Genomic DNA, 70,027 nt, shown 5'->3' on the forward strand with positions numbered 1-70,027 from the left:
GTACCGCACGTGTGCTTAGTCACTCAGTCATGTCCGATTCTTTGCAACCCCAGGGACTGTAGGCCGCCAGGCTCCTCTGTCCATGGGGATTCTCCAGGCAAGAATACTAGAGTGGGTTGCCATGGCGATCTTCCCAACCCAGGGATTGAACCCAGATCTCCCACATTGCAGGTGGATTCTTTATCATTTGAGTCATGAGGATGAGATAACTCAGACTCAATGAGCCCCTACACAGGTGAGCAGGGAGGTGGCCTGGATGACCAACATCATTGTCCAGCTGGGAACCAAGTGCTAAGAGGGCCTGAAGGAGACAGGCAGAGACCTGGAGTTTGGGTCCTGTTTTCCTGCTTTATGTGTGTCCTTGGTCATGTCACTTAATCCCTGCCCTCACCCACCCCCAGCCTCATTTTCTCTGTAAAATGGCAGAGATCTATCTCACAGGGTAACTGTAGGGTTGAACCATGAAAACAGTACCATCCTTAGCACTTAGCAGGTGCTCAAGAAAGAAAAAATGGCCAAAGGGAACATGAAGAAGCAGGCTGCCAGCTGAGGGTCCCAGAAGGAGGTGACAATTAGGGAGCAGGCTGGTGCGGGGGACTGCAGACAGGGTCTGGGGACGGTGAGTCCTTGACATTGCCCTGCAGCCTCCTGCTCTGAGAAGCCCTGCCTCCCAGCTCTCTGGAACCATTCAGATTCCTGGGGTATTCAAGTACCATTTCTGGGCTGGAGGCTCTGAAAGGGGCAAAATCACACTGCTGCATAGATTTCCAGAAGTCGTTTTTTTTTTTTAATGTCTCGTTTTAAATAGATTGTTTTCTAAGGGTCATATGACCGCTCCTCCTCCACCCCCGCAGGCCAGGGGCGGGCCGGCCCCCGTGGGTGTTGCAACTTCGGGCCTCAAAGTGGGGAAAGGCCGGCGGGCGGCGGCCACGTGACTCGCCCCGGGGATAAATAGACGGCGAAGCTGGGACTCAGCACAGTATCCCTCCCGCCTCCTCGGTCCAGTTCTGCGCCGTCGGAGCCAGAGTTCTCGGAGCCAGCATCGACCCCACACCGACGCAGCCGCAGGATGGAGCGCCCGCAGCCCGACAGGCAAGTGCGGGGCGGGGGACCGGCTTCTCCCGGGCAGGGCAGATCCCTCCTCCTGCAGAGCTCCCGAGACCGAGCCGGGAAGCAGGAAGCGACCTCGCTGAATGGGCGGGCGGTCACTTGGGGCTTTGGTGTTAGGAGGAGCTGGGTGCCAATCCCCCCCGGTGGGGCAGTTGGAGAGATGAAAGATGATTGACATGCCTGGCTCCCTGTGGATGACCCGATGGGAGTGTTGTCGTGGGACCGACTTTGGTTTTGGTTTTGTACTTGTGCGAGTGCTTGGAGGTAGTGATCTGCTCAATCCGGGATCCCCGCCGATTGTTAGAGCCTGGGCGACAAAGCCTGGCTTTCTTACTGGGGACTCCTCTTGGCCGCATCCACCTCTGGCTAGCTAGCTGTCGAATTAAGGAGCACATCACCTAGGCTACTGAGCCAGCGCTTGTTTTGGTTTTGTACTCGTGCGAGTGCTTGGAGGTAGCGGTCTGCTTAATCCGGGATCCCCGCGACTGTTGGAGCCTGGGCGACAAAGCCTGGCTTTCTTACTGGGGACGCCTCTTGGCCGCATCCACCTCTGGCTAGCTAGCTGTCGAATTAAGGAGCACATCACCTCGGCTACTGAGCCCGCGCTTGCAGTATTAGGGTGGCATAGTAGAGCAGGCACAGCAAGAGAGCCAAGGTCTCCTGACTAGCTGGAATTTGGCCCTGGGTTTGTCCACCTCTGAGTCTGGCTCCTCCCATCTTCCAAGAATTTGACCAGCATGTACAGAACAGGGGGTGATGTTTCTGAAGGAGTGCAGGCCAGAAAGGAGAAATGACACCCGTGTGGGAGGTGGATGCAGACATAAGGCAGAAATACTCCCCCAAAGGGACTGTTTCTTTGAGTAAAACTGAGTTTTACTTGAGCTTTTTCAATACTTTTGTGCGAGCAGAATATTACAAGGGATCATGAGATCTGTATCTGAAACCTCAACAAAGTTAATGAGTTAAATCTTGGGTCTAAAAGCCAGTGGAAGCAATTGCAGGTGAATTGAGTGTGCACCCTGCCCACCAATGCTGCTCCCTTCTCTTCTCTATTGAGAATAATTGGCCAGACCTTTCCTGTTGGTTTGGGGGACCCGTATTACACAGCGTTTTAATAACAAAAGTGTGGCTGGGGTTGCATCTTAAAGGTAGTTGGGAAAGTGGCTGTGTATTAGATGGGAACCTGGGTTTCTGCAGAGAAGCCTGATAAAAGCGGAAATCTCTTTTTTTAAGTCCTGCACACAGGCAGGGGTACCCCTCAGAAGCTCGGCCTTGGAAGGGACTGTGCCCAGAGCCCTGTCCTCGACTCCCTTGCTCACCTCTGTACCTTCTCTCTGCAGCATGCCCCAGGATTTGTCAGAGGCCCTGAAGGAGGCCACCAAGGAGGTGCACACCCAGGCGGAGAATGCCGAGTTCATGAAGAACTTTCAGAAGGGTGAGCTGACCCGAGAAGGTTTTAAGGTATGTGGACTGGAGGTACCAGCCTTGGCAGGGGTACATTGGGTGGGAGTGCACCCAAAGCGCAGAGCAGTGATATTAGTGGGGATGGCTACTAGGGATGCTGAGGGAGCCGATGAGCATGTTCAAGGGAGTCATTTTACAGGTCATGACCTTGAGGCTCAGAGAGTGGAAATGACTTACCCAAGGTCACACAGCAGGTTTCACAGCCTGCAGTGTAGTATTGTGGAGGGGCTGGGGCAGTGGTACTCTTTTAAGTGACCACCTAGTGCCTGCTTGGCATTTTACTCACTTAATTTTAATTAGTGCTTCAGCTTTGATAAGGAAGATGAGGAAGGGAAGGCTCAGAGAGGTTAAGTAACTAACAGAAGGTCACACAGCCTGTAAGCAAATGGGAGAGGCCAAAATTGAGCCAAGGCTGGTTATCTTAACTGCCTCTGAAGGTAAGCGGGGAGTATGGGTTCAAGCTTGAGTACTTCTGTTCCTTAATAGTAAGAATACGGGCACCATCTAACCTCCCCAAGGTACCTTTTCCTACATTTTTCCTGTGAAATGAGCCTTTTCAACAGCAGGGTTTCCTTTTTTTTGACCACACTGCATAGCATGTGGGCTCTTAGTTTTCCAACCAAGAACTGAACCCGTGCTCCCAGCAGTGGAAGCACGGAGTCCTAACCACTGGACCGAGGGGAATACCCAGCATGATTTCCTTAAGTGCCCGTTGTATTTGAGGCATGAATTTTTGCTATTACCCAGCACAATTGTGAAATTCATACAGGTAGAAGGAAAGCATGTGAGAAAAGAACCTGGCAGGTGCTGGGTGTGAGGAGAGGCTTGTTTGGGTTGAACAGTGTGCGTGGGGAGCTGTGGCTCACCACTCCTGACACCCTGCCTTTGGGTACTGGGAGACGCCCCCTACTTCCAACAGGAGAGGTGCTTCAGTGAAGGGCGATTTAACATGCAGCTCTAAGGGGCTCACAGCCCTGGGCTGTGTCCTGTGGGTGTGAGTCTAGCCCTTACTCCTTCGTTCTGCCCTCCACCCACCTGAAAAAGCTGACGTACAGTTGCTGTAACGTGACTGGGGCAGTGGGAGTGGGGAGGTGGCCGCTGGAGTACCCATGCCCAGCCACTGTACGCTTTGGAGCTTCCTTCTTGGCCCCTGAGTTCAGAGTCTGCACAAAGATCCAGGAGAGGACCCAGTGCTCGCTCAGATTGTGCTGATGGAGGTAGCGTTTTTTATCATCACGGTCCAACTTCAGTGCTGACTACCAGGTCGCGCCTAGTGCTTCACCTCTGCCATCCTCCCTGATCCCCATACCTGCCCCATCACTCTGTGGTCAGATTACCCTTCTACGTAAAGAAGGGAACCTTGTGCAGAGTCACCCAGGCCCCAGATTGCCTAGAGAGGGTGAGTGGTTTTATCCACCGTCACCCAACCAAGGACTGGCCGAGCGGAGTTAGGACCAGGTCGGTCACAGTTGAAAACCCAGGCTGTTCTGTACCAGGCTGCCTGGGTTTCTGCCCTGGTGAGAGACAGTGCTCCCATGAATGATTAAAGGTTCAGAAATCACCTGAAAACCTCAGCCGGAACATCTAAACTTTGTCCTCTTTCAAACTCAAAACTAGAAAATTAATGTGTAATGGGAGCTACCCGAGCCAAGGGGCACTGGGCTGTCCCCCAGCCCAGCTTTCAGAGGTGATGGGGTTCAGAGGGGTCTTCTGGGGAAGACCTGTGCCCTGCAGATGGATCCCCAGAAGTCAAAAGCCAGGGAGAGGTGCCTGGCATCTCCTGTAAGCACTTTTCATTCACTTACTTTCTCCAGAAAGCCATGCCTGTGCTTGGCTCCATTTCTGTTTCTTACTAGCTTTGTGAGTTCTGTGTCTCATACCCTCTCTGAGCCTTAGTGTCTTTTCTGTAAAATGGGCTTAGCCATTCCTTTGTTAGATTTTTCCAAGGATGAGATGAAGATTCGTATTTTTTCCAATGTAATAAAAGGTTTTTAGGCTCAGACAGTGCACGATGAAAATTTTCTCCTGTGACACTTTCTCTGGCTGCCACGTGGGGAGGATTGGAGGGGCTGGCAGGAGGTGGGAGCCCAGCCTGGGGAGGTGACAAGGATGACTCTGAAGGCGATAGTGCAAAGGGGCTGGATGCTCTGATAACCACCTACTTGCTCTGGTTTCAGCTGGTGATGGCATCTTTGTACCACATCTACGTGGCCCTGGAGGAGGAGATCGAACGCAACAAGGAGAACCCCGTCTACACTCCCCTCTACTTCCCAGAGGAGCTGCACCGCCGGGCTGCCCTGGAGCAGGACATGGCCTTCTGGTACGGGCCCCGCTGGCAGGAGGCCATCCCCTACACACAGGCCACCAAGCGCTATGTTCAGCGACTCCAGGAGGTGGGGCGCGCCGAGCCCGAACTGCTGGTGGCCCATGCCTACACCCGCTACCTGGGCGACCTGTCTGGGGGCCAAGTTCTCAAGAAGATTGCTCAGAAGGCCCTGAACCTGCCCAGCTCCGGGGAGGGGCTGGCCTTCTTCACTTTCCCCAATATCGCCAGTGCCACCAAGTTCAAGCAGCTGTACCGCTCCCGCATGAACACGCTGGAGATGACCCCCGAGGTCCGGCAGAGGGTCCTGGACGAGGCCAAGACCGCCTTCCTGCTCAACATCCAGGTGAGGGTCTGGGCTGTGCTGCGTGGCCACCCTGCCTCCAGCTGCTCTTCCAGGGACATTTCTCGCAGGGTTGGGGGCGGGGGGTCATGGTTAAGGGCAGGGGCTTGGGGTCCAGGGTTCCAGTTCTGTCACTTATCTGGTGGGGTGATCTTAGGCAAATCTCTTTCTTAATCACTTTGTACTTCAGTTTCCCTATCTGTAAAATGGCGATATAATAGCACTTAGCTCACAGAGTTGTTGTGACTGCTTAAATCAATCAAGTCCCCAAAGCAGGGCATGTTACAGGGTCAGCCCTCGAACATTCAGTTCAGTTCAATTGCTCAGTCGTGTCTGACTCTTTGCAACCCCGTGAATCACAGCACGCCAGGCCTCCCTGTCCATCACCAACTCCAGGAGTTCACTCATACTCATGTCCATCGAGTCGGTGATGCCATGCAGCCATCTCATCTTGTGTCGTCCCCTTCTCCTCCTGCCCCCAATCCCTCCCAGCATCAGGGTCTTTTCCAATGAGTCAATTCTTCGCATGAGGTGGCCAAAGTATTGGATTTTCAGTTTCAGCATCATTCCTTCCAATGAACACCCAGGACTGATCTCCTTTAGGATGGACTGGTTGGATCTCCTTGCAGTCCAAAGGACTCCCAAGAGTCTTCTCCAACACTACAGTTCAAAAGCATCAATTCTTCTGCGCTCAGCCTTCTTCACAGTCCAACTCTCACATCCATACATGACCACTGGAAAAACCATAGCCTTGACTAGACAGATCTTTGTTGGCAAAGTAATGTCTCTGCTTTTCAATATGCTGTCTAGGTTGGTCATAACTTTCCTTCCAAGGAGTAAGCGTCTTTTAATTTCATGGCTGCAATCGGCATCTGCAGTGATTTTGGAGCCCAAAAACATAAAAGTCTGACACTGTTTCCACTGTTTTCCCATGTATTTTCCATGAAGTGATGGGACCAGATGCCATGATCTTAGTTTTCTGAATGTTGAGCTTCAAGCCAACTTTTTCACTCTCCACTTTCACTTTCATCAAGAGGCTCTTTAGTTCCTCTTCACTTCCTGCCATAAGGGTGGTGTCATCTGCATATCTGAGGTTATTGATATTTCTCCTGGCAATCTTGATTCCAGCTTGTGTTTTTCCAGTCCAGCGTTTCTCATGATGTACTCTGCATATAAGTTAAATAAGCAGGGTGACAATATACAGCCTTGACGTACTCCTTTTCCTGTTTGGAACCAGTCTGTTGTTCCATGTCCAGTTCTAACTGTTGCTTCTTGACCTGCATACAGGTTTCTCAAGAGGCAGGTCAGGTGGTCTGGTATTCCCATCTCTTTCAGAATTTTCCACAGTTTCTTGTGATCCACACAGTCAAAGGCTTTGGCATAGTCAATAAAGCCGAAATAGATGTTTCTCTGGCACTCTCTTGCTTTTTCGATGATCAGCGGATGTGGGCAGTTAGCTACGGTTATTGTACGATGTGAGCGTCACCATTGTGGCACTCTGTGACAACTCCCTGTGACGACATACAAGTAGGCTGTGTGCTCATATGTAGCCAGGTTGGCACTGCAGGGTTCACGGATGCTGCAGACCTGGCCTCCGCCATCTGGGCCTCTCAGCCCAGCCAGGAGGCGTGATCTGTTCTTTCTACAAGTGTCTCAAATCCAGGGAAAGATGGGTTTTGCCTTGAAAGGTGATTTCTTAGGCAGAGCCAGGGTGGGTGTTCCCAGTGGGGGTGAGATTCCTTCTAACCCTGATGTTGAAGAATTCTGTCGCTCTCCTCCTATCTGGAGGCCCTGTGGGAACTGGGCTCTTAGTTTATGCTTTCCTGGCTCCTTATTCCCAGCCTGGGACCCCAGAAGAGATTGGTCATAGGACTTGCTATTGAGCAATGTGCGTCCTTTGCATACCGCTAAAAAATACCCAGCACACTTGGTCACTCTTCCGAGAAAAGCTGTATCTTTCAGAAAGGTGGTGTAGAAAGAACAGGCGCTTTGGAGCCAGAGCCCCGTGGGAGGGCTGGCCCTTTCCGTGTGACCTCTGGGTTAGTCACCACCCACGCACTGAACTTCTGGAGCAACAATGTCCTGGTCTGTAACCCTGGCTAATGAGTACCACAGAGCCTTGAGTGCCTGCTTGGGTACCACTCAAGACATGGTAATTTGCAAAGGGACCCAGCATGCGGGCGTGAGTGGCCATTCAGAATGGCTGCTATTGGGGAGCATTTGGAGAAGACCAGACAGGCAAGTTAATGAACTTGTGACATCTTATGTCTTAAGCTGGATGTTCGGTATTTTTATTGTGATTCTGTTCTGTCGTGCTATTTCACAATGAAACCTCAGACCTCCCATCAGCAGGCGTGGCCCCACCTTTCATGGAGGCGTGCATTTTGTTCTCTTGCAGCTGTTTGAGGAGTTGCAGGGGCTGCTGACCCAGAAGCCCAAGGACCGTGATCCCTCGCAGGGACCAGACCTTCACAGGCGAGCCGGCAGCAAGGCACAAGGTGAGGGCCTCCCGGGGGGTGTATGTGGAGGGCACGTGGCCCAGCCGTCTGGCTCTGGTGTCTCCGACTCTTCTGTCTTCTCCACGCTTTAAATGGGAAGTCGGGGGTGGAGCCAACCTTCACCCGGATGACCCCTCTGCACCTCAGTCTCCCCATTCTAGAATCAGGGGGGTTGGGCTGGTTCTAGGTCACTTTTGAGTACTCAAAGGATACTCTGAAGTCATGGCAAGTCCTCCCCCCACCCCAACACACACACTATAGGTCCCTTGGGGGTCTGTTAATGGTTCCCGAGCAGAGACCCCCTGACTTGGGGATAGGGGCCCAGGGCAGCTTCTAGCTATCCCCCCGCTGTGGATGCAGGGTCCTGTCTCGGGTTAGTCCCTCCCTCAGGCCGCTCAGACAGCTCGCTAGGGATTGGCAGTGCTGAGAGAACATACGGGAAACTTTCAGAGCACCAGAGTGCTCCCCAGATGTCTCCTCCCTCCCTGTGGGCGAGAGTGTGGCTTTGGGAGTCAAAGGAGGGGAGGGGTGAAGCTCGGCCACCTGGTTGGCAGGTCATCTCAGGCCTCTGCTCCTGGTGCCCCCATAGCTCACGTGTGCCAGGACTACATGGACCCCTCTGTTGGTGGGGTTTTGCAGGGAACACTGGAATGTGGCCATTCCTGATGAGATTACCCAGTGGGGGTGAGGGGACTTAGCCCTAACACATCAGTTCTCAAACTGTGGTACCTTGGGTACCCCTGGAGAGTACTTCTCACAATCTGCCTGAAAATGGAAGAGTGGACAGCTTGGAGAGAAGTAAGTCAGCTCCCTGTCTTAGGAGGTATCCAAGTAGTGGCTAGAGGGCTACTGGTTTGCAACTAGTGGGGACTTTACTAGACCCTGCTGAGGTGCCTCTGATGTGTTTTTCTGTGACGTCAAATGGCCCTGCTTCCATCCTCCAGGAGTTGACATCATCTGCCTTTTCTTTCAGACTCGGCTCCCGCCAAGGCTCCCAGGGGGAAGCCCCAGCCCAGCGTCCTCTCCCAGGCACCTCTCCTGCGATGGGTCCTCACACTCAGCTTTCTGGTGGCCACGGTTGCTGTGGGGCTTTACGCCATGTGAATGCGAGTGTGCTGCCTCCTGGGGGCCGTGAAAACTGTTCGTGGAGCGGGGCAGCCTCCTGGCTGGCTTCTTCCCTTGAGCTTGGGGCAGGGGGCAGCTGTCAGGGCTCCTGCTGTCTCCCTGCGTCCCTTCCTTCTGGATAAAAGGAGCCTGAGACATCTCCACCAACCCAGAGTACATCCAGTCAGTGACCTGCACTTCAGAGTGGGACACGGGGTCTTCCCTGGCCCCTCAGCACTCTCCTCTTCCTGTTCCTGCAGCAGAGCCCAGAAGATGTAGCCAGAGCAACAGCTGTTGTGAACCTCCGAAAGCCTTGGGTCTGAAGTCTCCCTTTTGACCTGCTGTGACCACTTGCCCTGTGGGCCATGGCAATTTTTGTATATGTTCAAAGATGTTGTGTCTTATGTTTCCGTCTTGTTTTTGTTGGAGCCACTTTGTGTTCCTGGCTCAGCCTGAACTGTGGTATTCTGTTGTGTTCTATTCTGTTCTTATAGCAGGGTAGGGGTGGGTTGTGGCGGGTGGGGAGGGAAGTGTTTAACAGGACTGTGGCCTTGATTGCTAACTTTCATGTGAAACAATAAACTAAATGGCCTGATAGTAACTTGATGTGTTTTTCTTGGGCTCTGTTACCCTTGGGGAGCTGACCTTTCTTCCTCACGTGTTTCTTGAAAGTCTGGTGGGCTGAAGGGGTGAAAGTGTGGGTGTCATAGGAGCTGGTTTGGGATGTTGTGCTCTGTTCTAAGGGTGGTGGGGGTGACCTTGAAGCAGTCAGTGGGCACATCTTTGGGGTGAACCCTGCTTGATGGAAGACAGCTTTACCAAGGACGGGATTCACTGTAAAGCTGAAATGAGCAAATTCTGGAATAAGACCTGCGTCTTGTACAGTGAATTGTAGGGACTGGAGTAAGAACCCTGGTTCAAACCCCTGGTTTTCTTTCTGTAACTGCCTTTGGGGTTAGGTATTAACCCTTCTGGGGCTTGTCACCTTCAACACCAATACAGAGACCCAGCTCACCTGTCTTGAGAAGCAAATGAGATGCATGTAAAATGCCAACAGCACAGAATATGAACTCTTAATAATGAAATGAGGGAGATCAGTGTTCTGTGATTCTTGCTAAGTGATTCTCTACTGTGCGAGTCACCTCACATCGTGTCATCTCATTTGATCCTCAGAAAAACAGGAGTTACCACTTCTAGAGGGTCAGGAAGGATTTAAACCAGGTCTGGCCAGCTCTAGAGCCAAGCCTTTCCCATTGTCTGAAGTCCTCAAAGTGAGTTAGTTGCTCAGTAGTGTCTTTGTGACACCCATGGACTATAGCCCACCGGGCTTCTCTTCTCCAATACTGGAGTGGGTAGCCGTTCTCTTCTCCATGGGATCTTCCCAACCCAGGGATTGAACCCCAGTCTCCTACATTGCAGGCAAATTCTTTACTGACCCAGCCACCAGGGAAGCCCAAGTCTTAAAAGCCACTGAAAGTAAAAATGTAGTCCCCCAATCTGGGAGAGTGAAAGCCCCAGGTTGAAAGTGTATTTAGCAAAGCAAAGGACAAAGCTTTTCCTTAATGAGACTCAAACGTGAACACTGGGATCCAGGAGACCTCTGTCTCTAGTTCTGGCTCTGTAAAGTAAGTCTGGAACCTGGTCAAGTCACTTCAGGTCTCCAGTTGCTCGCGGGCAAACTAACAACCACATGCATCCCACAGCTGGTAGGAGGGTCTAGCGGTCAAACACCAGTCTGGATGGTGACATCAGAATACCTGGGTATCATGGACCCCCAACCTGAGAAGCTCTGATTCTGGAGACTTGGAGCAGAACTCTGTAATGGCTAGTTACTGAAAGCTTGGGAGATTCCAAATAGCATAGCAACTAGGTCTAGAAGCCACTGTTTGTGTGATAATGTATGCCTACCAAGAGTAGGCATTCAAAATATTTCCTTGGCTCTTTTCACCCAGGCCCAGTTTCCAATTTTCTGTGACAAGGATACCAGTACTCATTGTTTGCAGTGACAAAGAAAGGAAGGAAGAGAGGGAGGGGAGATAGAACCACTTTAAATTCTACCAACAGGAAAATGGCTTAATATTCTGTATTTTATTCACACAGTGGAAGATTAAAGAGCTGTTAACTAGAATGAATTAAAGCTATGTCTCCATGCAGAGGGACCTCCCTGAAGGTTCAGAATTCATTTGGTATAATTTTGACACCTTTAAAGAGACTCATATTTTAAACACTGCCAGTAAATGTGTCAATATAGACTACGGAATAAAAAGATGGTTCCCGTAGTTAGTGCTTCCAGTGAGAATGGAAAAGAAAGGAGGGGAGATTATGCAGTCCTTGTTGCCACTTGAGAATCCGTCAAGTTTTGCTGGATCTTCCCGTTTTTCTAACCTAGGCTGGGAATCTGGTTGTGAATTTTCGCAAATTTTAAGCATTGCCAAATAATGAAAATTCTTCTACAACTTAAAAAACAAAAACACCATTTGTGCTAAGAAAACATCCCTGGAGTCCCAAGTCTGACTTTAGTCCTAGAGGCGTTAAGGAGACCAGAGGTGGATTATTTCTGATTAATCCCCAACTTGTTTAGGTGTGAGAGCGGGGAGGGAAGGAGGGCAGGAGGGCAGCGCCCCCTCCAGACGCTAGGGGACAGCAGGCTCACACCCGGTAAGTGACCACACCCTGAGAAGGACCTATAGCTTCTTCCGCCCGTAGTCGGAAAGGGGTCATTTACTCCTGAAAAAGGCTTAAGACGAGTACACAGCAAGGTCCTCCCCTCCGCCATCTTTGCGCCCCGCCCCGCCGTTTCCTCCCGGTCAGTTTCGCGCCAAATTGTCCCGCAAGCAAAATGGAGCCCGGAAGAAGGGTATCCCGACGTCCTGCGCCCTGCAGCCAATCCCCTTCAGCAGTTTCTTTGGAGGCGGGACCTGCAGGCACAGAGCGGTCCAATCGCTGGCCTCGGGGTCTCGGCGAACCAATGAGGGCGCAGCGGCCGCGGCGTCCAAACGCTACATCTGATTTTTCCCGCGAAACGCGGCAGCCGGACAGTGGGGGTTCTTGTGTCTGCTGTTCCAGGGAGCGCGGGAAGGCAGAGGTGAGGCTGGCGGAGCTGGAGAGTGGGCCCCTCGGAGCCAGCCCCCCCGGGGGACGGCCGGCGTCTGCATTTGGGGCGCAGTAGGGCTGGGCAGGGGTGTCTCATAGGAGAGCTGGGCTCGAGGTCTGGGAGGCGGAACCGGGCTCACGTCTGCCTCGCACTCCGAGCCGAGCACCTGCGTGTCGGAGGGGACGCCGCACGCCCCCATCTGCCCTCCAGTCTGCTCCATCTCCTTGTTCCACGTCAGGTGCAGTCATGTCGGGCTTCGACGACCCTGGCATTTTCTACAGTGACAGCTTCGGGGGCGACAACGCGGCCGATGAGGGACAGGCCCGCAAATCGCAGCTGCAGAGGCGCTTCAAGGAGTTCCTGCGGCAGTACCGGGTGGGCACCGACCGCACCGGCTTCACTTTCAAGTACAGGTGCGTGCCGGAGCGGGACAAGAGAGGAGATGCGGTCCCAGCGGTGCTAAGTTCCACTCGAAGGGGCCCCGCACCCTCATGGCGTTTGGTTTTGTACATTTCGTATCTGAAGTTAACTTTTGAGTGAGTCACCTGGGCCCTTTGGTTTTTTTCCCAGGATTTGCTTCTATTCATCTGTTTCTTATAGTCCTTCTATGTTATGCCTGCAATACTTTGTAAAGCGAGTTATCTTCAGTTCTCTGGAGATGGTAGTTATGCTTTACCTTACTTGCTCACTCATTCGTTCGTTCCAGTCAGTCACCTTCTATTGATTGAGCAGCTGCTGCATGCCAGCCGCTGTTCTAGGTGGTGGGCTGCAGCACTGAATGAGCTGGGCAAAGCCCTTGCTCCTAGTCATTATACAACGGTGACATCCCACCAAATCCTTGTAGGCCCTTAAATGCAGACACCATGAATTTACAGGCCCACACTTGGGCCTGATGCATTATTAGCTCAGTGACTTCCAAGTGACAGTCTCTTTGGGCCTCAGTTTCTTCATCAGTAAAACGGGCATAGCCACTCCTGCTTCGATTTATTCATGCACCAGCTGACACTGACCATCTGTGTGCCAAACCCTAGGGTCCAAAGATGAAAAGATTCATACTACTTGCCCTCAAAGAGCTTTTGAATCAGTGGGACTGAAGCGTAGGCATGCCCAAGTAAATTACAAGGTGATGATTGCCTCAAAGAGGGAGTGTACAAGAGGAGTTAGGGGAGGCTTCAGGTGATCTAGAGCTGAGAGAAGAGTATCTGGTGTGGAAGGCATTTCTGATAGCAGGAGGTGCCCGCATGGGCAGTATGGGGTGGCCTGTTACAACAAGGGGCTCTCAGAGCCAGACTGGCTGTTGTATATGGCTCTGGACATAAGGTAGAAAGGGATGAGCCTGAGGAGGTCAGTGGCCCCCAAAAGTGTTTTTGGGGTAATAGTCTCACGGGATGCTCTGTAAAAAGAGTCTGGTGGTTGATAAGACAGGCATGGTCTCTGCTGCCTTCGATTGCCAGGTTTCAGCTGTGTGCCTTGTTAGTATCTGAGAGAGGGTTAAAGGCTCCAGGGAGTCCAGTGAAAGGAGTGGTTTGCAGTGAGAGTCTCCCAGACTCGTCTGTGAACTTTGAACTGTTCTTTGATGACTTGGATTGCTTCTATGGAGCTTGCTTTGGAAGATGCTTCTGTAGGGGCATGGGGGATGGTTTACTGGGTTATAGCAGATCCACCTGGAGCTTGATGTGTTTGGGAAGCTGGTGGCGGGGCAGTGGTATGGGCAGACTCAGGGTGTGGGTGCGTCTCTGCCAGTATTGCCTCCTCTTCCCTGTGCCTGTCCCTGCATCTACTCCAGGGATGAACTCAAGCGGCATTATAACCTGGGGGAGTACTGGATCGAGGTGGAGATGGAGGACCTGGCCAGCTTCGACGAGGAGCTGGCTGACTACTTGTACAAGCAGCCAGCCGAACACTTGCAGCTGGTAAGTGGGACCCCTGCCCTGGGACCCTTGCCCCGGAACCCCCAGGACTGGCCCTGCTCTGGTCACTCACAGCCTGTCCCCTCCCCATCTCCAGCTGGAGGAAGCTGCCAAGGAGGTGGCTGACGAGGTGACCCGGCCGCGGCCTGCTGGTGACGAGGTACTCCAGGACGTCCAGGTCATGCTCAAGTCGGACGCCAGCCCGTCTAGCATCCGTAGCCTGAAGGTGGGGCCCCCGGAGGGTGGTGGTGGTGGCTGTGTGCGTGGAGGGGTTTTGGAGAGAGACCTGAGTGCCAGCTGTGCTACCCTGAGCAACTCACTCAACCTTTCTGAGTCTGTTTCTGCCTCTGAAAAATTAGCTCCTTGGACACATGCTTGCTGAGCTCCTTCTGTGGGCAGGACATAAGTTCGGTCCTGGAGGAGCAGTACTGAACTCAAGGACAAGCTTCTTTCCTTGGGAGACTGGATAAATGGTTAATGTCACCCACAATAACTGTAGGTGACTGTGAGAGCAATGGGAGAAATTGGGAAGTGATGAGAACGCATAGGGCCCCTCTGGAAAAGATAGAGAAGGCTGCTTTCCAGAGGGGACATCTGAGTGGAGACCTGTGGGTGAGAACGAGCAGCATGCAAACAGCTGAGAGGGAACACGGGGTGGGGAGAGGAGGGCAGGGCACAGCTAGCGTAAAGCTTGCAAGGTGAGGGGCCAGGGCGTGTACCAGGCTGAGGGAAGGACGGTCAGTGTGACTGGCGAGTGATGGGGCCACAGGAAAGCTGGGCAGGGCCCGTCTGCCATCCAGCAAACACTTTTTGAGTGGCTACCTCACACCGGATGCTGGGTTCAACTCTCACTGTAGACAGACGGTACCTGGTTCAGTGGAGCTTATAGTGAGAGAAACAGACAGGGAGCACTGAGCTGGTTTCAGGTCCCAGGACATGAGCCATGAGGATCAACGTGAGGGGCCGGGTGGCGGTTGGAGGAGGCCTCTCTGAAGAGGTGGTGCTGAGATGAGTCTGAGGGATGATGACCCTGTGACAGCTCAAGGGAGGAGTGTTCCGGGCTCAAAGAGAAGCAGGTGCAAAGGCACTGGGGTGGGGACAGCAGCCGTCTCAAGGGACAGACATGGGGCAGATGGCAGCCACTGTGGCTGGACCCCAGGGAGTGAGGGCAGGGGAGGGGAGGAGAGGGAGCCAGCGGAGAGCCAGGTGGCCAGGGCCTTCGCTGCTGTGGAGAGGAGTTCAGATTGAGAGCTAAGCAGGAGGATGGGCTGATTCTGTCTTTAAAAGCTTCCTCTGGCTGCCAAGTGAAAGGAGAATTTATAAAGTAGGCGGGAGTGGGACCCAGGGGAGTTTCCTGAGGAGGACGTGAGGGTCGAATGTTGGTTCTTCTGTTAGAAGGTGGTGAGAAGCAAATGAACGGGTGCCCGTGCCTGGTGGACTCTGGGCCCAGGTTGTGCCACCGAAAGGCCACGCACTGGCCTTTGCTGGAGCCCTCGTGCCGTGCTGCGCAGTTGAGGTCCCCTCAGACCTTCCTTGGTTGGCCAGTGGCACGCCTTGTTACAGGAGCAGGGCCGGGCTGCGGGCTCTCGAAGCTGCGCTGTGTGCCAGCTTTGTCTCTGCGCTGCACCAGGCCGGGGGGCGAGGGGGGAGGCGCAGGCGGGCCCGCACTTGAAACGAAGCCGAGCATCATGTGTCTGCCTGTCCATGGAGGCGGATTTGGGCCTGTTTGTGGGGCAGCCATTCCCTCAGAAAAGCAAACCTCAGCCCCACTGGAACAGATTTCCTCTTCTCAGCCCCATTGGAAAGCCCAGTGACTGGCCTGCTCGGTGGGCGCTCTGCTAGAGGAGGAGCCCTCTCTAGAAGGATCGCTTGTCAGGGTGGCCTCGGGCCTGAGGCAGCCCCAGTCCTTTCTAATCCTGGGCGCTCAGATCCCTGCACTCTGTAGGGTGTTTCCCAGAAAGCAAGCTCTGACGTGGGTGTCAGCAGTTCTGGGGTCCGCTGGGCACACGTGCCCCTGGTCTCAGTCACCAGAGAGGGCCAGCCTCCTTCCTGCTCCCCTCTCCACCCCACTGGCTTCAGAGGGGGCATCAGCTCGAACCCGTAGCCTACCTGCCTGTCCCAGAACACCTGCTGGAAATAGGAAGAAAAGATGATGATAAAAGGAACTTTTCTTGTTTTATTTTGCTTTTTATTATAAAAATATCACACACACAAAAGTAGTGAGGGAACATCCCTGATGGCCCAGTGACTAAGACTCTGCTTCCAATGCAGGGGACCAGGCTTCAATCCCTGATCAGGAAACTAGATCTCACATGCTGCAACTAATATATATATATATATATATATATATATACACACATACACACTAAGTGCCACAATTAAGACCAGGCACTACCAAATAAATAAATATATTTTTTAAAAACTAGCGAGAATAGTGTAATGACCCTATCTGCCTCCATTTGGGTTTAACGGCTGTTAATATTTTGCCTTACTTCCTTTCTCCTTTTTTCTGCTGAAGGATTTTAGAGTAAATCACAGACATGCACTTTATGCCTAAATACTTCAGCAGACATTAGAATAGAAGAGAGTCTTGATACGTGATCTTGGGCGTCCCTGGCTCCCCTCACCCAGCCCCCTCCCTGCGGCTCTGTTCCAGTCGGACACAATGTCCCACCTGGTGAAGATCCCGGGCATCGTGATCGCGGCCTCGGGAGTCCGCGCCAAGGCCACCCGCATCTCCATCCAGTGTCGCAGCTGCCACAGCACGCTTACCAACATTGCCATGCGCCCCGGCCTGGAGGGCTACGCCCTGCCCCGGAAGTGCAACACGTAAGTGGGCTTCACGGGCCCTGTGGCACCCTGGGGGGTGACGGGGAGATGTGTGAGCGGAGGTGTGAAGGATGAGGAGGAAGCGCTGCAGCCAGGAGGGGCGGGGGCCGCGGCGTGCCCGTCCTGGGTCCTGGGTTTGAACAGGGTGGTGTCCCCCTGCCCCTCTGCGGTGGTGAGTTCTGTCCCTCCAGGGAACCCAGGCAGCCTGTACAGGGGGCCGGGGTGGGGGTCCACCTGGAGTCTTCAAACCCTGGCTCACTGGGGCAGGTCTGGAGCGGAGGCCCAGGAACATGCCAGGCTCCTTGGTTTACATGTGGCCTATGGCTGTGCTGCCTGTGGCCTCGTGGCCCACAGACGGAAAATATGTGTCTCTGGCTTCTTTCAGAACATGACTGCTGACCCTGATCTTCAGGGCCCTCACCCTTTTCTGGCCTCTGGTTCCCCTCTGCTTCCTAATCTCAGGCTTAGCCACACTTCTCTTTTCTACACTTAATTCCTTTTTGATCTGGGTTTTTGAGTACCCTGAGTGCAGAGGACATGCAGATGTGTGTTTCCACTGAACCCCAGCCTCCAGTCTGGCTACCTGCCAGACACCCCCATGTGGCTGTCTAACACTGGTTAATGGGAGAGCCAGATTCCAAGCAGGCCTCCCCAACCCTAACCCCGTGTATTCCCCTCGCCGAGCCGTCCTCCTCTAGTGCCTTCCCCGAGCTTGTCCTGGAGACCCCGAACTTGGCACTGGCCAGGCTTGTCGCTGACTTGTTTGATGGGTTCCCTGGGCTTGGGGCCCTGGGGGTAGCTCTGGTGACTCTTTTCTCCTCTCTCCTTACAGGGATCAGGCTGGGCGCCCCAAGTGTCCACTGGACCCGTACTTCATCATGCCAGACAAATGCAAGTGCGTGGACTTCCAGACCCTGAAGCTGCAGGAGCTGCCGGACGCCGTGCCGCACGGGGAGATGCCCCGGCATATGCAGCTCTACTGTGACCGGTGAGCGGGCCCCTGGCTGTGCCCCCCACACCAGGTCAGGGCTGTGAGCAGGCTGGCTGGCCATGCCTCCCGCCCCTCGGTCAGCGGCCATATGTGGACCCAGAGTGCAGTGGGGAGCAGGGAATAGGGCTGGTTATGGAAACTTGCTCTGTGCCTGGTGCTTCCTCCAGGCTTTTCCTCCCCTCATCTCCCAGTACTCTGCAGGAGCAGGTCAGTCTAACGTGGGACCAGCTCCCTGGGTGGAGGGGTCTGGCTGCTGCCGCCTGCAATCTTCCTGCAGAGTCTCCCTGGCGCTCTTAGAACCGGGAGGCCTGAGGTGGCACAGCTGGATGGGGAGGACCCTCTTCCCAGGCTGATGCCCGCCCCGGGCTTTCTGTTGAGACTCTTCTTGGATGTTGCTGGGTAATCAGAAAGTGGGGAGAGGGTGCTGGGCTGGCCCGGTCCCCTTCCAGGGACCTGGGAGGATGGCGTGGAGACATGGACAGGGCTTCTTCACCTGGGCTCACGCACCCTGATGCCTCAAGCAGGTAGTCTGTGCAGTCGCTTTTCGGACGAGGGGATCCACAGGTTGTTAGCTCCCTCAGCGACAGTGGAAGGTGTAGAGGCCAGACTGCTGAGCAGGTGACATGAGCTCACTGAGCCTCAGTCTCCTCACCAGGAAAATGGGGACAGTGACAGGCCTTAATCTCTTACCACTGATGGGAGATTTAAAGTAGAAAATGCAAATGAAGTGTTTACCACAGTTCCTTCATACAAATTAAGTATTTGGTGTTAGATTATTTGTGCAGTCTGGGGTTAGATTCAAAGCTGAAGAAGTGGGATCTGGGAAGAGAGGTGTCCCAGAATGTTAGCAATGACAGTGAGGGTCCCTTAGGGATGGGAGTCTGTTTTGCCTAACGCCCTTCTGGGTGTGGTACCTCACTTGATCCCACAGTAACCCAGCAGGGCAGATCACTTTATCAAAGCCCTCCAGGGTCAGAGAGGTGCAGTGACTTCTTTGAGGTCACACGGCTTGTAAGTGGCAGGGTACGAATACATGCCCCAGCATCCCGTCCATGCTGCACTGGAGCATGGTTCTGGCCGGAGGAGCTTGGAGACGTCCTTGTTGCAGCATTTTTTTTTTAAAGAGGAGATTAAAATCCAGGTGCAGAGTGGCTTGCCTGAGCTTCGTGGAGCTGTGAAGAGGCAAAAACGGGGAGTGGCCCTTGCAGGGATGCTGGGAGGGCCTCAGGAGGAAGGCTTCCCCTGAGCTGGCTGAGAGGAGCCTTGCAGTGCTTCTGACAGCAGGCCAGGTGGGGATGGGGACCCTGAGGGGCTGGGCGTGGGCCTTCTGACCTACCCAGTCAGGCCGCTGCTATGACCAAGGGTTGTCGACCTCCCAGCACCTGTGCCGTCCAGACGTGGGCTGGGTTGTGGTGAGAGGGCGAGAGCCCTGGGGCAGGGCGGCGCTAGAGCCAGATGAGCCTCCTGTAGAGATGCTGAGGTGAACGGTGAGCGTGAGGGATGGGGGGAGCCAGGGGCTCTTGCCCCCACCAGACTCTCACCTTCTTCCTCCTTTCTCCCCATCCTCCTCTTAGGTACCTGTGTGACAAGGTCGTCCCTGGGAACAGGGTCACCATCATGGGCATCTACTCCATCAAGAAGTTTGGCCTGACCTCCAACAGGGGCCGCGACAGAGTGGGTGTGGGCATCCGGAGTGCCTACATCCGGGTCCTGGGCATCCAGGTGGACACAGATGGCTCCGGTGAGTGGGCTTTGGGCCGACTCCTCGTGTCCCTCCCTGGGCCTCCTCCTGGTCCCCCTGTCTATACCCCCGCCCCTACACTCTGCTCTGCATGGCAGCCAGGGAGAGCAGTGCTTTCATAACCAAAGATACCTGTCACTGCCCTCAGCAAGGTAGAAGACATCCCAGTGGTCCCTGAGGGCCCCTCTGATCTGGCCCCTAACTCCTCACCCCCACTTCCAGGTCCTCCCCTTGCTCACTGGAGCCTGCAGCACACAGGCCCAGTCCTCAGGCGAGAGGTGGGGTCTGTCTGTGCTCAGACTGATGCTCATGCTGCCCGGCCCTGGGGGCCTTGCCCGTTGGGAGGCCCTGGGCTGGGAGGGTGGGCCCTCATGCACCCACGCCCCCTCTGCCCACCCAGGCCGCACCTTTGCTGGCGCCATGACCCCGCAGGAGGAGGAGGAGTTCCGGCGACTGGCCGCCCTACCCAACGTCTACGAGCTCATCTCCAAGAGCATTGCTCCCTCCATCTTCGGGGGCACTGACATGAAGAAGGCCATCGCCTGCCTGCTCTTCGGGGGCTCCCGAAAGAGGTGGGGGTCCAAGCCTTCCCAGGTCCAGGGAGTGGATGGGTGACTTGCCCACAGCAGGGCAGCTGCCGGATGGGCAGGACGGGAATACTCTTTCTATCTGCCTGGGACCCTCAGTCCCGCCTCCTACTCTCAGGCACCCTTCTCACCTCCCAGGGTTGCTGTCAGCTGGCAGGGGGCCAATCCATGCCCTCCCTGCAGAGCAGTCCCTCCGATCCTGGGTAGGTGGGGCAACTTGGGGAACCTGGCAGATGCAGTGGAGAGAGCTCTGGGCGTGGAGTCTGGAGACTGGGGGTTAAATCTCTGACAACTACTTACTTACTGTGCAGTTTTAGGCAAGAGACGCCACCGCTTTGTACCCAGATGTCCATATGAATATGACAGATGGAAGCCTAACACTCAGGGGACCTCATGTGTCCTTTTTGAGAGTCTGAAACAGTAGAGATATATAGAGTGATAATGTTACTGGCATCTACCAGTTACTGAGTTTTACCATGTGCCAGACAGTCTTCTGAATGTTTTTATCTGTTTGCAGCCCAGTCCCCAAGTTAGCCCTATGAGAAAGCTATGGTTGAGCCCATTTCATAGATGAGGAAAACTGAGGCATAGAGCATTAAAGAGACTGCTAACAGGCACATGTCCTGGCCTGGAGCCTGCCCTCGTGGTGTCTGCTCCACGGTAACGCCAGTGGCGCGCTGGCGGCTCCCATCTCTCCAGCTGGGGCACGTGTTTATCAGATGCTGTCTGTGTGTGCCTGAGCCCAGCTCTTGGTGTCATTTCCTTTGACCCTCCCCTTTCTGGGTGGCAGGTCACCATAGAGGAGGCTAGGAGATATAGCTGGCTAGGAATGTGGCTCTCAGGCCAGAGCCCCCGCCTCCCACCTACTCCAGGGCTCATGACGTGGTGGGGTGGGAGTGATAGCCAGACTGCTGTGACCAACCAGCCCTCGCTGGATTCTCCTGTTGCTCACCTGGCCTTCCTACCCGTCTCCCCAGGCTCCCAGATGGCCTCACTCGCCGAGGAGACATCAACCTGTTGATGCTGGGGGACCCGGGGACGGCCAAGTCCCAGCTGTTGAAGTTCGTGGAGAAGTGCTCACCCATTGGGGTGAGTGTCCCGAATGACCTCTGCCTGCCCTGGCTTCCCCACAGGGATGAAGCTACAGGAGGGGCCACGAGGGAGAGAGTCAGCCGGGTCCCCTGTGTGGTGATCAGCACATCTGGGGGATCGGAGTGGGGTGAGGATGGCTGCGTGGTCTTATGCAGGGAAGTGTGGCCTCTGGGTAGACGCGGGGTGGGCCAGGTGGCCTCTGCCAGTGCCGCCCGGCGGAGACACGTGGACTCCAGCTGTGAGCCTCGGGGAGTGTACATTTCCTAGTAGCCTCTTCGAAAAGCAAAAGAAAGTGGTGACGGGGTTCCCAGATGGCTCAGTGGTAAGAATCGCCCTGCTGACGCAGGAGACACAGGTTCTATTCCTGGGTCAGAGAGATCCCCTGGAGAAGACAATGGCAAACCACTCCAGTATTGACTGGGGAATCCCATGCACAGAGGACCCTGGTGGGCTACAGTCTGTGGGCTTGCAAAAGAGTCAGGCATGACTGAGCACACAAGTACACAATCTTAATTCTGTTTAATCTAAGCGGTGTAAAATGTTATTATTTCAGTGTGTGATTTAACGTAGGAGAACCTGAAGAAGATACCTTGTATTCTTTTTAGCACTAACTTTGAAATTCTTGTGTATTTCATACACTTAAGCACACCTTGCTTAGGACTTGCCACAGTTCAGAGGCTCCTTGGCAGCATGTGGTTCTCAGGTCTCTACAAAGATGATGGTACTCAGGGTGGGGTAGTCTTTTCGGAGAGTCCGGAGCCACCTTACTGGGAGGGTGTCACTTCTCTCGGCCTCAGTTTACTGCTCCGTGAGCCCAGCTCCTGGGGGCTGGTTCATGAGACAGTCGGGCTCAGGTGAGTGATGGATGTGACCAGCCCTGGGGAGAACCTCCAGGCCGGCTGGGGCTGGTGGCCCCCCATCAGAGGAGGAACGCTGAGACTTTCTGTGCTCTGCACCCCGCCGTGATGTGTGACCCTGTGCGAGCTCCAGCTCTGGGGGCCCCTTGACTCACCGGGGTCAGAGCCTGGGGGCTGTGTTGGGCCCTGACCCTCCCATTGCCCTCCCCCAGGTGTACACGTCTGGGAAGGGCAGCAGCGCGGCCGGCCTGACAGCCTCGGTGATAAGGGACCCCTCGTCCCGGAACTTCATCATGGAGGGCGGGGCCATGGTCTTGGCCGACGGAGGAGTTGTCTGTATTGATGAGTTTGACAAGGTGAGCCTGACAGGGCGAAGGGGTGGCTCAGTTCTGGTGGCACCTGGTGGCCGTGGGCTGGGGGTGTGAATGGCAGAAACCCCCTTTGTTGACGTAGAGACCTCCCATCACTATAGGGACGTAACTAAACCTCTCCGAGCCTAGAGAGTGGGGAGATGAGAGCCAAGCCCGCACGTTATGCCCATGACTAGAGGTGACCTGGTTCCTGCCATTGGCTGGCACTTAGGAATAGTAGCTCCTGTAGGGTGTCCTGCTCCCGCTGCACCCCAGCCCCCTCGCCTGGGGCTGGTGGACATTCCTCTCTTCCACGCAGATGCGAGAGGACGACCGTGTGGCAATCCACGAGGCCATGGAGCAGCAGACCATCTCTATCGCAAAGGTGAGCGCCCAGCCACAGGGCGGCCTGGCCCCGCCACACCCGGGGCGCTGCGAGGGCTGGGCCCTGGCCCCACCCTCAGGCTGTCCCGAGCGCCCGGCCTCTGTTGACTGCAGCAGTGGTCCTGGAATCGTGTGTGTGAGTGTGAGACCTGAGAAGGCTGTGAGCCCGAGTTCTCATTTCTCTCCTCTGCTGCCCCCACACTCCCTTCTCAGGCTGGCATCACCACCACCCTCAACTCCCGCTGCTCCGTCCTGGCTGCTGCGAACTCGGTGTTTGGCCGCTGGGATGAGACCAAGGGGGAGGACAACATCGACTTCATGCCCACCATCCTGTCCCGCTTCGACATGATCTTCATCGTCAAGGATGAGCACAATGAGGAGAGGGATGTGGTACGTAGGGCACCGGGCTCCTCCCAGGCCTGCAGGTCTCGGGCAGGGGAAGGGTGGGCAGACTAGGGGCTTCAAGGGTCCAGAGTCCTGGCTACCAGATCAGCCTGTCAGTGGGCCCCCAAGGAGGTGGGTTGCAGGCTGCAGAAACACTACACTGGGGGTCGCTGGTCCTGCCTCTCCTGTGAACCACGTGCGGTTTGATTTGGGGTCTCTCATTCCCTTGGCGTTGGTCCTTTGTATGTGGAATGAGGGGGTTGACCTTTGATTGCAAGTATTAGAACCCCAGTTCCTTTTAGTCTTTCTGGAGGAACTCAAGGGCTTGTGTTACAGGCAGGCCTGGAGATGCAAGGCCCAGCTGGGTCTGGTCTCAGGGTTGTCTGCCTCTTTCTGACTTGGCTCGGCCTCCCTGGGTGGAGGTTTGTTCTCAGGCAGCCTTGCCCCGCCTCGGGGCGGTGGGGAGGACCCTGGCAGCTCTGGATGTTGTCTTACCAGCTAACAGCCCCCAAGGAGAGAAGAGCCACCTCCTCTCCACTGGTTCCAGCCCTGGGAGCTCTCCCTCTCCGCCTGCTCAGCTCTGTGTTGGGACCTGGCTCAGGAAGGCCTGGCGCTGACCCTGGGTCCCCTCTGCCTCCCAGATGCTGGCTAAACACGTCATCACGCTGCACGTGAGCGCGCTGACACAGGCCCAGGCCGTGGAGGGCGAGATTGACCTGGCCAAGCTGAAGAAGTTCATCGCCTACTGCCGCACGTGAGTCGTGGACGCTGGCCCCCGGGGTGGGCTTGCCAGTCTTCCCTGGTCGGGGAGAGCCCTTTCAGGATACCTGAGATGAGCCCTTAGGGTTTAGCTCTTCTTCCTCCTCCTACAGTCACCCAGTCCCTGGCTCTTGGCCTCAGCTTCCCCGTTTCTAAAATGAGGGTGGAGGGTTTAGGTGGTCTTGAAGGCGCCCTTGACTCTGATGTGTGGGGAGGCACTGTGGACATGGTCTCTGGTAACGCCTGCCCCCACTGTGTGGCCTTAGGCAAATCAGTTGACCTTTGAGCCTCGCTTTCCCGGGGTGCTTGTGCCCTCAGGTTTTTCTAAGAATCACACAAGATGATGGGTGAGCGCTTGGCAAGGCCCTGCGCCAAATAAACACTCAGTGAACAGCAGCTGCAGCCTTAAATATTGTTCTCACAGACTACCAGTGGTGATAGTCATACATATAGTGATTATTCTGTGCCAGGTGTTATTCTGAGCATTTTTTTAATTTTTAAAACTTGGGTAGCTCTGCACAGCTTGCAGGATCTCAGTTCCTTGACCAGGGATTGAATCCGGGCCCTAGCAGTGAAAGCGCCGAATCCTAACCACTAGACCACCAGGAAACTGATTATTGTATATACATAAGTGAACTTTATCCCTCTCCCCAAACCTGTGAGGTTGGCATATTGTTATCCCATTTTACAGATGGGGAAGCTGAGGCAAAGAAAGGTTAAGTAACTTGTCCAAGTTTGCAGGCAGGAGCTAGTAGAGCCAGGATTTGAACCCAGGTGCCTGGCTCCACAGGCTGTGCTTTTCGCTGCTGTACCAAGGTTCTGGACATGCACCTCCTCTGTCTCTTATTGGAGCTAAAACCTGGGTGGAGGGGTCTTCGAGTGCCTTTCTGATGGGAGGTGAAGTACTGCATTTGGGTGGATGCCTCCTCACCACTTTTGTTCCAGTGACCCAGTGCCCAGTGTACCGGGGTCTTTGTCATGGTTCTGAGCTCTTCACGGCCCCACCCTTGGAGGCTTGGGCAGTTGTGTGTGAGTCTGAGAGCCCTGAATTTTTGTTCTCCCTTGATGCCAGGTCCCAGGGGGCCTTGGGGAGTTTCCTCCCTCCCTCTGGGCTCGGTCACTCAGTCATGTCTAACTCTGAGACCCCACGGACAGTAGCTCTCCAGGCTCCTCTGTCCATGGGAATCTCCTGGCAAGAATACTGGATTGGGCCGCCGTGCCCTCCTCCAGGGGCTCTTCCCCACCCAGGGATCGAGCCCAGGTCTCCTGCACTGCAGGCGGATGCTTTACCGCTGAGCCATCAGGGAAGCCCTGAAGTAGGTGACCTGAGGTCCCCTAAACCAGCGACTGTCAGTTGGCTTGGGGCGGGGCTTTGGGGTGGAGGGGATAGAGTGCGGGTGGATCTGACCAAACGTCTCCTGCTGCCACCCTTCCCGCCCCTCACCCCCTAGTCTGGCATGTTCCCAGCCCCTGGGCAGCAGTCACCAGGAGCCTCTCGTGGGTGTCATTGCGCATCTCACCCCTAAATGTGGTGGGGGGAAGCACTGCTGTGAGCCTGCCATCTGGTGGGCCCAGAAACTGTGTCTTCAAGCCAGCAGAGGCCAGCCAGGGTGGGTACCCCAAGATTCCTTCCCGCTCTCATGGCAGCTGCTCTCCCCAACCCCTGTCCTGCAGGAAGTGTGGCCCCCGGCTGTCAGCAGAGGCTGCAGAGAAGCTGAAGAATCGGTATATCATCATGCGGAGCGGGGCCCGTCAGCACGAGAGGGACAGCGACCGGCGCTCCAGTATCCCCATCACCGTCCGGTGAGCGGGCTGGGTGGGCTGATGCACAGCCTCAGCTTACAGGGCTTGGTGTGCCCTGTGGGGCTGGGACCCACTGCTGATCACTGGTGCCGGCCATGGTCAGACTGTTGGGCAGGGACCACTCCTTTAGGAGTGAAAACAGTGGCCTCCCTACTTATCTGTATCTTTTGCTTTGTTTATTGTTGGGAAAACCTGGAACCCTCTCTTCTGAATTCTGTCTAGCTTCCTCCATTTTAGGGAAGCCTGAGGATGAGGGAAGGTCCAGGGATGGGAGTCAGGAGACCGGGTCCTTGCCTCCTGCCCCCCGTGTGATGCCTGAGAGATTGCTTTCCTTTTCTGGGCCTCACCTGTCTTAGTTGTTAACTCTCTTCACTGTGGTGAGTTTATACAATTGAGTGACTAAGAGCTTAAACCTACCTCATCTGAATCCTGTTTCCAGCACTGATTAGATAGAAGTGGGTTTTGCTCTATATAATGGAAGGTCCAAATAAAGTCACTTAAGTAAATTGGGAGTTTATTTCCACCTTAGGTGCAAATGTTTGAGGGCAGGTAGTCTAGGATCGTGTGATGGTTCTTCAGTCATCAGCAGCAATTTGGGCTTCTTCAGGCTCACCCTTATTCTCATTGTCCAATGTGGCTGCTAGAACTCCAGCCATTATCCCTGCATTCCAGGTGACAGGAGAGGGAGGAAAAGAAGTGCCTATTTTTTTAAGGACACTTACTAAAGTTCCCATAAAATGTTTGGACTTACAACATACTGGCCACATCTTAGTCACACAGACATATCTAGATGCAGTGGAGACTGGGAAATGTCTTGTACCTGGGTACCACGTACTGGAATAGAAGTTGGGGTTCTGTTGCTAAGAGAGATGGATCACGGGGACAACCAGCAGTCTTCCCTGTGAAGGGGCTGGACAGAAGAGGGGTGATGGACTGAGTGCACCCTGGCGTCCCGTTGCTCTCACGCAGGCAGCTGGAGGCCATCGTGCGCATCGCCGAGGCCCTCAGCAAGATGAAGCTGCAGCCCTTCGCCACAGAGGCAGACGTGGAGGAGGCGCTGAGGCTCTTCCAGGTGTCCACGCTGGACGCCGCCTTGTCTGGCACCCTGTCAGGTGAGCACATGTGGGGAGACAGGCCGGGTGGTCCCTGGACTCTGGGTGGGGCTCGTGCTGGATGCCTGCTGTGCTGGTTGCTTCTCTGCACTTGCTGAGGTCTCTGCTTCCTCCTGCGAAGAAGCCACCCCCCGCCCCCGTCCCCACCGCCACCAGCCATTTTCTTCCAAGATGAGAAGAACAGCCTCTTAAGACCCTGGAGCACAATCCTCCTAGGCCCAGTCCGTTATTAAGGCTCACAGTTTTATCATTGGTTAAGAACAGCACTCACCAGCCCTGTTTGTTGAGTTGTAACCGTTTGAGCACTTCCGACACTCTTCCCCCGGTTTACTTATAGCCGCCCCCAGAAGTCAGGTTGGGTGCTTAGTCCTTCCCCTGTTAGAGATGAGGAAACTGAAACCCAGAGAGGCCTTTTCACGGTGCCCAAGGTTGGTTGCCGTTCTCCCAGCTAGAGCGCGGGTCTCTTGACCCCGAGTCCAGCGTGGCTCAGGCTGCCGTCAGTCCTGCAGCCTGCTTCAAGCTAGGTCTCTGAGCGGACTTCCCAGAGCGTTGACTTAGTGCCAGGCTCCCCTGGGACGAATGTGTTCCCTTGCCAGCAGACAGGGCTGAGTGTCTGCCGGGGTGTTTCAGGTGCCAGGAGGGCAGGAGCAAGCATATCTCTTGAGTCCCAGCCTACAAGGCCCCCTTTCTCCTGGGGAGACACACCAGAGGCAGACATGCCAAACTCAGGGAGCCGAGAGTGCAGAGGGGAGAATTCCAGCAGGTCGGGCGTGTTGGAGAGGGGTGGGGCTGTGTCCCCATCGGGAGGTCCAGGATGGGCTCTCAGGAGGTGGCAAGAAGCAGGGATGGGCATGAGTGGACAGCTGGCTCCCTGGGGTGTGGGAATGGGCCCCTGGGTAGAGGAAGGGCTGAGTGGCAAGACCCCAGGGACAACAGGCTCAAGGGCCAGTGTGGCTGGACCCGGGGAGGTGAGTGGGGGCTGATTGCCTCTGCCCTCCCCTTGGTGATGCCGACTCAATCTCTGCCCTGGAGGGGCTTCCTGTCCCCTGAGATATTTGGTTATGGCGGGGAGGGCTCCCTCAGATGTTTGAGGGCACAGGGTGGGTGTGATTTGGGGCAGGGTAATTAGAGTTGGGCTTTGCAGGCTATGTAAGAGTTTGCCTTGTGAACTCATTTCAACTTGAAGCCTTGAAGTCCCTCTCAGCAGCTTTTCCCCTCCCACCTTGCTCCTCTCTGTAGCTGAAACACCAAGGTGTCTGCAGGCCTGGGTCAGCAGAGGAGACCCCATTCCAGCAGTTGTCGGAAATCAGGAGCTGCTTGCCAGGGCTGCTTGGGGTGCCTCACTGATGTGGTCTCCAGGACAGCCTGCATGCTCCTGGGTCACTGTGGGTCCCCTCTAGCTTTCTATCCTGACGTAGCCGCCTCCAGGAAATCTTCCTGACTTGTCTACCCACCTGGGGCCCAGGTGCTGTCCTCAGCTCAAGGCCCTCCTCACAGCCCTCCAGTGGCTGCTCCACTCACCAGAATCAGGAAAACCTGGGCTGTGCCCTCCAGCCCGTGGGACCTGGCCGCCTCTGGCCCCGACTCTGGCCATGTCCCTGGCCCTACGACTAGGTTTTGAATGAAGTGGGCACGTTTCCCACCTCTGAATCTTTGCACCTGCTGTTCCCTCTGCCTGCAGCATCCTTCTGCTCATGCCTGCTCTGTCCTCAACTCCAGGCCTCTGTCCGTCATGCTCAGGCCCTGGCTGTCCCCGGGCTCCCTCTCTGTCTTCCTCTCATGTTCTCTCCAGGGCCTGGCTGGCCCTTCCCTGCTGTGGGCAGACCGAGGTCCCTACCCACCGACCCACCTCCCTCCTCGCGCCCACAGGGGTGGAAGGCTTCACCAGCCAGGAGGACCAGGAGCTGCTGAGCCGCATCGAGAAGCAGCTCAAGCGCCGCTTCGCCATTGGCTCCCAGGTGTCTGAGCACAGCATCATCCAGGACTTCACCAAGCAGGTGGGCCTGCAGGGCCGGGTTCCCACCCACCCTATACCATGTCCTGCACTCAGCAGGCAGGCTTGGGATGGGGTAGGGGCGGCTGTTCCTGGGCCCAGGCCTGTCCCCAGTGCTCTCCACTCGCGACTTTCTCTGTCGCATTAAGGGGAGAGGACCGGGGTCTGAGGTTCTGCTGGGACCTCCCAGGCTCCCCCAGTCCTTTGTCTCTCCCTTCCCCTACTTGCCTGCCTTTTGTGGGGTTGGGGGTGCAGAACCAGAGGGTGAGCCTTCCAGCCCGCTGGGGACAGAGCTCTTGATCCCATAGATGGTGGAAGGGCCTTCTAGAAGCTAAGGGGAACTTGTCACCATCTTTGAAGTCACATGGACAGTCTAGTTTCTGAGCTCAGCTCCCTTTCGTATATGTCATCGCCTCTTCATCCAGTTTATGTGGTAGGTGGTACCCCACTCACTCGAGGGGTGAGCGGACCAAGACCTAGAGGAGTTCGGGGATGTCAGGAGTGGCACAGAATCCGCCTACCAGTGCAGGGAGACTCAGGAGGCCTTGGTTCAATCCCTGGGATGGGAGGAGCCCCTGGAGGAGGAAATGGCAACCCACTCCAGTATTCTTGCTGGGAAATCCCATGGACAGAGGAGCCTGCTGGGCTCCAGTCCGTGGAGTAAGTGACTTAGCCTCTCTGTGCCTTAGTTTCCTCCCCTGTAAAATGTAAAATGAGCACGTACCAGCTGCTCAGGGATGTTGAGAGGTGGAATGAGTGTAAGTATGTGAAGATTTAGAACAAAGCTTGGTGTGTAGTAGGTGCTTAGGACGGGTGAGCCCATTTAGGATGCAGAGTGGTAGGTTGTGAAGGCTGGAGCGTTCCCATGAGCAGGGGGTGCCTGGGCTCCCGAACAGTGGGGAGTCTGGGGGTACACCGCTCACCCCGCCCCATGTCCCGCAGAAATACCCGGAGCACGCCATCCATAAGGTCCTGCAGCTCATGCTGCGGCGGGGCGAGATCCAGCACCGCATGCAGCGCAAGGTCCTCTACCGCCTCAAGTGAGCCTGCGGCCGCCGCCGCCACCAGCCACCCTCGCGCTCTGGACGGAGGGACCCCGCCGCTCCTGCCTCGCTGCCTCTGGAGTCTGCCCTGGCTGCAGACCCAGGAAATGTGCTTCTGGAAATGTATAGAAATAATAAAGCCATGGTGTGTTTGTGGATATCTGTGGGTCTCTGCACCAGTTGCGAGGATAGGCTTTGGAGCCTGGCAGACCTGGGTTTCTGGCCTGCCTGTGCCCCTTGGGCTCTGGGCGGGGCACGTGCTATGCACACTGGTGAGAATCAGCAAGACCCAGAGTATAAGCGTGCTGAGGAGAGCCCAAAGCTGCTCCCCAGCAGCTAACGTGTGGTCAGGAGCTATGGTTCTGCATCAGACTGGCCGGATGCACTGAACTGTTCCCCACCTCGGTTTCTTCATCTGTACATGGCGGTGAGTTCCTAGGGATGTGTTTAGGAGGAGAGACCTGCTGGCAGTGAGCGTCCAGAAGGAACCAGGCAGTGTGCTGAGATTGATCCAGGCATTTGGATCCAGGCACCTGGATTCCCACCTGGCCTTAGAACAAAGTAGGTAAGAGAGGGGTACTGGGATTCAGTAGGCTGGCTCTCTCCTGGTGGGCCACCTCAGACTCTGTGACCTGAGCGGGATGCCTGACTTCTGTGGGCCTGAGACTTTTTTTTTAAGCAATTGAAATTGTATTTTTGTCTTGTGAATTTTGGCTGTGCTGGGTCTTTGTTGCAGTATGCGTGCTTAGTTGCCCTGTGGCATGTGGGGGATTGAACCCGTGTTCCCTGTATTGCAAGGTGGATTCTTAACCACCAGACCACCAGGGATATGTGTGTGGTTTTGTTTTTTTTTTTTTTGACGTTTCATTTTCTTGGTCTAGTTAGCATCTACCACACGTAACTAGACGCTTTGTTTTCTTGTCATGAGAAATTTAAAGATCTTTCCTCTTGGCAACTTTCACATACTCAGTATATCTCCTAACTACAGTCACTATGCCATACATTACATTTCCATGAATGTATTGTGTGCTTGGAGGTTTGTGCCTTTTAACCCCCTTCACCCGCGTGTTGTCCCTGCCGGCACTTATCCGCCTCAGCCCACAGACCTTCTCACCTCTGTTCTGTGTCTCTGAGCTTGGTATTTTTTGGTTCCACATGTAGATACAGTCACGCAGTATTACTTTCTGCATCTGTACTTTGGATATGTACTTTGCCTAATATAAGGCCCTCAAGGTCCATCCATGGCATGCGTGGCAGGATCTCATTGTTATTTTTTAACGGCTGGGTAGTATTCCGCTGTATGTATGTGTGACATTTTTACCGTTCTGTCGATGGACACAGGTTGTTTTCATACCTGGTGTACTGTAGATAATACTGAAGGGAAAATGGGGGTGCAGATACCTTTTTAAATTAATGTGTTGTATTTTCTTCAGATAAATACCCAAAAGTATCTATCTGTTGGATTATATAATAGTTCTATTTTTTGCTTTCTGAGGAACCCCCATACTCTTTTTTTCCCTTAGTACCTGTCTCAGTTTACCTTCGTAGCAACAGTATTCAAGTGTTCCCTTTTTTCCATGTCTTCACCAGCACTGTTTTTTGTTGTGTTTTTGCTAATAGCCCTTCTGACAGGTGTGAGGTGATATCATTGTAGTATTGACTTGAATTTCCCTGATGATCAGTGATACTGAACAGCTTTTCTGGACCTGTTGGCCATCTGTATGTCTTTTGGGAAGGTGGTTATTCAGATCTACCCATCTTTTAATTGGATTGTTAGGGGTTTTTATTTTTTGCTGTTGTATGAGTTCTGTATGTACTTTGGATATTAACTTGTATGTTTCTCCTGTTCCATAGGCTGCCTTTGCATTTTGTTGATCCTTTTCTCTCTGCTGTACAGAAGCTTTTTAGTGATATTGTCCCACTTGTTCTGTTTTTTTTTTTTTTGCTTTTGGGTGTCAACTTCAAAAAATTTATCACTGAGACCAATGTCAAGGAGCTTACTGCCTATGTTTTCGTCTAGGAATTTTATGGTTTCAGTCTTAATGTTTAAGCCATTAATCTGTTGTGTTAATTTTTGTGTAAGGTGTAAGACAGTTTCTTCTGCATGAGGCTGCCCAGTCTTTCCCACACCATCTATTGAAAGAGACCGTCCCTTCCCTGTTGTATATTCTTGGCTCCTTTGTTGTAAATCAGTTGACCATAGATAAGTGGGTTTATTTCTGGGCTAGCTGTTCTGTTTCATTGATCTCTGTGCACCTGAGTTTTATCACTAAATGGAAGTTGTAGGAGTCATCACCATGAGTTGTGAGGTTTGAGTAGTAGAAAGTGCTACTAATAGTAATATTTGAGAAAATTAGCAATGCCATTTTTTGCTCATTATTTGCTTAATTCTGAAATAACAATTTGAGTATACTTTGCTTTTAAAAAGGTAGAATTCACAAAATTAATAACAAATCAGTTCATTCACTCGGTTGTGACCCCATTGACTGTAGCACACCAGGCTTCCCTGTCCTTCACTATCTTCTGGAGTTTACTCAAACTCATGTCTGTTGAGTCGGTGATGCCATCCAACCATCTCATCCTCTCTCTTCCCCCTTCTCTTGCCCTCAATCTTTTCCAGCATCAGTATCTTTTCCAACGAGTTGGCTCTTCGCATCAGGTGGCCAAAGTACTGGAGTTTCAGCTTCAGCATCAGTTCTAATGAATATTCAGGGTTGATTTCCTTTAGGATTGACTGGTTTGATCTTCTTGCTGGCCATGGGACTCTTGGGAGTCTTCCCCAGCACCAGAGTTCAAAAGTGTCAATTCTTTGACACTGAGCCTTCTTTCTGGTCCAGCTCACACACGTACATGACTACTGGAAAAACCATAGCTTTTGACTGTGTAAGGTATTTGATATTGAAAGTATATTTGGAAATAGAAAAAAAAAGCATGAATGTACCAACATACATTAGACATCTTATTCTAATAAATTATTGAAGTGTTTAAAAATAACCACCATGTAAAAAGGAAGACAGTCATGAGAAATTCAAAGATGATTTGCTTTTCCTAAAAATGTGAACAGGAAGATTTGATGCCTCATTGTGCTCATTGTTGAATCACAAGTGTATTTTTGTGCAACAGTCTCCTGCTGCTTAAAGCTGTTTGCGATGGACGACGCTGTTCCAGGACATGGAGAGGTGAGAAGGGTAAGTCAGCTTTGCTCTGACTCACCCGTGTTCAAAGCCCATTCCTGCTTGGATAATTGGAGGAGCACCTTTCTCATGGCTCTCTGTTGTCTTGTCTGGATGCTGACCTTCTTGAGAGCATCTGAGCACTTCTGTTTCATCTCAGCCTTTCATCTTGTTCAGGCGGAGACTCTTGAGTGTTTGCTTCATCCATCTCGGGACCCAGCCTTCCATTCCTTTGTTGGAGTAGCATCGAGCATTAGTCCCGCAGCAGGGCTGGTCTACATGTCTAGGAGGTGGAGAGGGAGCTTTCTCCTGGGAATGTGCTCCCCGAGGTCTCAGCTGGTGAGGGTTAGTGCCCAAACCATGGGATTTGTAGAAAAGGGATTTTTCCAAGTCCTTCACCCACATTTGAAGCTGGGGTGCACTCGCTCCCCTAGCAGTCATGGCTGCTGTTACAGATGGGGAAATAGGCTTAGAGAGGCAGGGTCACAGTGAGCGAGGTCAGGGTCAGGATCTAAACCCAGCTGGGCTCAGCCCACCTGCCACACCGACTTCACTTCGGCCTGGCAGAGGTGTCTGTGCAGGGAAAAGTCCGCTGCCAGCCATGGATGGTCATGATACCCCGGGGCAGATGCACTGCTGTGGCAGGCCTGGCACAGAGGGACCAAATGGTGCCACTAGCTTGGCTCTGGCTGATGAGGCAGGAGTGGGGCTCATGCTGAGGATGCGAGCAGGAGCAGCTGGGAGACACGCAGATCTGGGCCCAGGGTCTTAGTGAAAATCTGAGAAGAGTCCTAACACACTTTCTATTCCATCCCCAGCTGCTCCCTCTCCTGAGACCTCTCTGCCCTCAGATCTCCCTCCCCTCATCCAGAGAGAGCCCTCCTGCAGACCTCTTCCTCCACTGGGCAAGTCCCTTAGTCTCCCCTTGCTGTGGGGACTCACTGAGATGCCAGATGTCCCGTCAGGCCCGTGCCTGGCACAGAGGAGGAGATCCCAGGGAAGGCTGGGTGTCTGGTTTTCTCCGCCTTCTGCACTGTTGCCACCTCTTCCTACCCAGAATGGCCCAGCTCCTCTGCTAGTGCCCTTGTCCCCCCATCCTTCCCTGGCTTCTGTGGGTCTTCGAACTTAGGTTTCCATTAAGAGAACTACTTTGTACCCCCATCTCCAGTCCAAAATCCTGGAGAAAGCATGAGTGAGGAGAGAGCGGAGGAGGGTCTGTGATTCAGCCACCTCTGTCTAGGGGTTTGGAAATTTACATCATTGCAGTTGTCCTAAGTCAGATATGGTTTAATCAGCTCCATAGTGGGGCGGCCCCAGTGGCTCAGGCGGTAAAGAATCTGCCTGCAATGTAGGAGATGCGGGTTCGATCCCTGGGTCGGGAAGATCCTCTGGAGATGGGAGTAGCTACCCACGCCAGTATTCTTCACTGGAGAATTCCATGGACAGGAGCCTGGCGGGCTACAGTCCATGGGTTGCAAACAGGTGGCCATGACTGAGCACACACATACTTGGAGTGGCAACTTCTCCATATGATCTTCCCTTGATAGTTCACACACACTAGATCAAAAGTTTCACAGTGCAGATGTGCTAAGACCTGTCTTATAAAGGAAAATGCAGTGAAGATTATATCAGTCTGGCTTTTTATTCATTGGAAATGAACATGGTCCACTCTTGAGATGTGTTATTTTAGAGAAGTGCTTGCAAATAGCAGCCTAAATGCCTTTCTCTAAGAAATAAAACTGCAAAAAATGCTGGATTTTAAAAGACGCAGGAGACAAGCATTCTACCTCTAGCTCATGGAAGGAGTCTTTATATTTTTGCATGCCATTGTTGTTCAGTTACTAAGCTGTGTCCAATTCTTTGCCACCCCATGGACTGCAGCACACCAGGCTTCCCGGTCCTTCACTATCTCCTGGAGCTTGCTCAAAGTCATGTCCGTTGCATTGGTTATGCCATCCAACCATCTCATCCTCCATCGCCCACTTCTCCTGGCTTCAATCTTTACCATCATCAGGGTCTTTTCCAGTGAGTCAGCTCTTTGTGCCAGGTGGCCAAAGTATGGAGTTGCAGCTTCAGTGTCAGTCCTTCCAATGAATAATCAGGGTTGATTTCCTTAAGGATTGACTAGTTTGATCTCCTTGCTGACCAAGGGCCTCTGAAGAGCCTTGTTCACAGTTTGAAAACATCAGTTCTTCAGCTCTCAGGCTTCCTGGTCCAACTCTCCCATACATAACTACTGGAAAAACCATAGGTTTGACTATACAGACCTTTTTGGCCAAGCAATGTCTCTGCTTTGGATGCCATACAACTTCTGTGGTAGTCGTTTTATTGCTAAGTCGTGTCCGACTCTATAAAATATAACATCTTTTATATATGAACGTAAACACATACATATGTCAGTTTTGTATTTGATAATGAAAGATATAAGTGGAAACTTCATGTCTGGATGAGCCAGAGTAGACATTTGTTTAATCATTACGGTCTAGCCAAAGAGTACATTAAAAGGCTTTCAATTACAGCTTTTGATAGAATATAGACTAAAAAGAAGGGCTTCTCTTATAGCTCAGTCAGTAAAGAATCTGCCTGCAGTGCAGGAGACCCAGGTTGAGGTCCTGGATCAGGGAGATCCCCTGGAGAAGGAAATGGCAACCCACTCCAGTATTCTTGCCTGGAAAATCCCACGAACAGAGGGGCCTGGCAAGCTACAATCCACAAGGTCGCAAGAGTTGGATACAACTTAGTGACTAAACCACCACCAGATCAAAAAGAACCATTTTTCACTTAAAATATGAGGCAACAAGGCATAGTTTTGAAGAGCATGGACTCAGAGCCAGGTGGCCTGGTCTCCAATCCCAGCTCTGCCACTTTCTAGCTTATGACCTTGGGCCACTTAACTACCCTCTCTGAGCCTTGATTTTCCCACCTGGCAAATGGGGATGATACTGTCTCCTCAGGAGAGATGTGGGGATTCCGTGGGTTAGCGTTTATAAAACACCAGATTGTGCCTGGTACACCAGAAGTGTTCAGGATGTGGGCTAATACTATATAAAACAAACATTTCAAAGTGGGTTCCAAGTGCATGGCACATATTACTGTTCGTGAATCAGAAAATAAGGGCTAAGGGATACACTTCGGCCCACCACACAGGGCTTGTTAGGTGGGGTGGGGAGGGTTGGAGGGATGGGCAAAACCGAGGGAAAGTGACCGTTTTGCCCACAGAGTGGGTTTTTGCAGATGCTAAGGCAGGATGGTGCCAGGTAAGGACCTCTTAGGGACCTGAGATGAGGGAAGAAGGAAAGGCATTCAGCAGAGAGAGAGGACTCAGCAGTCAGAAATGTGGCATTGGGATTGAGGGGAGCCAAAGCCCCTGTCCCAGCAGCTTAGGGTTCACAGAGGACATCTAGAGACGAGGCCCTAGGGGTTTACTGGGAGCACGCTTCTTTTGAGGACCAGGATCTTCTGGGGTTTTCCTTTGCCCTGTGCCCTGTTTGTGTGAAGATTGAGTCTAGTTCCGCAACACAGTGCTTGTTGAATGAATGAATGGTAATGTCCCTTACTTACTGAGTGCTGCTGTGTGCTAGGCACTCACATTCTATGAGCTGATCCTCCCTGAGGCCCTGTGAGCTTGTGCTCTATTACCTTTATGTTATAGGTGAGGAAAACAAGCACAGAGGGGTTAAGTAACTCCCCCAAGGTCACACAGCTAGAGAGTGGTAGCAGTGGAATCAAACTGAGGATTCTCATGTACAGTGGAGCTACCTGATACGTCTATCAGACAAAGACAAGACAAGATTGATGTTTTACTGTCCATAGTGTCTCAAGACCCCTGAGACCTTTGCTGGGATCTCTTCTTTAACAGGCCTCTGTGGCCCCAGAAAGGACTTCGTGCTGGGGCATGGACGGGGTGGGAGGCCTGGGCCCAGGACAGACCTCGGAAGCTGGAAGGGCAGGCGAAGCTGCTCACGGGAAGGCCTGAATGTTCAGTTTGCTCTCTGGGGAGACACCTCCTGGGTGTGTTCGGGAATTTGGGGTGGGTAGGTGGGGGGTGGTGATGCCAGCTTCCTCACTGCTGTGGGAAGGGTGCTCACAGCCAGACCCCCGCTCCCAGAGAGCCCTGAGGGCAGGGGGTCTGGCTGGAGCTGGTGGGTAGTGAAATCTTCGCCTGAAGATGCAGATTGGTAATGGGGGGGTGGAGTTCAGATGCTATCAGGAGGGTGAACCCCAACTCAGGCAGAAGCCAGGCAGAGGCAGAGAGACAGAGGAAGAACCCACATCCTAAACTGGTTAGAAAACCTGTGCTAGCACTGACTGCTCCAGCGCAAACCCTGCCCAGATGCTGAGGGCTGCCATGAGGATTAGGCAGGTTAACACACACAAAACACTTAGCTCTTGACAGAGTAAAACTTGTTCAATGTTCATAGACATACAGGAAATAAGGTGCATTGGTTCCTGCTAACAGATGGGCTGTGTTGTGGGGTAGCAAGCTGGCTTGTTCTTCCAAATTTGGGGTCTAGGATTCTCCCAGGCTACTTGCTGATCGGAGCTTACTATGTGCCAGGGACTCACACCCATCAATTACATATGTTCCTATGTTTCCCCTCTCTCATGCCAGGTGCGCAGTAGGAACTGGGTAAACACTGATTAAATGAATGAGCAGCAATACAAGGTTATTATCCTCACTTTATAGATGGGAAATCATGGGTCGGACTTTAAGAAAAAGAATGTCCCAGCCCATAAGTGGAGGGTTCAGTTTACTAACCTAGGGTGTTCTTATTAGGAGACATTGTTAGTGCTTTCAGGGGATTCTTGTCTGTCCCACCATTTCTTCTCATCCCCTTCCACCCTCACGCTTTGTTCTTTATGGAACCAGCTCAGCCTGTGCTTCTGAGTCACTTGCCCTGCCTCATTCCAGAGCCCGATAGCAGGGCTGTCTGTCTGTCGCTGTCTGAGGATTTGTCTCTTTCCTCTAGGTTGCCCATCTTACTGGCGTGGAGTCACTTGTGGTATGTCATCCTCTCTGGGTCTCAGTTTCCTTGACTGTAACACATGTACGTCATTCTTGGTGTTAGCACCAAAAGTGCCCCATCCCAGAACTCCCCCCCGCCCGCCATCCTGGGCAAACCAGAATAGTCTGTCACCCTACCAATGGGGGAGACAAAAGCCCACCTCAAAGAGTCATGGTCAGAGCTGAACGGCACATGTGAAAGCACTCAGCTTGGTCCCCATCGCAGGACCAGCTCTCCATGCATCAGTGGGAGATGCAAGTACCGATCCTTCCTGAGTGCCAGGTGGGGTCTGGATCCCAACATCGCCACATCCTGGCTGTGTGCCCTGAATTCAGCTTATCTCCTTGGGCCTCTGTTTGCTCAGATTTTTAAAGAGGCTGATAGTCACGCAGACTGAGCAAGCGTGGGGAGGATGAAGTGAGCGGAGCTCTTCATTCCCGCCCAGCAGGTGTGTGCAGGCCTGCTCAGTCGTGTCTGACTCTCTGCGACCCTGTGGACCGTAGCCGTAGCCTGCCAGGCTCCTCTGCCCACGGGATTCTCCAGGCAAGGATACTGGACTGGGCTGCCATGCCCTCCTCCAGGAGCGCTTCCCGACCCAGGGATCGAACCTGCATCTGTCTCTTGCGTTGGCAGGCAGATTCTTTATACTAGTGCCACCTAGGAAGCCCCTAGCAGGTGGTATCTGTGGTTAATAGTGTTACTAAGTCATGGCCAAGAAATGCATAACTTTTGCCAAGTGCTATATACTGAGCCCCAGAGGAACCAACCAGTGGGCCTCTCGTCTTTAGCTTTTGTCCTTTCTTTAAATTTTTTTAAAATTAATCTATTTATTTGGCTGTGCTGGGTCTTCGTTGCTGGCCTTGGGCTCTCTGTAGTTGGAGCGAGTGTAGGCTACTCTCCAGTTGCGGTCTGAGTGTTCTTGTTGCGGTGGCTTCTCTGGTGGAGCCCCGGCTGTAGGATGCACGGGCTTCAGTAGCTGTGGCCCATGAGCTTAGTTGCCCTTGAGGCATGTGGGATTTTCCTAGACCATGGTTCGAACCTGTGTCCCCTGCTCTGGCAGGCAAACTCTTAACTACTGGACCACCAGGGAGGTCTCTGGTCCTTTTTTAAAAAATATATCTATTTCTTTCTTTCTTTTTTATTTTTTAACCTGGTCCTTTTTGAAAATAACCCCAAGAAAAGGGAAATTTTTGAAAAAGTGAAGCCTCCTGTTCTCCCAGGGCTGTGAGGAGGGCAGTATCCAGGAGGGGGCGCCAGAGCCCCATTCACAGCGGCAGCGTGACTCCCTCCCTCCTCTCTTCCCCCACTGCCTGCCTGCTGTTACCAGTGGCTTCCCAGGTTCCCAGGGACCTCCGGTCCCTCCCTGGGAATCCAGAAACTCCCTGGCTGGGACTCAGCCTGGAGAATCCTCTAGACTCTGGGTGTTCACCGCTTGCTTTATTTAGAGAAAGGTTTCGCCGTGTCCCAGACCCTGGGGGGACACCTGACATACTTCATCTCATTTAATCTTCAAGTGTTCCAGGGAAAGAAGTTATTCTCGTCTCTGATTCCAGATGAGAAGACCGAGGTGCCATGAGATTAAGTCACAGTAGTGGGTGCCGCCAGGATTCAAACCCAGGGGCATCTCACCCCACATCTTTGCCAGCTGCCTCTGAGAAGCCTGGTCTTAGAAGGACTTTACAGTCTTAGAGGCTTGGAAGGCCTAGACCCATAGCAATTTTTTATTCAAATCAACTATATATTTGTTTGATTTTTTTTCCACTTAGGTAATATCTGATTGAAAAAAAAACAAAAAAAATTATTTTATTGAAGTATAGTTGATTTACATTGTGTTAATTTCTGCTGCCCAGCAAAGTGAATCACTTATGCACACACACACACACATTCTTTTTCATGTTCTTATTGCGGCTTATTACAGGATATTGAATATAATTCCCTGTGACATGCAGTAGAACTTTATTTTTGCCCTACATACCTCCCTGGGGAAATGTGATAATCAAAAGAGATGGATGTAACAGGGAAGAGATTCTTACCTTATCACACAGCCTCTCATGTTTTGTGCCTGGTTGTGGATCTGATCTCTTGTGGGTTAATGCCTTCCCATTGAAAGAATATGGCATTCACTCATTCTTGCACTTCTGTTGTAGAGATATTAATAGTACCTCCAATATAGGATTGTGCTGGGGATTAAATGCTTTAATGTGTGTACAGTTCTTAGGAGAGTGCTTGGCACATGGTGACTACTATATAAAAGTTTCTATTATTATCATCGTCATCAATCTGTTTTAGTTCATTTAAGAAAATTTACTGAGCATCCACTGTGTTTCTTGGGACTAGAGAGAACAAAGCTTGTTTATTCCCGACGTGGGGGATAAAGGCCCAGAAAAGGGCATCAGTGCCAGGCCTGTGAGCGAGCACCAAGTGCTAAGTTATCTTCCAAGAGGAAGGGGCTCCTTGTAGGTCCAGCGTGTGGGTCCTGGGGTGGCCTTGTGCTTTGAGACAGAGCCAAGGGGGCTGGCTGGGGCTGGGGCAGCTGGCTGCAGTTCCGTAAGCCCCCCAGGCCTGGAGCCAGAGTGCTGCCCTGCTGGCTCCGCTCACAACCCCCAAGTGTACCCTGCTTCTCCAGCAGGAGGGCTGGGGTGAGGAGGGGGAGGAGGAACATCACAGAGCAGCTGCCTCAAGTCTGGAAGCATCATCCCCCACCTTCCCGGGGGAGGAAGACGAGACCGGCCTCCGCCGCCAACCCCAGGCATCAGCTGAACAGCTTCCAACCGCTGTCTAGTCCCCTGGCCCAAGCCACCAGCTCAGCCTTTTCCTTAAGCCCAGTCTGGTTTCACCTTGCTCTGTGGGGGGGCTGGGGGCTGGAAAAGAGTGAATGGGGTTGGGAGCAGGCTGGGCTGCGTGAACATAGAAAAGGTGGGTGAGGAAGGAAGGCCAGGCAACTGCACTAAGGAGAGGGGCAGCGGGAGAGAGGATGGAGGGGAAGGGGAGGCTCCTGGGGGCAGGGTCCTTGGGGGAGGGTGGCGGAGGCCCAGGCCAAGCCCCTAGGTGGCCTCCATCCATTTGTGATCCCCTTCACATGGAGGAGAAACTGACCACTGGAGCTTGAGAGAACCTGGGCAATATCAGATCACCACCCCTGTGTTACAGTTGCAGAGACTGGGGCCCAGAGAGGGCATGTAACTTCCTCACAGACACACAGCCAGCTAGAAGCTTCCCCAGAGTCAGAACCCTGAATTCTTGACTCTCAGTCCAGTGCTCCTCATATGATAACACGTTGCTTTTTGAGGCCTCAGGGCCTCCTGTTTTATTGGATAAAACCTCATCTTGCTGGGGGGCATGTTGCTGCCGCTGCCCGTGTGTGTAATCTGCACTCCGTCCTGTTCTCCCACCTCCATCTTCCTCCCTCCAGGGAAGGGGCACAGCCAGGTGCAGACTCAGTTCAGCTTTTCCACTCACAGGACCCAGGGCTGGTGCCAAGGAGCTGGGAGCAGCCTCCCGTACCCACTGACCCACCTTCTTCTCAGAGAAGAGGGCCTGGGGGTTGGGGCCTGTGGTGGACACCCTTCTGGATGGCCGGGATGATCCACCTCCTGGTGCATGTGCTCTCATGTCATCCTCCCCCTTGAGTGGGGACTGACTTAGTGACTTGAGTCTAAAAGTAGAATATGGATTACCACTTCTGAGATTTGGTTACGAAAGAGGGTTGCTTATATCAGGGTGGCCTATCCCTCTCTCCCTTTCTCTCTTGCTTGCTGGGGGCTGGCTGCCACATTGTGAGCTGCCTGGCTGTGCCAACAGCCTGCCAGCACCGCAGACTTACCAACAGCCATGGGAGCGAGCATGCAAGCTTCCCCAGACAAGCCTTCAGATGAGACCATGGTCCTGGCTGACACCCTGACTGTAACCTCATAAGAGACCCTGAGCCAGAGAACCCAGCTGAACTGTGCCCAGATTCCTGATCCTAGAAACTCTAATAAATGTATGTTGTTTTATGCTACTAAGTTTTGGGGAAATTTGCTATAGAGCCACAGACAACTTAATACAACCCACCACCACCACTTCCTGGAGCCATTTCACCCCTCTCTTCTGCTCCTCCCTCCACTCCCTCCCACTCCCCTGAGACCTAAGGGAGAATTCACAGTCTCCACTTCTAGTCCTCCACATGGTATTCCCTGACCTTGACCTGACCTTGGGGAAGTCATCCCACCCTCTCTTCCTTAAAGCCGTTCACTGACTAGTAATAACTTGCCCAGGTACACAGGTTTGTGCACAGGGTCTTTCCCGCCTACTCTCTCACCTTGACCTTCATAACCACCTGGAGATGCATTTGGGACAGGTCTCCACATCCCTAAATGACAGAAGAACGGACTGAGCCTCAAGTGAGAGATGTTTCGTGGAGGACACACAGTGAGGATACAGCCGAGCCCAGGCAAGTTCCCCGACTCCAGCTCAGGGCCGTGTCTGCCGTGGTGTCAGCGTTTCCCCAGATGACAGCGACGAGGGCGAGGGCCAGCCTCTGCCTGTGACGTAGGCCACGCTGCGCACACCCTCCACGTCGCATGCCTTCTGTGCTGCAGAAGCTGCAAAACCGCAGCTACGTTTTCCAGGCTCCCCTGCAGGTAGCAGGGCAGCTGTAATGCAAATCCTGCCATAAGGAACAATTGCGTGGACCAGAATTTGGAGCTGAGTTCTGTGGGGAAAGAGCAGAGAGCACCGGTTTCCTTGCGTGGACTGTAGTGGAGTAGGCATGGTTCTGGCTGGCAGCCAAGGGGTGACTTCCTTCTTGCACAGCTTTCTGATGGTGGCCCAGTTCTACAGTGCGTTTTGGGCCATTGTTCATGGACACTCAGCCACTTAACATGCTTTTAAAAAATTTATTTTTGATTAGACTAGAATGGAATCTGTTGCCGCTGAAGCCTGGGAGGTAGTCACATCTTCTCCAGGGTATGAGTGACAAGGTCACTGCAGATCCCAACTCTGCAACCTCCCCCATCTTCTGGGAAAGCAAGAGCTTCCCTTTTCTTGGTAGCCACATACCAGTCCCAGGGGAGCTGTCTGATTGGCTCTGTTGGGCATGCCCTTCTCTGTTGGACCAATCACAGTTGCCAGAGAGATGAGGTCAATGACTGACTGGTCAGACCTGGCTCATTTCCTGCTCTTGTGGCCAGGGGACAGGGCTGGTCCCCAGAAGAAGGGGATGAGAAAGCTTGGGCACAGATAGAGCATCAACTAACAAGTCTGTGTGACACTCCATGCCAAAGGGAAGCACTATTAATGAATCCCAGGAGGCCAGCACTGTAATTAGGCCCATAGGGCAGGAGATTATTACAGGCATCCCAGAGTCCCAGATCATGGACAATCACACCTGCTCCCCACCCCTGCCATGCTGGAGGGATGCAGAACTCGCTTCATCTCTACCCCTTAACAGTGCTTCAGGTGGGAAGAGGGAGACTGAGGCTCAGAAGAAATGAGGTGCCTGGGAGGCCAGGAGACAGAGAAAGAGTTGGGAGTTTGGATCCAGGCCTCCCAGTTCCCGTCCATTGCTGTGCCAGGAAGCAGACAGACCTGGGCTCCGAGTCACTCTGGCCGGGGTCTCTGTCTCAGCTGCAGTGCTCTCATCCACCGGATGAAGGCGACAGTGGCTTCAGTGGGACAGCCTGTGTGTGCCTGCCCCAGGGCCTGGCCATAGCAGGCTCTTCCCCATAGCACTGACAGTGGTACTTGTTTCCTTCTGCTGCACAACTTTCTGGTTGCCACGGTGACCACACTAATGGGGAGTCGGGCTTATTTTAGAACTTGGCCCACCCAGTGGTGGCTTTGTCCCCAGGCCCTCCTGCAGCAGCCTTTGTCCTGCGGGCCCGTCTCCCAGTGATTGAGCCGAAAGAGGGGCAGATGGAGGAAAGGGGAGCTCCTCTAGGCCTCCACCTCACCCCCCTCCGTCCCCTCCCGCCAGCCCCTAAGCACGGCCTCCTTTGCCTCTGCTGGAGGCTGAGGCTCGGGTTCTAGTCCTGTTTCTGCTGTGGGCTTGCTGGAGACCTCAGGGGCCTCTGTCTCCTTGAGAGCGAAAAGGAAATGATATTTTTGCTGGGCTTCCCCAAGGGAAGGAGAATGTCTAGCACCATGAGATCCAGATGTCAATCATCCCCCCCTTGCAAATTCTGAGAGCAGCTTCTCCGGACCCCCTCCCCCAGGGCCCTGCAGCTCCACTTCCTCTGAACATAGCTTCTGGAGCTTCTTGGGGGCCCCCTCTGCTCTGTGAGACTCCCCCAGGATGTGGAAGTCAGCCTTCTCTTCAGTTTCCCTGAAAACCTCTCTCTCCTGTGTGATGAAACAGACTTCACAGAGGATGTGGGGAGGGCTGTGGGGATGCGAGGGTTTGCTCTGAACCCAAACCCACAGCTTCATGTTTTCCCTGAGAAGCCCCGTGTTCTTACTGTTCCTTTGGCACTGCCCATCCACCTAGGCCCACCTGCAGGCAGTCCTGGTCTTTATGTAGTCTCCTGGGCAAGGCCCAGAGAGGGAGCAACTTGCCCAGGGACACACAGCAAGTTAGTGGTAATTCCCCACCCATCCTTTCCCCACTCTCCTGGCTTCCTGTTCACCACCTCAGGAGTGAGGGCCAAGAGGGGAAAGGTTTCGGGCAGGGGACCCAGATGGAGACCATCATCTAGGCAACCAAATCACTGTTTCTCAGACAGAGATGAAGAGTATATAGAAATGACCCTGCTCTGGAAGCTGAGATGGGACCTTCCTTGCCTCAGTGTCCCCAGAGGCCAGCACAAAGCCCAGTGAGCCTGCGGCGAAGGAAGCTTGTGTCCCAGGTGAGCCCTGCCCGGGCGTTGCAAAAAGTTTATGCAGAAAGGTCTGAAAACTTCACTGTGGGAGTCACAAGAGAAGGGACTGGGCTGCTTTACCTGGAGACAGGAAAGCTCAGGGGACACTGATCTCTGCCTTCAAATATTTACAGGACACCATGTGGAAGATGGATTAGATGCATGCTGGTGGCCCTGGGGGCAGGACTGGGGGCAGTGGGAGGAAGGAGCATAAGCCTGTGCTCAACTCAGCTCTAGAAGGAGCCCCCACACCCCTGAACTCGTCTGAGGTAATCACAGCAGACGTGCACGCTTGCCGTCTACCTGTCTCGCACCCCCAGGCTTTGTGCCGACGGATCTGTGTGTTCGCATCTGTTTAGTCCTCACAACAGCCCTGCCAAGCAGGTGCTACCATTGCCCTCACTTTACAGCTGAGACATCGAGCTACAGAGGCTAAGGCACCTCCTAGGGGTGGGATTCGAATCCAGGCGATGAACATCCTGGCTGTGGGGCCATGTGAGTGGAGGTGAGAAGGGATGCAAGAGAGAGGGGGGCGGGGGGGGGGCAGGGTGACAATAAACGAGGAATTTGGGAGTATCATAGACACACTACTGTGTACGAAGGGAACAACTTGGATGGTAAAAAAATCTGAAAAAGAATATGTATATTTATGTATTATATGAATATGTAAATAAGTATTTTATATATAAATATGAAATATGTATTTATATGGAAGTGTTAGTCACTTAGTCATGGCTGACTCTTGCAACACTATGGACTGTAGCCCGCCAGCCTCCTCTGTCCATGGGCTTCTCCAGGCAAGAATACTGGAGTGGGTTGCCATTTGCTTCCCCAGGGGATCTTCCCAACCCAGACATCAAATCCAGGTCTCCTGTACCGCAGGCAGATTCTTTACTGTCTGATCTGAAACTAACACACCATTATCAATCAACTATACTTCAATTCGGGCTTCCCTGGTGGCTCAGATGGTTAAGAATCTGCCTGCAATGTGGGAGACCTGGGTTCAATCCCTGGGTTGGGAAGATCCCTTGGAGGAGGGCATGGCAACCCACTCCAGTATTCTTGCCTGGAGAATGTCCATGGACAGAGGAGCCCGGTGGGCTGCAGTCCGTGGGGTCGCAGAGTCGGACATGCCTGAGCTACTAAGCAGAGCAGATACTTCAATTTAACAAAAATTAACCAAAAAAAAAAAAAGGGAAGAGAGAGAGCAGGTGAAGGGCTGGGTGAGATGGTTCCTGAGGCCCCTGTGATTCTAGAGGCTCCTCAGGGATGGCTCCCTGAAAGAGGTGTCCTCAGGCAGATTGGGAAAGCTCAGTGGGGAGGAGCAGCAGAGGTGTCTCCAGGCCAGGGAAGGGGTAGGTGTGGAGACCTGGAGGTAGGAACTTGGAGTGAGTGTGAGGGCTGGTCAGGGGCCGATTGGTCGGGGTTGAAGCTGCTCACAGGAGACGCAGAGCCACAGGCAGCGTCCCTTGTCTGTCTTCTGAGGGCCCTTCCTGTCAGCCAGCCAGCTTACCACAACTGCTTGTTGACTGGCTTCCTCCCTCTGCCCTTCCAACCTCCCTGCTCCTGTCCAATCCCTCTTCAATCTGATGGAATCCAAATCTCATCAAGCTGGTCCTGCTCAGGAACACTCCATGGCTCCCCACTGCCCGAGTACAAAGTTCTGGCTCCTGATTTTGGTGTTGTTTCAAGGCCTTCCTGTCCCACCCTCTCCAGCCCCATCTGCCACGTGTCTTATGCTCCAGCTCCAGCAGACAGCTCACCATCCCTTAACATGTCTCACGATTTTGATGCCCACTGTGCCTCTGCTTCATTGCCTATGCCAAAGCCTCTGACTGTGTGGACCACAGGAAACTGCGGAAAATCCTGAGAGAGATGGGCATACCAGACCACCTGAGCTGCCTCCTGAGAAACCTGTAGGCAGGACAGGAAGCAACTGTTAGAACTGGACATGGAACAACAGACTGGTTCCAAATAGGAAAAGGACTACATCAAGGCTGTATACTGTCACCCTGCTTATTTAACTTCTATGCAGAGTACATCATGAGAAACGCTGGGCTGGAAGAAGCACAAGCTGGAATCAAGATTGCTGGGAGAAATATCAATAACCTCAGATATGCAGATGACATCACCCTTATGGCAGATAGTGAAGAGGAAGTAAAGAGCCTCTTGATGAAAGTGAAAGTGGAGAGTGAAAAAGTTGGCTTAAAGCTCAACATTCAGAAAATGAAGATCATGGCATCTGGTCCCACCACTCCATGGGAAATAGATGGAGAAACAGTGGAAACAGTGTCAGACTTTATTTTTGGGGGCTCCAAAATCACTGCAGATGCCGATTGCAGCCATGAAATTGAAAGACGCTTACTCCTTGGAAGAAAAGTTATGACCAACATAGACAGCATATTCAAAAGCAGAGACATTACTTTGCCAACAAAGGTCCGTCTAGTCAGGGCTATGGTTTTTCCTGTGGTCATGTATGGGTGTGAGAGTTGGACTGTGAAGAAGGCTGAGCGGCGAAGAATTGATGCTTTTGAACTGTGGTGTTGGAGAAGACTCTTGGGAGTCCCTTGGACTGCAAGGAGATCCAAGCAGTCCATTCTGAAGGAGATCAGCCCTGGGATTTCTTTGGAAGGAATGGTGCTAAAGCTGAAACTCCAGTACTTTGGCCACTTCATGCGAAGAGTTGATTCATTGGAAAAGACTTTGATGCTGGGAGGGATTGGGGGCAGGAGAAGAAGGGGATGACCGAGGATGAGATGGCTGGATGGCATCACTGACTCGATGGACACGAGTCTGAGTGAACTCTGGGAGTTGGTGATGTGCAGGGAGGCCTGGCGTGCTGCGATTCATGGGGTCGCAGGGAGTCAGACACGACTGAGCGACTGAACTGAACTGAACTGTGCCTTTGCTCTTGTGCTGGCCACATGTCTGCCCCTCCAGAGCCACCTTGCCCTTCTCTCCCTGCTTCCTGTCCCAGGAGGCTGACCTACAGAGCCAGTGCAGAGGTTTCCAGTGGCTGCTGTGACCAGTGACCACACACAGCATGGTAAAGCAGGCAAATTGACTCTCTTACAGTGTTGGAGATCAGAAGACCTCAACTGGGCTCACAGAGCTAAAGCCAAGGTGTCAGCAGGGCTGCTTTCTTCTGTAGACTCTAGGAGAACTCGTGTCCTTGCCTCTTCTGGCTTCTGGAGGCTGCCTGCTTTCCTGGGTTCGTGGCCCCCTTTCTCCATCTTCACAGCCAGCAGTGGTCTCTTCAGCCTTCTGTCTCTCTCTGCCTCGCAAGCTCCATCGTCATATCTCCTTTCTCTGATTCTGACCTTCCTGCCTCCTTCTTTAAGCTCCCAGGTGGCACTAGTGGCACCTGCCTGGCCAATGCAGGAGAGACTTAAGAGATGGGGCTCAATCCCTGGGTCGGGAAGATCCCCTGGAGAGAGTCATGGCAATCCACTCCAGTACTCTTCCCTGGAGAATCCCATGGACAGAGGAGCCTGGTGGGCTACAGTCCATGGGGTCGCAAAGAGTCGGACATGACTGAAGCGGCTTAGCGTGCAAGCACAGCCTGGATGATCCAGGATAATCTCACCTCAAGGCCCTTGACTGAATCCAATCTGCCAAGCTCCTTTGCCCTGTAAGATTCCAGGGGTGCCTCTGTGGATGCCCTGGGGGAGCATGACTCCGCCCACCACTGATGCATCAGCAGGCTCCCTGTCCTTTGTCTCTCTGTTGGGTTTGACCAGCATGTATCAGGGACACTGGAGGTGGATGCGGGGAGCAGTGAGCTTGGGGACCCTGTTCTGGGCACCCTCCCATGGGGCTGCTGTGTCGGCTGCACCCCTGCGGAGGCTGCACCTCCCAGCCTGGCCCAGAGGAGCTCTCCCCTCCTCTTGCCAGTCATGGATGTGGGTTTTTGCTCTCAGGGCCCTGGCCCTCCTCAGCCTTGCCCCCACCTTCACAGGTCACCCTGGTTAAAGTTTCCCTGGTAGCCTGTGCGGGCCTGGCACGGGGTGTGGCAAGTGCAGCTCCTGGGATGCAGATGGGGCTTTCCCGATAGCTCAGCTGGTAAAGAATCTGCCTGCAATGCAGGAGACCCCAGCTGGATTCCTGGGTTGGGAAGATCGGCTGGAGAAGGGATAGGTGCGGATGTAAGGAAGATCCTGCTCTCAGGGCAGCGTCAGCTCCTCACCCTTTCACCCCAGCCCGGCCTTGTGCTTGTGTCTCTTTTCCTGTCCAGACCCTGCTCTTCCTTCGGCCTGACGTCCCTCTCCTGCCTGCCTGTTCCAGGGAGGACACCACCTTCTCCTGGGTAATGGCTCCGCCCCTTCCAGTCCTGTGGCTGCCAGCACAGCGATGGTCCAGAGGGGATGTCCCCTGTCCATCCAGAAGGCCGAGTCCTCACTGCCCCTCCCTGGGTGGTGAACTCAAGGGCAGCTGCTGCTCCTTCTTCAGGCCTGTGTCCTCGAGCCCAGTGCAGGCACCTGGGGGAGAAGAGCAGACTGTAGATACAGAGGTGAAGGAGACAGGGCACCCAGGTTGGGATCCCTGCTCTGTGTTACTAAGTCTATGATCTTGGGCTGTTACTGGGGCTCTCCATGCCTCAGTTTCCATATCTGTAAAGTGGGAACGGAGATGCCTCAGGATTGCTTTGATGATGAAATGAGACGATGCTGTAAAAGAATAGCCTGGTGCCTGGTACATAGTGAAGGCTCAATCCGTGTCAGCATCAGTGTTGTGGTCACTGCTAGGGACTCAGGGACTGTGGGCTGGCTTTAATAAAACTGGGAGGCAGGAGAGAAAGGAGAGATTTAGATAGATGAAGGGAGGGGATTGGAAAGAGCTTTATGAGTGGGAGAGGAGGCAGAGACGGGGCATGAAGCTGGGGAGTGAAGGCTATAGGTGGCAGGAGAGGGGAGGCTGAGAGAGCCAGAGCATCAGTCAAGGTGTGCCTGGCTCCGGTGAGAACTGCTCCATCACGAGGTGACGCCTGCTCTCAAAATAGCGGTTCCTGCTGGGGCTGGGGCTGGGGCTGGGGGAGGGGCAGGGCTGAGAACCTTCTCTGGGCACGTCCTGGGGCCCTGGGCTCTTCTGTCTTCCTGAGCCTGGCAGGGTGCCACAGTGACCTGTGTCTTGAGTGGCTGGCACGGGGGCTTGGGAGTCCCTTCTGCAGGCTCTGTGTGTGTGTGTTTGTGTGTGTATGTGGGCTGGGATGCGGAAAGTACCTTCCTGGCTTAGGCATGGGAGGTGTGCCGAGGACAGGCAGGGAATGGCCATAATAATAGTGATAATCTGCATAGTGATCCCTTTCATGGCCATCATCCAGAATGAGGCAGGCCCAGCAAAGTTGCCCAGCCACATCCATTTCCCTTCCTCCTTTTGAGAGAAGGCCAGGTGTGCTTGGGGCTGAGAACACACCCACTTCCCAGACTCCTTTGCAGCTAGGTTGATCATGTGACCATGTGACCTGCCTCTGGCCAGCGAGATGCAAATGGGAGTCAGCTAGGAGAGCCCTGGGAAAGCTACTGTTCTCCTGTTTGGTCCTTACCTCTTGGGTCTGTGCGCCTCTGTGCTGATGTCCTTCCTTCCTGCCACAGATGGGTCTTTTCCGACTGGTAGAGGAAGACAAGGCAGGAGAGAGCCCCGGCCATTTGGAAAACAGCATCTGGGCTGTCAGAGGAAGAAGAGAGACGCTGGGCCACACTGCCCTGGGTTTGCCCCCAGCTCTGCCATGCCCTCTCTGACCTTCCTGACCCTCAGACGTGTCACCTGGGAAATGGGGATAAGAGTGTCTTGCAGTCCGAGTGGCCCTTCTGGGCCGTAAAGGAAAATGTAATATGATGTTAGATGTATTTGACTGCATTTTGGAAATGTTTTTGGCATTCAGCCCTTAAATTCAGTTCCGCAGACGTTCTCAGAGATACCTAATGCTCGGAAACTTGGAGCAAACGCACAGACGTGGTTCCGCATCGTGCTGCATTGCAGTGTTTTGACCTGTGCCTGCCATCAGCTCCAAACCCTGGGATCTTCCAGGCCAGTGATGGAGTGTCTGGTTTACCTCTGTGTTCCCATTGCCTGGCTGGGGGCCTTGCAAATACCAGGCATTGCCTAGATATTTACTGGATGGACAAGTTCATCTGTGTCCAGTCAGCAAACATCTCCCCATGGCTTTTTGTGCCCAGCTCTGTACTAAGCGCTGGAACAAATAAAACCAAGAACACACCAGGGGTCACTGAAGGATAAGGGCCAGTGTGCTCTCCTTTGGTGGGCAGATCTGATTTAATAGGACACAGTAGTGTCTGGAGAAAGGACAGAGCCTTGCTTTGGGAATGCTAGGCTGTTCTGGGGAGGAAGTAGGAACTGTGACCAGTTCTTGGCTGGAACATTCCAGCACTTGGATCCCCACTAAGAAAGTCAGGTATCCAGGTGTGGGGCCCAAAGAAGCCCTCTCTCCTCCCCCTGGTGCTGGCTCCGGTAGCGCCTACGGTAAGACCTTGTCCAGCCATGGCTGCATCTCCAGCGCCCAGAATCGCCAGGTGTCCTGCTGAGTCAGTGAATGAGTGAGTGAGTGATGAGTGAGTCTGGTGTGTGTGCTCAGTCACTTCAGTCGTGGACTGTAGGCTCCTCTGTCGCTGGAATTGTCCAGGCAAGAATACTGAAGTGGGTTCCTATGCCCTTCTCCAGGAAATCTTCCCATCCCAGAGATCGAACCCACATCTCTTTATGTCTCCTGCATTGGCAGGTGGGTTCTTTACCACTAGTGCCACCTGGGAAGCCCCAAGTGAGTCAGGGCGTAACTCAAAGTCTGCAGGCAAGGCTGACACAGACACCACCAGCAAAATCTCACTGTGGAGTACTGAAGTGAGTGCAGAGTAATGTCCTGGGTGCCTCGCGGACCGAGAGGCTGCCAGTCTTATGGAGGAGTAATCGAGGAACTGGAAGTTTCCCTGGACTCCATCCATAGAACCATGCAGATTGTCTTCTCCTCAAGTCCGAGCCTGAGCGGCTCTTCCTCATGATGTAACTGCACGCTCTCACCTCCTTCATCCTTCTCTTGCCTCTGTTCTCTGAGCATCTCATCACCCAAATCCCTTCTGAGGGTCTTTTCTGAGGGTGAGATTTATTCTGAAGACTCCTATCCCCTCCCCCAACCTGCTGCCCAGACGTCCCTGGTGGGTCACACAGCATCCCCCTCGCCTCCACCTCCGGGCAACAATCCCCACTTGACTCATGTACAGAACAAGCTTACAAGTGGCAGTTAGACTTAGACCGGGGTCCCGGGCCAGCTTTAGTCCCTCGTGTGTGCTGGGAAAAGTCAGTGAATTTGAGTTTCCTCATCTTTCGTGGGGAAGACGGCAGAGTCCTGTGAAGTTTAAACGTGGGGATGTGTAGGAAAGTGCTTTGAAAGCTGCAAAGAAGGGAACAGATGGGAGTGTTACTATCTACGCTTCCTCCTCGCCAGCTTGGGGGTTCCCCACCCAGATGAGGTTTTGGGGACCTGCACAGGGGTCCCCTTCTCCCCATGGTGCCTGAGAGTCCATCACTGTGGGGTTTTCTCTGCTTCATCTCTAATCCTGGGATTAAGGGTGTGGGTGGTCTATATGTGGGTCCGTAGTGCTTTCTATGGGGGTGGCGAGGAAAGAGAAAGAGGGAGGGAAAAGCTGCTTCGTGGACTGTGGAGCCCCTAGCCTCTCTGTGCTGCCCCCTCCAGGCCACCAGGAATCAGAGGGCCACTAGAGTGCGGCGTTTGTCCCCAGTAAGCGATCCAGGGCCATGACCCCGCAGATGGAATTAAACCACTAAAAGCAACCCTATGCTCTCCCTGGTTTCCCTCCGGTGTGAACCATCCCCTCCTCCCCATGTGCTGAGGGTGAATTTCTCAATCCCCATCAAAGTCAGCAGTGTCTCGGGTCAGCTGAGATGAGCTCAGGGTGTGGTAGCGGAAGTTAGACTTAGCTTTGTGCTTACGCTTCTCTGCTCTTTGCCAAGGCTGACCCCTTTTTCCACTTTTGGGCCGTGATGAGAGCTTCCTCCCCAGCCCCTCTGCAGGGTACCGCCCCACCACGTCTGTCTCCCCTAGCAGCAGTCACTCAGCCTTCTGCCCCGTGTGTACACTCACGCCTTTCCTGTTTCAGACCTTTCCAGACACCACATTCATGAACTCTCTCAACGTGTATTATAAGTTCTCCCATGCGTCAGACCCTGTGCTAGGCACTGAAGACACAGCAGTGGTCTGGTACAAGATAAGGCAGTGGCAACTTTGTTGTTGTTCAGTTGCCAAGTTGTGCCTGAGTCTGTGATCCCGTGGACTGCAGCAAGCCAGGCTCCTCTGTCATTCACTATCTCTCGAAGTTTGCTCAAATTCTTGTCAGTGATGCCATCCAACCATCTCATCCTCTGTTGCCCTTTTCTCCTCCTGCCTTCAATCTTTCCCACCATCAGAGTCTTTTCCAACGAGTTGGCTGTTCGCATCAGGTGGCCAAAATATTGGAGCTTCAGCTTCAATATCAGTCCTTCCAATGAATGCTGTGTGCTGTGCTTAGTTGCTCAGTCATGTCAGACTCCTTGTAACCCCATGGACTGTAGCCCACCAGGCTCCTCTATCCATGGGGATTCTCCGGGCAAGAATACTGGAATGGGTTGCCATGCCCTCCTCCAGGGGATCTTCCCAACCCAGGGATTGAACCCAGGTCTCCCACATTACAAGCAGATTCTTTACCATCTAAGCCACCAGGGAAGCCTAAGAATACTGGAGTGGGTAGCTTATCCCTTCCTCATTGGATCTTCCTGACCCAGGAATCAAACCGAGGTCTCCTGCATTGCAGGCGAATTCTTTTCCAGCTGAGCTATCAGGGAATATTCAGGGTTGATTTCCTTTAGGATTGACTGGTTTGGTCTCTTTGCAGTCCAAGGGACTCTCAAGATCTTCTCCAGCATCGCAATTCAAAAGCATTAATTCTTCTGGAGCTCAGATGGGAAGAATAATGATAGAAGGCTAAGGGCTGTGTATCAAGTCACTTATTCTCACAAATCTGTGGATCCACCGGGGCTCAGTGGATCTCTCTGGGCTCCATGGGACTTGGCTTCAGGCCTCAGTAGCCTCCCATCCCTGGACTGTCTAGGACACACTTGTCTCTTGGGATTAGCAGAAGGGTGAGGGGGCAGGGAGCAACCTGAAGACCTCTTAAGGCTCAGAACTGGGACACTCCTGCCCACATTCCACTGGCCAAAGCAGGTCTCATGGTCACGTCCATCATCAGCGTGCTGGGAGAAGAAACCCTGTCTCTTGGGAGTTGCGCGGGAGACTCTGCAAAGCCACAGCAGAGTGGTGTGGACGCAGAGAGAAGAACCTGCCACAGGCTCTGCAGGAGGCAGAAAGGGAGTGGAAATGGATAATCCCTGAGGCTGCCTCTTCTGATGCTGGCAGCTCAGAGCAGCCCAGGCTCGTGTCTAGACCTGAAGGAGGAGGAGGACCTGTGCAGAGACGGGGAAACACATTCCCGGTGGGGGGAACCCCAAGCACCAAAAGCCAGGAGTGAGGATGAGCTGCTGGGTCCTTGGCACCGACAGGCAGGTGGGACAGGCACAACCTCTCTGTCATCCTCCACCCTCCTCTGCCTGCCATCAAGACCTGCACACTCTGGTCCAAGCTGAGCACCCCACCCTGGGCCTCTGGGTGCCTCCCTGGCCCTTTCTGCCCTGGTCACACTGAAGTAGGCAATTGTCCCAGCTGTCCTATCTAGGCCTGTGACTGGGCTGTGTCTTCTGCTTGGAACATCCATCCTCCTCCCCTGGAGAAATGCTACTATCCTAAGATTAAACTTAGAGGTCACTCCTATAAGGAGGCCCTCCCCGATGCCCTCTTGAGAAGGACTGAGTGAGGTTTGCCTTCCAGGGGTTTCCACAGCATGTGGCCCGTCTCCAGCATACTCCCTGAAGACTCGGCTTGGAGAATCCAGTGCCAGCGTAGGACTTGGCGAGAAGGGGTGTCCTTAAACATTTGTGGAGTGAGTAAATGAGGAATATCTTCATCCCTCTCTCAGTCCTACACCTGTGGTTAAAATGGGCTCAGACCCAAAACTTGAACTGGCGTACTTCTGTTCTTTAGAACACACATCCATTGTTGCATCTGGTTCTTTTTTCAACTCGACAAATATTTACTGAGCACCAACTGTGTGTCTACGTGTCTGGCACAGACTCTTGGGATTTAGAGGTGAACAAGACAAAGCTCGGCTCTCATGGAACCGCCTACAAACGGTCAGCTAGACACATGAAGCGATGTTGGGTGGAGTTAAGATATTATGAAGAAAAATAAAACAGGGTGATGGGAGAGGGGGGGAAAGGAATGTAAATTTCTAGTATTTGTTATTTTAAAAACTTTAATTTTTTTTCAGCTGCACAGCACTGCTTGCAGGATCTTAGTTCCCTGTCCATGGATTGAACCTTGACCACAGCCGTAAAAGCACAAAATCCTAGCCCTGGATAGCCAGAGAATTCCCTTAAAAAACTTTAATGATGGGGAGCTTCTCTGGTGACTCAGTGGTAAAGAATCCTGCCAATGCAAGGGACAGGGACTTGATCCCTGGTCTGGGATGATCCCACGTGCCTTGGGGCAACTAAGCCCGTGGGCCACTGCTATTGAGCCAGCTTTCTGGAGCATATTACTGAGGCCCATGTGCCTAGAGCCTGTGCTCCACAACGTGAGAAACCACTGCAATGAGAAGCCTGCCTTCCGCAAGGAGAGAGTTGCCCCTGCCCACATGCGGCGAAGAGGACCTAGTGCAGCCTTAAATAAATGAATAAAGCCTTTTATGACGGGAAACGTCGAGCAGATAGAAAGTTACAGAGAATGGATCAACGACTGGCCTCCCTCGCCCGAGGTACCCATCACCCAGAATGGCTGTCTTGCCTCCCTTGTCTAGCACTCCATCCTCTGCCCCCCAAAACTGATCATTTTTGGCAAAGGAGGTGCCTGTTTCAGATGAGATGATCAGAGGAAGCCTCTCAGAGGAGGGGACGTGTAATCTTGCATGGAATGTGAGCATCACTGGGAGAGGAGTGTTCTGGGCAGGAAGAGGAGCAAGGGGCCAAGTTCCTGGGGAGGAAGGAGGCCTGCAGGGTTTGGGGAAGAAGGAGGAACTGGTGGATGGAGGTATCAGTGAAGGTCTGAGTCCTCGGGGCTGCCCCCTCTGTGTGTGGGGGGAACAGAAGCCGGACCGTGACGGAAGTGGACCCTCTGTGGGCTGCAGAGGCCCTGAGGGGGAGGCAAAGCTGGGTTTGAATCTCAGATCTGCACATCCTTTGGTCACTGTGACCCTGATGCTGGGGAAGATTGAGGACAGGAGAAGGGGACGACAGAGGATGAGATAGTTGGATGGCATCATTGACTCCATGGACATGAGTTTGAGGAAAATCCAGGAGATAGTGAAGAACAGGGAAGCCTGGCGTGCTGCAGGCCATAGGGTAGGGAAGAGTCAGACACAACCTAGCGGCTGAACAAAAACAGCCACTGCCTTGGATGCGTCACGTCCTGTGTCTGAGCCATGGCCTCCCGCTCTGGAAGGAGGAGTCCCAGCTCTCCACCTCCCCAGCTCACTTGCTTCCCTCCCCTCTCCTCCCACCCCAGCCTTCACACTTCTCAGGGGCTTCTGGTCAGCTCTTGTGGTGCCCGGACATCTGGTGTTCACAATTTCACTGAAGGAGCAGGAATCGGGGCTGTCCTGTCCCAGCTGTCTGCCTGGCCTCCTGCCTGTGTCCGCCTCCATGGGGACACAGGAACTCGTTGGGCCCCATCCAGGCCTCTCTCCCCATCTCTCGCTCTGACCAGAAGCCAGGCTCAGGTCCCAGCAAAGCCAGGCTGGTGGGGGTTGGGGATGGGGCAGAAATGATGGGTTGATGTCAGTTTCTCTCTTGTCCCCCTTCCCAGGGGTGACTTCTGGGCTAGAGAGGCCCACTCTGGTCCCGAGGTCAGGGTGTTGGGCCGAGTGGGCCTGGGAAGGAGCTGTGTGATCCTAGGTGAGCCTCCTCACTTGGCTTTGATTGACTTTTCACATCCAGAGTCAGGATGATGAAATCTGCCTCCTAGGCCTGTTGTGAGAATTAAATGAGGGATTGTGGAAGGAGCACAACCCACAGATGAATTTCTAATCAACTTGCTTGCTTTCGGGGTGACCTTATTCCACCTCTCTGGGCCTCAGTTTCCTAAACTGCAAAATCGGGGGAAAGAAGGCTACCTGGCAGGGTTGTTGGGATTAAGTGGGGGCCAGGAGGCCCTCCTGGGATGTCACACTCCTCTCTCCTCTGCATCCCTTCTGGGACTGAGCTCAGGGGAGGAAGGAAGGGACCCTGTTCTCTCCCTCCGAGGGGGTGTGACAAAGCCAGCCTTGCTCTCTGACTGGCTGAGTCCCAGTTTCCCAGTTGCCCGCCTCCCCCAGGATCAGCCACCGGAGGACCACGGGAGCCACAGTCGTTGCCCATACGCTCCTCAGGTGCAGAAGACCTGTCTCGATGCCTTGCTATGGGTTCTCAAGTGTTTTCTGCTTCCAGCATCTTCAGAAGCAAGTCTGAGTCTTACACTTCACTTATAAGAGGAGAAAGTCAGGAGTCTAAACGAAAATCCAGATCTGCTGGACTCCAAAGCCAGGCTCTTTCTGGTTTTGCTTTTCTGTGTGTGCTGTGTGTGTGTGTGGGCTCTGCCTGCTCCTCCATCTACCCAGCCTGCAGGCAAAAAAGGGCCAGAAAACAACAGATGCTCAATGGCGAGGGGTGAGTGTGCAAGGGAGAGAATGAGTGAATGGCTTACAAGCGAGGCAGTGAATGAATGAGTGCGTCTGCAGAGCCCCTTTGTCCTCTCTTCCCAGAACTACCCCTCCCCACCATGTTCTACCCCAAACATGTTTACCACAGCCTACCATGATCCCAGACCCCTCTTTTGCCCACCCTGCAGCCATCTAGGGGCTCCCAATAGACAGATCCTCACCTCACCTGCAGCCCACCTGCATCCTCAGAATGTTCTAAGGAGGTTGCCTGGGCAACCATAAGTTTCCAATTGGAGCAAAAACTACCTGCCACGATGTGTGATGGAAAATGACAGGGGAAGAGCCAGCTGAGAAGGTTGCCATGGCAACTGGAATATTTAAGTCGAACGCCTGGGTCTCAGTGTGGGGAGATTACCACCCTTAGCAAGTCAAACAGACTGGGCCCCCTTGCCAGACAGTTCTGCCAACGCTTTGTTGTGCGTTTGTGGGGAGGAAAACTGCCAGGCCTGCCTCGAAGGGCCAAGACTCTTGCTCTCCTGTCTCTGGTTTCCTCCGACAGGCAATAAGCCCCAGGCGGCTTCATACAGGACAGCTTCCAAGTGGACGGAGCTCCTGGAGTGGGGCTATTGTATCCTCCATCGCCTCTGTATTGGGTTGCACTTTTGGCCACCATCTTACTGCCCCCCCCCCCCCCCCCCGTTAACTAGCTTGTCCTTTGTCCCACGGCGGAAGTTAAAGAGGGCTGTCAGCACAGAGAATGTGGCCTTGGCTTTGTTAGGAGTGGCTGCCGCGTGTGTTAATAGAATGAGCATCTCTCTGGGGAGAACAGGGGAGACGCCAAGGCCAGCAGGTGGCGAGGAGAGCCCAGCATCCGATCCACAAACAGATAAGGCCACTTAGAGGCCCTTTGGCTGCCTTGGGGCCTGTCTGAGTCCCACTGGGCTATTTTGGGGGCAGCTGGTCTTGCAGGGCAGTTGGAGGGGGCCTGGCTGGGAAGAGAATGGGCCCCACGGCCTGGCAGCCTCATTCCCAACTTCTGCCCTCATCCTTCTCTCTGCTCCAATCCTGCCCTCTGACCTTGTGTGAAGCCCACTTGCTCTCAGCTCAGGGATGACCCCAGGGCCTGCCTTACTTACCAGGTGGGCTGCACATATGAGCCCACCCTGCCCCCTCCATGGTCCACTTGACTACGGACATCCCAGCGACTCTGCCCTGCTCCCTGTTCCCCCAAAGGCCCTCAGCTCGGTCCTCGGGCCTGTGCGCCTGCAGAGCCCTGCCTGGATCGCGCTCCCTGGGACACCTTGCTCCCCTCCACCCTCGCACACTGGCCTGGCTCACAGCCCTTGCTCTGAATCAGGCCTCTGTGCCCTCCCTGGGAGCTCGATGTCACTTTGTGTCCCCCTTCCTCCCCAGTGAGTGTGATGGAGGAGGGAGCAGTGGCTGCCTCAGGTGCCCCTGGAAAAGGGAGACTGGTGCGGGGGGGGTCATGCTTGCCTCCAGGTGGGAAGGCGCCTGGCACCAGGCCAGGCCTCCATAAAGGCAGTTGTCTCTCTGCACCTTCTGTGTTATGTGTAGAGTGAAAAGGGAGCCTCCAGGAGCCAAAGCCTCGCTCCTCATCGACTTTCCAGCTCGTGGTTTGCCATATGTGTGTGTATTTCTGCTCAAGACCCACCTTCACCTACCCTCCAGGTGGTGACATTGGTGCCCGCGTGGCCTATTCTTGTGCAAACAAAACACTTTTTAAATAATTCTGACACTTGTGGAGTTTGTTCTCCTTCAGGAATATTTCTTAGTGGCATTTTCAGAGATATGGATAGACCTAGAGACTGACATACAAAGTAAAGTAAGTCAGAGATAAAAAAAATATCATATAATATTGCTTCTATACGAAACCTAGAAAAATGGTACAGAGAAACTCATTTGCGAAGCAGAAACAGAGACACAGATGTTGAGAATAAACGTATAAACAAAGCGGGGGAAGAGGGGGTGGGACAAACCGGGAGATTGTGATTGACATATATACACTACTATGGCACCCACTCCAGTACTCTTGCCTGGAAAATCCCATGGACGGAGGAGCCTGGAGGGCCGCAGTCGATGGGGTCGCTAGGAGTCGGACACAACCGAACGACTTCACTTTCACTTTCACTTTCATGCATTGGAGAAGGAAATGGCAACCCACCCCAGTGTTCGTGCCTGGAGAATCCTGGGGACGGGGGAGCCTGGTGGGCTGCCGTCTATGGGGTCGCACAGAGTCGGACACGACTGAAGCGACGCAGCAGCAGCAGCAGCAGCAGGTATAAAATGGATAACTAATGAGAACCTGCTGTAGAGCACGGGGAACCTCAAGAAATCTACAAAAGAGGGGATGTATGTAAACACATAGCTGATTCACTTGGCTGTACAGCAGAAACTAACACAATATTATAAAGTAACTATACTCCAATAAAAATGAAAATAAAATAATGAAAAGACATATTTCTGTGTGATTTCTCCTTTTTTTCCCACCTCCAACTCCTCCTCATCCCCTCCCTCTACCCCACCCTCTGGCTGAGCCTGGGAGATGTTCTTCAGGACCTCACTTCACCCCAGGACCAGGGCCTCCCACAGCCCTCGATGGGTAAATATTTACACCTTGAAGGCGTCCTGGGGATTGTCACCCGCCTTTGGTTAAACAAACAGATGACACTGAAGGAAAATGGTCCCCTGAGTATCCGCCCCACCCGCCCCCTCTCTCCTGCTTTGACCTGGCGGGGACAGAAAGAGCTAAGGTAGCTGAGTAGTTGCTCGAGCAAGAGAGTGCTGTGTACAGGGGGAAATGCCTTTCCCATCTCAAGGCATTGGTGCTGTGACTCCGGCTGAGTTCAGAGAAGTTGAGCAACTTGGGCAGGGCAGCACAGCTATAGTCATAATAGAGACTGTGCCCGCCTGTAGGACCGTGAGCCTGAGGAACTTTGCACAATTCATGAGCAGGTGTTGGGTGGACTCATCAGTGGCTCTGGGTTCCTGTATCAGCCTGGGCAGTCTGCCCACCTCTCTCTCATTCCTAGGGCAGGGGGAGTAGTGGCTACCCTCTCTGGATGACAGCTCATTTCTGGGGTTCAATTGGGGAGGGAGAGACAATGCCTGGGCAATCCAGCAGATCTAGGGGCTGGGGCTTGGTGGTGCCTCTCGAGCTAGGATTCTGGTTTATAGGAAAGTTTATCTGGAGGCGGCCCAAGCACTTTGCAGGGAGAAACCGTGGCATTGGTGGCAGAGGGCCAGGAAAATCCCTAGTAGCTCTTACTCTTAGCAAAGTGTGTCAGCCATGCAGTTTCTTTGTGACCTAAATCCTACTGTAGATGCCCCAGAGAAACAGACTCCTCTGACCAATACTTACACGAAAGGGAAGTTTAGGCGATCATTTTGGAGCATGAACAATTAGAGCCAGGCAGCCAAAGGCTGAGCTCTTGTTGTGCCCTTGCCTTCTTCTGTGACATGGGAACAGGCAAGCACTTGCTTTCTCTGAGCCTCAGTTTCCTCATCTGTAGGATAGGGGTGATAATAATCTAACCCAAAAGCAATTGTGTTCCATGGGGTCCAGTCTCGGCTTGGTGACGCATGCAACGAGGCAACCAGGAAGTAGTCTAAGGAACCTCAGATCCTTATCTTTTGAGTTTTCAGGAAATTTCAAAGTGGGTGACACAGTTGGGGTCAGGGAAAAGTTTATTCCTCGTTTACAACATTTAGAAATTTTTTCTCCTAAACCTACTCCCCCACTGCCTGCACCTTGCCCAGTGGATGACAATCCCAGGACCCAGGTGGATGCTGGTTCCTGTCTCTCTCCAGCACCCTCCCAGGCCCTGGGTCCCCAGGAGCAGGTTTGACTGCCCCAGCTTTTAAAGAGTTTAAAAACCTGCATAGGGAGGGCTGGGGCCCAGGCCCACTTGCATGCCAGCTTTCTCTTTCATTGTCTCAGCGGCCCTCGGGTTGTTCCTTTCAAATGTCAGCCCTCTGGGATGTGGAAAATGGGATTCAATTACAGCAGCTTGTGGGGAGCACTGGGCCTGTTAGAGAAAGGTCCTCTTCCCACCTCTCAGCGGAGGATCCAGAGGGAAGGGAGGCCCAGAGAGGTCAGTGAATGGCTCAAGGTCACACAGCTAGGAAGGTGCAGGGCAAGGCCCACCCCAGGTCTGTGTGCCCCCCACACTCTCTATTTTCTGCATCACACTAGTTGGGGCCTCAGGCCGGGGTGGGAGACAGGAGTCCCTAAAGGTCAAAGATCAGAGAGAAAGGAAGGGACTGGAAGACTCAGAGCCTCCCCAGACAGAAAGGGGCACAACAGCACCGACCCCAGGCAGGGAGCCAGCCTGTGGCTCCTCCCCAGGCAACTCTAGAAGTCTAACCTGCTAGACTCTGGTCTTTAATGTTTTAGTGGTTTGTACGCAGTGTTTCTGTAGATGCCCCTTACTCCCACGGGGAGGGATTGTTGCTCCCAGTTCACAGATGGGGAAACTGAAATTCAGAGGAAAGTTCAATGAAGGACTAGATACAAAACTCCGTGCACAGAGCTGCCCACCTCAAATTCCTTTCTCATTTAGTTTGAACAGCATCCGAGTGAGGTAGGAATCCCCCATTTTGTGCATAAGAAAAAAGGCTCAGAGAGGTTTAGGCTCAGAGAAGTTAAGGAAGGGGCTGAAGCTTGCCCAGCTGGTGGGCGGCAGAGCTGGGCAGCGTTTGGCCTGCCTCCAGGTCTGAGTTTGGTCCTGTGTTTATCTCTGCATGTTCCAGGACCGCATGGACTCTCACCTGGGCTCTGCCAGAGATCTCTGACTGTCGGTCTCCCTCTCTCCTTGCTCAGCGCTGAGGGGAACTTCCAGTGGGATCCCACCATCTGAGCCAGATTGTTCAGCAAGGATTCTCTTCTCTCTCCCTCCCAGGGAAGGCTTTGCTTCTCTGCCTCACTGATTTGGGGATCAATCATATGACTTGCTTTGGCCAGTGGAATAAACCACAGCGGAAGCGGAGGCCTTGAATGCGTGCGTATGGTGCGATCTGGCCTCTTGCACACGATTCCTCAGGAAGATGCTGGTCCAAGGGGGAGGAGAGACATGTGGAGCAGACCTGGATACCATCACAGCCAGGAGTTGAGCCCACCCACCCAACCTGCAGCCTGAAGCAGACCTGCCCAGAGGCCCATTCAAGAGAAAAATAAACTGTTGTTATTGTGACAAGCTTTGAGGGAGCTTTATTAGGCAGCATCATTGCAGCAGTAGCTGCCTAGTACACTTATGACATGTGAAAGGATCCCTAGAGCTGTATCCCCCCACACCTCTTCCACATCCCTCCAAGCTACCCAGATAAAGATATATATATATATACATATGGTGAGGTCATGGAAACAGCTTTGAAGGGTAAAGTTGGAAAGGAATGCTACCCAGGAGTGATGTGCAGACCCCAAGGTGTTCAAAAGGGAGAGGGGAGTGAAGACCATACCTGACCTTCCCACCCTCTCTTTTCTTTAATGACAAACCATCTCTTGCCTGTGGGAATACATTTCCATTCCTTAGAAGGAGAAACACGTTCCCATCCTCCACCCCTCATTCAGGAGGTGGGTCTGTCACTCAAGCCTGGCCAATGAGAATGGCTCCCGTCCCCCTAGCCATAGCTCAGGAATGGATTCATGTCTTTGTCCCAGTAGAATCCTCCCTGGGGATTTTTGCAGCACTCTTTTGCTGGCTTGTGGGCTTTGTACTTGCTATATGAGAACAGTCTGTTTACACGATGAAATGAGAAATAGAGCTCTGGTGATGTCATTTGAGACCCTTGAATCAGCCAGAGCCGAAGCTACCCTAATGGCAGGAGTCCTGAGACTATGGGAAGCCAGGAAGGAAGGGTGGGAGGAGGACGGAGGAAGAGGAGGGCTGCAGGCCAGGCAAGCAGGCTGAGAAGCATCCTTGCATAGTGTCTACCCCTGCAGACACTCCACGAGGGAAGAAAGAAGGCTACTAGTGGGGCCATGTGTTCTGAAGGCAGTATAAGCTTTTTTGCTCTCCAGGGCTGACGAAGAGGGGTTGTCACATAGTGTGGCCCTGAAGACCTCATGGTCTGAAAGTTTAGGGATTGAGCAAGATTGTCCAGTGGGGTTGTGGGCCCAACTCCAAGAGTAGAGGGGCAGAGGGGATATGGGTCCCTTAAGGGCTTGGGCCATAAACCCCCTAAACCAAAGATTAGGGGATCATGGATAGTTGGCTTGGGGACATCTAGCTCTGAATTGATCTTCCTGTGGCCACACTTGGTGGCAGGAATCGAAGGTTTTGTAGAGGGACCCACTGTCCTGCACAAGCCTGCTGGAGCCACCAGAACAAAGCATCCCAGATTAGGGGTTTGAACAGCAGAGATTTATGTTCTTGCAGTTCTGGAGACCGGAGTCCATGATCAAGGTGTCGGCAGCGTGGGTCTCTTCTGAGGCCTCTCCTCGGCGTGGAGATGATGTGCGTCCTCACCTGCCTTTCCTCTGTGCCTGTGCATGCTGTGTCCAAAGCTCCTCTTTTTTAATATTTGTTTATTTGGCCGTGTCTTAGTTGCCACACGCGGTGGGGGGTGAGGGGGGAGGGTTTCTTCGTTGCATCGCATGGATCTTTCCCTGCAGCGTACGGACTCTCTCGTGGTGGTGTGCTGGCTCAGCAGTTGCAACACTCAGGCTTAGTTGCTCCACGGCATGTGCGATCTTAGTTCTCCAACCAGGGATTGAACCCCCACCCTCTGCGTTGCGAGGCAGATTCTTAAACCGCTGGACAAACAGGAAAATCTCTAAGCTCCTCTTCCTGAAAGGACATCAGTCACACTGGATTAGGTTCTGCCCTAAAGATCTCTTTTTCACTTTAATTACCTCTTTAATCCCCAAATCCACTCACGCTCATAGGTCTTGTGGTGAGGACTTCAACTTATGGATTTTGGGGGGGCACAGTTCATCCGTGATAGCTGTGCAGTGGCGGCCCCCACAGCTGAGGCCAGGGCCGCCTCTGTTTCCCAGGGACCAGGTAACCTTGGGGTTCCGTGGCACCCACAGGAAGGGAACGGAACAGAAGATCTCCCCTCTCCCTCATCTGCCCCAAGGATTTCCTGCTAATCTTGGGAGTGGGTTGAGCAGCATTTGATTCTGCTTGCTTATTTTTTAAAATATGTATTCATTCATTTGGCTGCATCAGGTCTTTAGTTACATGCTCAGGCTCCTCATTGTGGAGCTGGGGGTTCCCTCTGGTTGCATGACTTGGGCTGACTTGCCTCACATCATGTGGGATCTTAGTTCCCAGATTACGGATTGGACACACAATCCATGCATCGAAAGGTGGGTTCTTAACCAGTGGACCATCAGGGAAGTTCCCCCTCCATTTGTTTATTATTATAAGCATTTCAGTTTTCTCCTTGAGAAGGTAATACAGGTGCCTAGCACAGAATTCACAAGGCTTAGAGGTATTCAGAGAAAGAGCCTCCTCCTTTTCCGCCCATCGTGCGTCGGGTCTTAGCTGTAGGTTGCCCTCCCAGACACACTTCCTGGGGACCCCTTGCATCATCTCTGTCTTAGACCAGAGCTTCTCAGTTTGGGCTGCAGACTAGAATCTCCTGGGGAGTTTAAGGGTCCTGATGACCAAGTCTCACCCCCATGTCATCAAGACCGCAGTCTCGAAAGGCAGGCCCAGCACTGGTCCTTTGAAATGCCCCCCACCGATTCCCGGCAGGCACAGCTCTGCGTGCTCCCTGGCTCTGTGGCCACGGGCATCTCAGTCCAAGGAGAAGAGGGAGGGAAGGAGGATGCTAGGCTTGCCTGGGTTCCAGACCCTTGCTGGCACACTCTGGCTTCCTTTTTGGAACACCCTTGCCAGGTAGTATTGTTGCCATCCCTGTTTTACAGGTGAGGAAGGTGATACTTGGAGAGACCATACAATCCACCCAGGTCCCCCAGCCAGCGATGGGGGAGCAGAATCCAGGCTCGGGAGGGTGGCTCTGATGTCTCCCTTCTTGGGGCCATGCTGATGGGAGGATAATAATAAAGCAGCAGCTCAGGGACTGTGGGACTGAGCTGTGTTAATGGAGAGAAAAGGGTTCAGGAATCAGCCAGGCAGCCTCTTACCGACACGCACGTTCATCAAAGTGCTGAGAGGGGACCAGAGAGCGTCGGGGCCCAATTTGTCTTCCTTTGATCAAGTTTTCCCTCTGCCTCCAGCTTCTGTTTTGTCCCCCTCCTCCCTCTCTCATTCACCTGCTGAACATTTTCTCTCTGCTCTTTCAGACTTTCATTCTGGAAAGCTCTGTGCTCAACCTCATCCCCTGCCCCCAGCTCCCCCCTCATTCTGCCTTTATCCTCTGTCAGATCCTGTTCTTCAGTCTGCTACTCTGCCCCTGCCTGGGCGGCTCAGGGGCTGACCCACTGGTTAGCAGGACCCAGTTTCCTGAAGGGAGAAGTGGAGGAGCTATGACAAGCTCTCAGCCCTAAAAAGCAGTGGAGAGGAGGCAAATGGTCTCCCTCAGTCTCCAGCCCCAGCCTTTACTGGGCATCTTTTATCCCATCTACCCTTCCATCCATCCATCCACCCACTCACCCATCCATCCACCCACCCGTTCATCCATTGGTCCACTCACCCATCCATCTATCCATTTATCCACTCACCATCCATCCACTCATTCAAGCACCCACCCACTCACGCATCCATCCACCCACCCATTCATCCATCCATCTACTCCTCTCTCCATCTTTATTTGTCTTGTGGGCCAGGCCCTGGAGATACAGCCATGAACAAGAGAAACACAGCCCCTCTCCTCATCCATCCAGAAGACATCCACTAAATGACTGTATTAAACAGAATGCTATAGGACAACGCTCAGCTCTGGAGAAGGCAGCCTTTTGCAGTAACGCTCAGGGTTAAGAAGACAGACTCTGTGTTGACAGAGAGGTACACGTGATGGAGCAGGAAGTCTGGCTGCCTCCGGGTCCCTGCTCGATGCAGCTTTGTATACTGTACGCGTTCACTTGTTAGAGGCTCAGCGGGGCCTGGGGGGCTGGTGCTGCCATCCTCCTCTAAGCAGATGAGGCCCAGGCGCAGAGTGGTGAAGTAACTTCCCAGAATCACAGAGCTGCGGCAGAACCAACTGAGGCATTTTTGCTGGGCTAATACAGGAGGGGCTGTTAGACCGTGTCGTCCAGGGTTGGGTAGATCATATCCTCCCATGGGACTGTCCTGGGGGATGTCCATCCTGCCAGCTCAGCTCTTAGAAGATGTCTGGGGCCATAGTGGACCACCACCATGGACAGTAACAGCTCTGAGCAGTCTCGAGAGGAGGGGGGGGGGGAGGTAGAGTCTGCTTACCCTCTTTAGGGGGAAAAGGGAATAGAGGCTGAGAGCTGAACTTTGGGGCCAGTCTCCAGGTTCGAATCCTAACTCTGCCTTTTTATTAGCTCTGTGGCCTTTGGCAAGTTACTTGACCTCTCTGTGCATTATTTTTTTAATCTGTAAAATCAGAAGGACAAAATGCCTCCCTTAAGGTTGCTGTGAGGGTGAAGGGGTAATCATGCCAGGGTATTTTGCTAGTGCTCAGCTGCTGAATCATGTCCAACTTTTTGCAGCCCCGTGGACTGCAGCATGCCAGGTTTCTCTGTGCTCCACTATCTCCTGGAATTTGCTCCAACTCATGTCCTTTGAGTTGGTGATATCATCCAACCATCTCATCCTCTGTTGTCCCCTTCTCCTCCTGCCCTCAATCTTTCCCAGCATCAGGGTCTTTTCCAATGAGTTGACTCTTCACATCAGGTGGCCAAAGTATTGGAGCTTCATCTTCAACATCAGTCCCTAGCCTTGTGTTATTCATGATTTTATGTGAGAGACTGTGAGCAGTTTCCTCGGTCCCTCCAGGCCCGGTTTGGTATCACATGTGATGGGAATAAACCCAACATGGACCTCACATGTGAAAGAGGCTCACGGAGGAGGGGATCCCCAAGCATCCAAGGGATGGATACTCCTGGACAAAGACATAGGTTCTGGGAGGGCTTGGGAGGCCAGCACTTTATATATATATGATTTTTAGTCCATTTTCTTGGGATGTAATTTACTAAGTCTAGCATTTTTAGTGCCCAGATCTGCAAGTTTCGACAAACGCACTCCACTGTGTAACTGCCCCAATTAAGACACAGAACGGTTCTTTAAACGCTCTCTTCTCAGCGTCTAAGCATCTCCGCGTGCTGCACTTAAGAAGCAGGCTGCCCACGCTCGGCAGAGGGAAGACAGAATCGCTTTGGGAGTCTGAGCTGTGGACCAGGCCTGGCTGTGATATTTGCCCCTGCGTCTGAGAGCACTGGGCAAGGAGGAATTTGAGGCCAAGGACAGGTTGTGTCTTAGGCCGCCTCTGTCCTGGACGACTGAGTCTACCACTGCCTGGAGCAGATGTAGGGCCGAGAGCCTCCATGGGGATCATGGGCAGGGCTTGCATCCATGCTTTCCTTTCCTGGGTCTTACTGCTTCTTTGAGCACAGTCTTTGGGCATCCAGGGACACTTGAAGAGTCAGGGATGGCTTTGAGGGGCTGGACATCTGTGCCAGCTCAGGAAGTCAGCATCTGACCAACACGGAGGCCCCAAGAAAGGCCCAGGAACACCACATGTTTCTGAGGGAGCAGGAGGTGAGGGGACCCATCACTTTGTGTGCTGTGAAGGTTCTACCAGGCTGACCCGGCTCCCCTGTCATGGGGGCCTGACTGCTGCCACTAGAGTCCTGTCTTTGCCTCATGGATACCCAGGGTAAAAGTGCGTTTAGTGAACTGGCTACACATGTGATAAGTGCATGCTGGACTCTGGGGCCCAAATTCCCTGAGTTCAAACCCTCACTTCACCCCTGACAGGCTCCTGAACAAATGCGTGCGTCCTGGGAGTGTTTGAGAAAATTGTTTAACCTCTCTGGGCCTCAGTTTTCTCATCTATGAGGTAAGGATACTAATAACACCTATCTTACAGAGTTGTGAGAGTTAAACGAGAAAACACTTGGAAGAGTGCCTGGTACATAGTACTTGGAGCAGGTTTATTTTTGTTGTTTAGTCACCAAGTTGTGTCCGACTGTTTTTCGACCCCATGGACTGTCGCCCAACATGCTGCTATGTCCATGGGATTTCCCAGGTAAGAATACTGGAGGGCTGCCATTTCCTTCTCCAGGGGATCTTCCCAACCCAGAAATCAAACCCGTGTCTCCTGCTTGGCAGGTGGATTCTTTACCACTGAGCCAGCTGTGATAAGTGTTAGCTGCTATTATTGTTATCGTTATCCTAAGTGGGGGGAGAAACCCAGGTTCTGGTTCCATCTGGGCCACTAGCGGGCTGTGTGACCTGAGCAGTTCATACGCCCTCTCTGAGCCTTTGCTTCTACATATACGATCAGCAGACAACAGAAACAATAGTGCTGCTAAGTCGCCAAGTCGTGTCTGATTCTTTTTGACTCTAAGTCATATCCGACTCTTTTCAACCCTATGGACTGTAGACTGCCAGGCTTTTCTGTCCATGCAATTTTCCAGGCAAGAATACTGGAGTGGGTAACCATTCCTTTCGCCAGAAACAGTGGTAATAGTGATACTTATAGAGGTCTCTGCTTCAGCCCACGCTACATACCTTATATTCTTTGTCTTATTTGATACTCATGACGTGTCTTTATGGTAAGGTTTTTAAAAAACTTTTTAGAAAACAATGTTATTTTATTGAAATATTGTTGATTTTACAATGCTGTGTTAATTTTTGCTGTACAACAAAGTGATTTGGTTATATATTTATGTGTGTGTGTGTGTGTGTGTGTGTGTGTGTGTGTGTGTGTGTTAGTTGCTCAGTCACATCTGACTTTGCAACCACACGGACTATCACCCGCCAGGCTCCTTTGTCCGTGGTATTCTCCAGGCAAGAATACTGGAGTGGATTGCCATACCCTTCTCCAGAGGATCTTCCCAATCCAGGGATCGAACCCTGGTCTCCTGCATTGTAGGCAGATTCTTTATTGTTTGAGCTACAGGGAAATCCCAAACAGTCCATGGAATTCTCTAGGCCAGAATACTGGAGTGGGTAGCCTTTCCCTTCTCCAGGGGATCTTCCCAACCCAGGGATCAAACCCAGGTCTCCTGCATTGCAGGCACATTCTTTACCAGCTGAGCCACAAGGGAAGTCCAAGAATATTGGAGTGGGTAGTCTATCCCTTCTCCAGTAGATCCTTCCGACCCAGGAATCGAACCGTGTCTCCTGCATTGCAGGTGGATTCTTTACCAACTGAGCTATCAGGGAAGCCCCTGATATATATATATATATTCCCTTATGGTTTATTACAGGATATTGAATATAGTTCCCTGTACTACAGACCTTGTTGTTTATCCATTCTATCTGTAATAGTTTGCATCTGCTAACTTCAATCTCCCAACCCTTCCCTCCCCCACTCCCCCACACCCTGGGCACCGCACGTCTCTTCTCGCTGTCTGTGAGTCTGTTTCTG

General features: G+C 53.1%; 2 protein-coding genes across 2 annotated transcripts; both read left to right on the plus strand.

Moving 5' to 3' along the window:
- On the plus strand, positions 1,070-8,842 carry HMOX1 (heme oxygenase 1). The gene is given in 5 exon segments (NM_001285567.1): positions 1,070-1,092; positions 2,451-2,571; positions 4,752-5,243; positions 7,639-7,738; positions 8,712-8,842. Coding segments are annotated over 5 exon segments (867 nt in total).
- MCM5 (minichromosome maintenance complex component 5) lies at positions 11,807-29,929 on the plus strand. Its single transcript, XM_018048237.1, has 17 exons — positions 11,807-11,927; positions 12,175-12,349; positions 13,723-13,849; positions 13,944-14,072; positions 16,503-16,675; positions 17,508-17,663; positions 19,241-19,407; positions 19,808-19,979; positions 20,972-21,083; positions 22,156-22,299; positions 22,613-22,678; positions 22,891-23,067; positions 23,703-23,815; positions 25,495-25,623; positions 26,593-26,735; positions 28,605-28,732; positions 29,671-29,929. Exons 2-17 carry the CDS (start codon positions 12,183-12,185, stop codon positions 29,770-29,772), a joined length of 2,205 nt encoding a protein of 734 aa, XP_017903726.1. The 5' UTR covers positions 11,807-11,927; positions 12,175-12,182; the 3' UTR covers positions 29,773-29,929.

The sequence above is a fragment of the Capra hircus genome, chromosome 5 (genome assembly GCF_001704415.2).
Source record: "Capra hircus breed San Clemente chromosome 5, ASM170441v1, whole genome shotgun sequence".
NCBI classification, from domain to species: Eukaryota; Metazoa; Chordata; class Mammalia; order Artiodactyla; family Bovidae; genus Capra; species Capra hircus.

What these genes read in the sequence shown, in the direction of transcription:
- MCM5 (XM_018048237.1), top strand. Translation starts at nt 12,183, where the DNA reads ATGTCGGGCTTCGACGACCCTGGCATTTTCTACAGTGACAGCTTCGGG. An exon ending in ATGCAGCTCTACTGTGACCG is followed by an intron (nt 17,664 to 19,240) that starts GTGAGCGGGCCC and finishes TCCTCCTCTTAG; the next exon opens with GTACCTGTGTGACAAGGTCG. An exon ending in AGTATCCCCATCACCGTCCG is followed by an intron (nt 25,624 to 26,592) that starts GTGAGCGGGCTG and finishes GCTCTCACGCAG; the next exon opens with GCAGCTGGAGGCCATCGTGC.